Genomic DNA, 72,089 nt, shown 5'->3' with positions numbered 1-72,089 from the left:
CAAACTGAGAAGCAAGATATTTAAACAGTACAACAATGGGATATTTAACTGTAAATAACATTTTTGACATTGTCGATAGCCTGCCTATAACTTACTGCTTGAAAAACAGCGGCAGGAAATAAAAATGAACAAAAAAACTATATACTTACCTTAAACATAAGTCAACATATGTTTTAATAGTTCACTTTAAGCGTTTATTACAAAATAATTTCTAAAAGTAAATACAATCAAAAGAAAAAACATCTAAATTAAAGTTTGTTTCGAATCCAAAGCTGCCTGTTCCATGAAGGACCAACTTAGCTGTGAATGCACTGTCTTGTCCCAAAAACCCTGGTCGAACAATACGAATATAAATAATAATAATAATAATAATATACAGAAGATGAAATACGTATTTACCTCATAAATAGATCCAATCATAGCTGCTTCCAGTTCTGTGTCCGATACATGTCTTTTTCGACGAAGGTTGTGTTTAAAACAGATTCGTCTAACGCTCATTTCAGAGCATCGCTGGACACCCATTTGTTGCAGATGGGTGGAAATCTCTGCATGAGTCTTGCCACTTTCGAATAAGCTTTTAACCAAATTAATGTATTGGTCTAGAGCGGCCATAGTAATTAAGGTAGCCTGTATACGAGTGAAGAAAAACTTCCGGGTCATGCCAAGTTGGTTAACTAAATATCAAAATCAGATTCGTGTTGGAGGCGTTTTTCGTATTTCCCATTTTCAATTTGAGCATGTAATCGAAAATACAAAAAAACAGTCATTATTTGTTTTTTTAAATATTGTATATGAAACGAATAAGGAAAAAACAAGTCCTTTTTCGATTTTCCGATTTTGATTTCTTAATTGAATATGAAAAGAACGAATGATACACGGATTTGAAACACACACGCTTGTTATCCGTTTTTTTTTATTTTTGATATTAGCACAAATTTTAAAATCGGAAAACGAATCTTTATCCGTTTTTTCATTTTCGTTTTGGAAACAGATTTTTAAAAAACAAGTCGTTTTTTTATTTTTCCATTTTTGGTTTCAATTAGAAAAACGAAAGAACGAATGATACACGGATTTAATCTTTATCCGTTTTTTCATTTTGGTTTTGGAAACAGATAAAAAAAAACAAGTAATTTTTTTATTTTTCCATTTTTGTTTTCAATTAAAAAAACGAAAGAACGAATGATACACGGATTCTTTCCAAAGAAATGAGCTTGAAAAGTTGATTCAGTTTTTAGAAGGCGGACTGGTGAATAAATTAGATTTGTGCGGGGGCTAATAGAAAGTTTTACTTGCATAGTTTTATTTTTGGCCACCACAAACAATATCAATACAAAATCCAATGTGAATGTTCAATTAAAGATTCTGAGACAAAACCAGTTGAGAACTATACTATTTAAAAAGCCTATAAATTGCACAGAGAGCATTGTTGAAAATGCAAATGCCAGAGGGTAGCTTCTGCAGGAGTAGCCTACCTTGTAGTTAAATTTATGTATTTAAGCAGACGTTTTTATCCAAAGCGACTTACAGTGCATTCAGGCTATCAATTTTTACCTATCATGTGTTCCTGGGTAATCGATAGCGCAATGCTCTACCAATTGAGCTACAGGAACACATGAAAAACTAGGTCACTTATTCTATACCACAACCCATTTCCGTTCACCATAAAAGGCCAAGGTACTGAGGAAAAGCCTCACAGTATTTGATCTGAAAAACAAAGGGCTAATATCTAAAGAAGAAGGGTAGAGGTGATCAGGCATGGACCAGGCTTTTTCTCCACTATATGCTCAGGGTGGTAATGATGGACGTCCTTGTGCATACCAACCCGGGAGCATCCAGCTCCATCCCCAGGTCCAGAATCAACACAACCAGCCAGTGGTCATTGTTCAACCCTCTGCGAACATGAGGCACGATCCACCGGTCGAGCCTGTGCCAGATTACATGTCTTACTCCAGATTTACCACACTGTGCTGCTGTATCTGTCTGGGACTTTGTGCTCTTCAGTACTCTAAAGCAGTAAGTTTTCTTTTACTTAGCTTTGGTTTTATTTTTAGCAGTGAGGTTTTGCATATTTTCCAAATTAGTTCGAATTAGATAAAGAAACACCCATCTGTGCAGTAAAAATTTTAATTATTTTGAAATAAGTATCTTATGCTCACTAAGGCTGTGTTTATTTGATCAAAAATGCAATAAAAGCATAAATATTGTGAACTATTATATAATTATATAAATATTATATTGTGGATATTATTAAAATTTAAAATAACTGTTTTCTCTTTTTTAATATGTTTTATGATGCTATTTATTCTTATATAGAAAAGTGGAGTTTTCAGCATCATTACTCATGTCTTCAGTGTCACATTATCCTCCAGAAATAATTTTTATATGCTGATTTGCTACTCCAGAAATATTTGTATTCAGTATAATAACTCAACGACTAAAAACAATAGTATACACATATACTGTATATACACATTACAAAATAATCTTGGGGTTACAAAATTATATAATGCAGTGAAATATGTTTATCAATTGATGTGTCATCTGTCTTTTTTTCTCACTGTAGTGTATATACAACCCCCCCCCCAAAAAAAATAATAATAAATAATCACAAAAAAATAGGTAGTAACACAATTGAATAAAAAAAATATGAATATTTGGTGTATAAAGACTAAAATAACATTTTCTTGTAAAAAGTACTATAGTCTTTATAGTCTTTTTAAATATATTGTAGTGTGGCATGTGCTTTTGTAATCCATTAGGTAATCTCTTCCAAGTAGGTCAAATGATTACAAGCAGGTCATACACTTTCGACTCAACCTCAAACATGAAACTTGTGTTTTTCTGGTTTCTTGTAAATGCATAAGGTCAGGTGCATGCTTTGGAAATTCCTCCAGTGCAGAATGGAAAACCACAAACCTGAGGGTGCTGAGCTCAAACCAGCATTTGTAGAGAGCATTGCAAATATACATAAGGACTATATGCTGCAACATAGCAAAACAAAGCCAAACCCTGTGCATTTTAGGCAATTTAGAAATCATGCCTGGGAAAAAAAGAGAACATTCGGTCACTTTAATGTAAATTCATGTTTTTTACTGCACTCAACCAGTGGTTGACATTTATCTTTCCTTTCACAGACGCGCTCTGCTAATGCTGCTGGAGAGAGAAGAGAAGCAGTGAGAAACTCTCAAACTGCACTCATCCTGAACCATGTCTCTGTTGTCATGGGAATCATCATAATTGGAGCATATCTCTTCTACAATTTTTACCTATCAGATAAAACATTTCATCAATAATTATATTTCCAAAGTTACAACCCATCTACTGTTTACAATACCAAATTTGCCATTGTATACTCCTGTACAATGTTTTAATCATTTTTTGTTCGGTTTGAAGATCTGGATAGTTTCATCATTGCATTAAATATTGTTTTATGTTTATATGTGCAAAATGTTATCTTTCAATCTTTTTTAAACTATAATTGGCATTTTTAACAAACACGTTTCAATAGAAAAATTAAAAAATGTAAATGTATTGTTACATTTACTGTTGATGTTTACTGAAAAAAAATGCTAAATAAATACTTCAAATATACTTCAAAAGTTATATAGTCAAAATATTATGGTAACTGTGATTATCAGTGTGAAAGTACTGATGTTGTTTTTCTTTTCGATCTTTTAATTATGCATTCAATTAAAACTTTCAGTGATCAATACAGTAAGTGCCCTTTTTCTTGACCTGTAGTAAAACCAGTGCAAATAGACCATAAGTAGGTCATGCTGAGCGCTAGGTCAGATTTTACTAAAAGGATTAGTTCACTTCCAGAATGAAAAATTCCTGATAATTTACTCACCCCCAGATGCTGCATCTGAAGTGGCATTGAGAGGTATTTACTGTTTGACTGTTTAATGCAGCTCAGAAGTAATTAATTAATTTACACTCCAGAACAAAGTGTACCCTCATGAGTCATATATTATAGTGAGTAGGGCTGGGCGATATACAAAAAAAAATGATATCTCGATATTGTCAAATTTTTTACGATATTCAATATATATCTCGATATGTTTGCATTTAAATAATAAAAAATAAAACATGATTTTCTTTTGCCCATTAAAAAAAAAACAAAAAAAATATTTAGATTAAACAGCTAATTTAAGCAGTTAAAAAATCTAGACCAAGAGATCACTTACTGCTTTTTATAAATGAATACATGTAGGCCTATATGTAACTGAAGCAGTGCAAATTAAGTAACAGTTACAGAAAGTGCATTCTGTCAACTTTTTAGTGCATGCAATTCACAATATAAACTATGCAACTGGGATAAGTATTTTATTTTAATTTTTTAACAAGTTTTTAAGCTAAGAACACAAGTCTGTCAACTGTCTGTGGTTTTAAGAGAAGCTCTGTGGCATGAAACTATGTTCCTACTGACACTAAAAACCCTCTTAGATGGGGAGCTAGTTGCTGAAGCACATAGCTATTTCTTACATATAAATATATATAAATGAATACCAAAGACTTTTGCATTCTCTCTGTCTATATTATGGAAACTGGTAAACATATCAGTGAAATTCCCCAATAGTAATTCCAAATGGCCATAGCCTATGTTTCTCTATTCAAACATCAGCGGTCGAGTAAGTGCATTTATTTTGCGATCACAAATGCAAACAATACAGTTGAGATCTCACGACAGAACACAGACCGGCTGAACGACGCTTTCATTAAATCGCTCAATTCCAGTTTGTTAGTGTTTTCAGATTATCGTCAGCGGCTCTTCCGCAATGAGGAGTGAGCACGTGCGCATGGTTGCCAGATTGCTTAAAATAAGCAAACACCGGGCAGAAAATGTATCCTTGTAACAGTGGAGCTCTGATTGGGAGATTTAAACTCTTGTTATCTGGCAACCGCTATCATTACAGCTCTCGTAGTAGAGGGGCGTAGAGCAGTCAGCAGTTACAGGTTCCTTTTTTGGACATTCGGCGCGTTCTTTTGGGAAAGTATGCTTGAATTTGAAATATTCGATATTCCCGATATATTCAAATTGTACATCGTCGTCAAAATTATTCCGATAGTATCGCTAATATTCGATATATCGCCCAGCCCTAATAGTGAGTCACAACTGGCACGAAACTGATTTGTTGAAAAAATGCTAAATTAAGAATGAAACACTGCAGTGTGTTCCTAGGAGAAGAAAATGTTCTGCTTTGATTGGAAATTATTTTGTTAATGAAATAGAGCAAAATCATGTCAATAATAAAAAAAATTGTCAGTTCATATTAGCATATTGTTTATTAAAATGTATATCAACGTTATTTAGGTTATCTTTACTTCCAATGCAAGATTAATATACACAACCTTTTAAGTCTATTTCTTTCTGTAAATTGTGGTTTGACATAGGTCTGATGTTCCAGAGATGTCTTTGCATGAGGTGGGTAGACACTATGTAACCATTTTGAAAAACAAGTGTTAGACATTACTCATCAGGTTGGTTTCACTTAAATAACTTCATAACTATAAAAGACATATAGTTGACTACAAAACAGATGAGAAGCTAAAGCTTGAGCTTTATCTGTGGTCTCAAAATATGTAAGAATAATAAACACGACGTAACTTCCCCATAAATGTTGTGCTGTTCACTCTCAGAAATAAAGGTAGAAAAGTTGCCACAAAATAAAAAAAAATATTAAAACCAAAAATGTATGCATTGATATGTTACTTTTGTAAAATAAATTCATCAAATACTATCCTATACCTATATCAATATACACTGAAAAAAAGTTTCTCCATTCATTCAATTAAAAAAAAATTAAAACATATCCTTTACATATTATGGAGCACAAATAAAAACAGTGAATAGGAACTGTTCCCATTCCCAAAAGGATTAGTTCACTTCCAGAATGAAAAATTCCTGATAATTTACTCACCCCCAGATGCTGCATCTGAAGTGGCATTGAGAGGTATTTACTGTTTGACTGTTTAATGCAGCTCAGAAGTAATTAATTAATTTACACTCCAGAACAAAGTGTACCCTCATGAGTCATATATTATAGTGAGTAGGGCTGGGCGATATACAAAAAAAAATGATATCTCGATATTGTCAAATTTTTTACGATATTCGATATATATCTCGATATGTTTGCATTTAAATAATAAAAAATAAAACATGATTTTCTTTTGCCCATTAAAAAAAAAACAAAAAAATATTTAGATTAAACAGCTAATTTAAGCAGTTAAAAAATCTAGACCAAGAGATCACTTACTGCTTTTTATAAATGAATACATGTAGGCCTATATGTAACTGAAGCAGTGCAAATTAAGTAACAGTTACAGAAAGTGCATTCTGTCAACTTTTTAGTGCATGCAATTCACAATATAAACTATGCAACTGGGATAAGTATTTTATTTTAATTTTTTTACAAGTTTTTAAGCTAAGAACACAAGTCTGTCAACTGTCTGTGGTTTTAAGAGAAGCTCTGTGGCATGAAACTATGTTCCTACTGACACTAAAAACCCTCTTAGATGGGGAGCTAGTTGCTGAAGCACATAGCTATTTCTTACATATAAATATATATAAATGAATACCAAAGACTTTTGCATTCTCTCTGTCTATATTATGGAAACTGGTAAACATATCAGTGAAATTCCCCAATAGTAATTCCAAATGGCCATAGCCTATGTTTCTCTATTCAAACATCAGCGGTCGAGTAAGTGCATTTATTTTGCGATCACAAATGCAAACAATACAGTTGAGATCTCACGACAGAACACAGACCGGCTGAACGACGCTTTCATTAAATCGCTCAATTCCAGTTTGTTAGTGTTTTCAGATTATCGTCAGCGGCTCTTCCGCAATGAGGAGTGAGCACGTGCGCATGGTTGCCAGATTGCTTAAAATAAGCAAACACCGGGCAGAAAATGTATCCTTGTAACAGTGGAGCTCTGATTGGGAGATTTAAACTCTTGTTATCTGGCAACCGCTATCATTACAGCTCTCGTAGTAGAGGGGCGTAGAGCAGTCAGCAGTTACAGGTTCCTTTTTTGGACATTCGGCGCGTTCTTTTGGGAAAGTATGCTTGAATTTGAAATATTCGATATTCCCGATATATTCAAATTGTACATCGTCGTCAAAATTATTCCGATAGTATCGCTAATATTCGATATATCGCCCAGCCCTAATAGTGAGTCACAACTGTCACGAAACTGATTTGTTGAAAAAATGCTAAATTAAGAATGAAACACTGCAGTGTGTTCCTAGGAGAAGAAAATGTTCTGCTTTGATTGGAAATTATTTTGTTAATGAAATAGAGCAAAATCATGTCAATAATAAAAAAAATTGTCAGTTCATATTAGCATATTGTTTATTAAAATGTATATCAAAGTTATTTAGGTTATCTTTACTTCCAATGCAAGATTAATATACACAACCTTTTAAGTCTATTTCTTTCTGTAAATTGTGGTTTGACATAGGTCTGATGTTCCAGAGATGTCTTTGCATGAGGTGGGTAGACACTATGTAACCATTTTGAAAAACAAGTGTTAGACATTACTCATCAGGTTGGTTTCACTTAAATAACTTCATAACTATAAAAGACATATAGTTGACTACAAAACAGATGAGAAGCTAAAGCTTGAGCTTTATCTGTGGTCTCAAAATATGTAAGAATAATAAACACAACGTAACTTCCCCATAAATGTTGTGCTGTTCACTCTCAGAAATAAAGGTAGAAAAGTTGCCACAAAATAAAAAAAAATATTAAAACCAAAAATGTATGCATTGATATGTTACTTTTGTAAAATAAATTCATCAAATACTATCCTATACCTATATCAATATACACTGAAAAAAAGTTTCTCCATTCATTCAATTAAAAAAAAATTAAAACATATCCTTTACATATTATGGAGCACAAATAAAAACAGTGAATAGGAACTGTTCCCATCCACTGATCATTTATTTTTAACACTATAGGCCTATGATATTTCCTTACACACATATATCTGCTTATCTCTCAGCATGAGAAAAGCAGGAAGGTTGTGGCTTCAAAATTAAAGGTGAAAAACACAACATGATGGCATCAGAGGTCACTCATAGTTCATTATATAAATAATAAAAAGTTAATTTTGCTGAAATACATAACACATGGAACTGTTTTGACGCTATATTGATTCATTGCTTACAGTTTTATAAATGAGCAATATCAAACTCGTAGCTGAGTGCGGCTGTAGGTAATCACAGCATGCCAATATACAGCCATATCAAAAGCCTACAAGTGTGATATTGGATTTATACAACAGTTTGACGGCATGAGTGTGTAAATACATGAGAAACAACAATGGAGAATCTTCAAAAACCCTCTTTTGCAGATCTTCTTCCTTTCATTTTAGCAGTCCACATAGGGATTCATATAGTTATTATATATATATATATATATATATATATATATATATATATATATATATATATATATATATATATATAGATTTAATATTGGGGACTTAAATGTCTGTCAAATACAGTATGCATGTTAGATAGAAAGGGTTGAACACTTGTTTTTTCAGTGTAATTTGGCACATGCATTCTGAAATGAAGCATTCGGCTGGATGCTACAAATAATACCTGTAAGACTGTTAAGTTTGGTTTGTTAAATATAATTACATATGTACCTTATGTAAAAAATAGTTTGTTCCCTTTGCTGAAATGTAACATACATAAATGTAAAAAGAGGAATTTCTAACATACTGTATTTGGAGACATTAAGAGGGAAGAAAGGTTCCAAAGCAAAGTTTTTATTTTCTCTACTACCCAACTTTTTTCTTTTTCTTTGTATTTTCTTTTCCTGGTTTTATTTTCTTTTTGTTTTTATCTGTAATTTAATATGTGATATGTTGTATAGAGTGTGATATGAAAATTTATATCTAAATATTTCTGTTATGAATACCTCTCTGTAGTTGTCCAACAAGCATATGAATTTAAAAAAAGCAAGCCACAGCCTGCTCTATATATAAATAGGTGACAGTCACATTTTCAGTAAGCCCTCAACATGATTTCAAGGCAAGCTGAGAAAAAAGAAGAAGATAGAAACCAATGAAATTGTTGAATAGACTGAGATGTGGGCTGTCTCTAACCAGTGGCCCTCTTGCAGATTACGTGTCTTTTTCCAAGTAAAAACCAAATGATAACCAAAGGTTTACATATTCCACAGTGTGTTGTATCTCAAATGCATCATGCTGTCTTCAGGCCCATATACCTCAATACAAATTGTTATCCAAAATATACACAATGGCGATCCAAAGTAAGCTGTGGTTGGCATGTAGGTCAAATACAAGCAAGAAGATATTCAGCCTAAATTAATCTTAGCCACAAAACCCTTATTTTTTATGTTTCTTGCAATGCATCAGATCAGGTCCATGCTTGGGAAAGGCCTGCTGTGCAGCATTGAAAACCACAGTATGTATTAATGCCTCAAACCAGCATTTGCTTTCGGTCTTCTTCAGAATAGTTCTCAACATTGAGACTCTCTATAAAGTCATATATTTTTATAAATCATTCATGATAATATTTATCGTAGTTTGTTGGATCTGTTCCAAAACCCAGAGCTGCATATTTGTGAAGTTTTGTAATGCAAACATTTTAGCATAACATTCTGAAGAGTCATTTAGATTGCTATGTGTTCTTTTTCCTGGACGTATCCTAGATGGTATTCATAAATTGGCTTATCTTTGTAATGTTTTCATAATTGCTGAATGTAAGGTCTGAAAAGTAGTTTGACCACTAGCATGCAGGCACTGTACATAATCGACCGTGTGCAAGAAGGTGGGATCTAGAGATAACAGCCATACTGAGCTCTAGAGTCAGGGAAATTGAATTTTCTTTGTCATCAGCTCATCATTATGTCAGATATATGAGCTTCTGCATTGTTCACTTCAGAAGTTCAGAAGGGCATTTCCATGCTTATGTTGTTAAACGACATTTTTGCTTATGTTTTTCAACGATTTTTTGTGAGGAGAGTGTTGTAGTTGCTATCCATGAAACAACAACAAAAAAGCAGCTACCCTTGACCATTTCTCACTCATAAATGTTATAAAGCTTATGTAAATAATCTTGGGTGATGATAAAAAGAGTGTCTATATAAGCATTCTGGTTCACAGCACTTTTGGTTTGTGGTTCAAGGTCTGATTTTCCGAAAACATGCTTTTCTGCATGTATGCTCAGCTAGTGGTTGGATGGAATGGAAGTACCCACTTTTTAGTGTGTTCACAATGCAGGAACTAGGAATGTTTTTTTGGTTCTAGGAAATCCGTTTTGAGGAACTAATTCGCTCCTACTTCAGAGTAGGGTCTGAAACAGTTCTATAGAAACAGTGTTTAGAGTAACACATTACAAAAGTAATGCATTACAGTAACATATTATTTTGCTGTAACGCAGTAGTGTAAGGCATTACTAATCAATTTTCAGTAATATTTTACTTGGTACATGTTCAGTAATGCTTGCGTTACAACACACTTTTAGCCAAAAATTTTATTGTTCAAAGAAAAAAAAAAGAAAGAAAAAAAGCAAGACCGCAAGTCATTAACAAATCAAAAATGAAGCAAATAAGTTACATTTCCTGTTTGTGGTCAGTCAACAGCTGCGTGTGTTGTACATCTCTGATATATTTGTTTAGCGATTTTTTTTATTTTTTTATTCATCTCTCTCTTGCTGGTGGAACTTTGTATTGTGTGATGTAGTCCAGTGAAAGCGTGTTTAAGGCGGGCTTTCAGGAGTGCCACGAGGTAACTGGCATGACGTGGCATGATTTCACCCTCTGTGCTCGAGGTCCGAGGCTATGAGCTCTGCCCGGCTCACTGTTAGCCCCAGCTTGCACTGGCCAGTGGAAAACCAGCTAATGAGTGAAGATGGCAGAAAACTGTACATTCGCGAGATGGACATATGCGCATCTTGTCATTTTACAATTGCATATGGCATTATATATTACACAGACTTTTAAATGACAGTATCAAGTAATCTATAATTTATTTACAGTTTGGAAGTACTTGTAACTTGCACAACACTGTATACAATAGGAACTACCAGTGATGTAAAAGTATGCTGATTGGCCACAAATGTACGAAACACTGGCTACCCGGTATATTTAAAAAGCCATGTAAACATACTGCACGAACATGGAAAACAACGGAAACAACTTGTGTCTAAAGCATTTTTTTCCTTTCTTGGTGATATGTAACACTGCAAGTTGCCATAGGAGATTTAGCCAGATTTTCATGCTCTTTCAATCATGTAAATTGTGCTCTTACATTCCGTCTCCATTATCATGAAATCCAGGACACACACACAAAAAAAACTCTTTTTTATTTCAGTAATTAGTATTAAAAAAAATAAGGAAATTTTCAACTGAAAAAATTAATATATTAGGAAATGAAATGTTTAAATAAAGGCTAAATTAATAAAAATGTTCTCTGAAGGATTAAAAATCTAAAATACATATCACCGATGATCTGTTCTGCGCTTTAACTTCGCGCACAAGCATATCAGTTTCTTCGCTTGAGAAGTGTTCAGCTTTTCCACCAACAAATTATGCCATGTAAATAGTGATATGCCATGGCGTGAGCGCATCTCGCTCTTAAAGGGAATGGGAGATGACACTGTGGTTGGTGTATTGAACGTTACGTCCATCACTTATTAAGAGAATAAGGACAACCCATTCCAAAAATGCGCCCTGGTGCACAGACCATTTTTCCGTCGTTAAAATGGCAAAAGTGGGCCCTTTGTTTTTGACCATTAAGAGTGCTTGTAAAGCATTACAAAACTTCATATTCACAGGAAGAAGGAGGCGGGAACCGGCAGACAATCCAATAAAGACTTTAATGACAAAACAGCGCGACAGCCCCTCGCGGACGACTGTCAAGCAAAAATAAAAAGCAAACACGGACTAAAGCCCAGGCCTTTTGAAACCTGACTGGTTAGCATCCAGTTTGTTGTTCTGTAAAAGTAACAATGATACCTGGTTGAAAACAACTCAGTCATGGGTTTTTGCTATAAATGGAAGAGAGACAGGTCTGTTGCTGTCTATAAGAAAAGTGTTTAATGTAGGTTTTTTGAGCAGTGAGATTACCCGAGCCTGCTAGAATGCAGTGTGGAAGGTGCCTGTGAGGAGAGATGTGTTGATCATGTGTGTGAGTGCTGGTAAGAGTGTAGGAGAAACAATATGGAGAAGGTGTGAAGGGATTGGATCTAGAGGGCATGTTGTAGGATGGATGGAGAGGAGAAGTTTTGATACTTCTGTCTCAGTGAGGGGACAGAAGGAAAAGATATTGGTTTTAGCACTTGGTGTGGTTAATTTGAGGTCCTGTGTGTGGTGGGATGAGAATTGACTACTGATTGTTCTAGTTTTGTCAGTGAAAAATCATGTGGTGGCGGACAGAGGAGAGAATTGAATGACCCTGGACCACAAAACCAGTCATAAGTAGCACAAGTCCAGATTATAGATTTTTCTTTTATGCCAAAAATAATTAGAATGTTAAGTAAAGATCATTATCCATGAAGATATTTTTTAATTTTCCTATCATAAAAATATATAAAAACTCCATTTTTGTTTAGTAATATGCATTGCTAAGAACTTTATTTAGACAACTTTAAAGGCAATTTTCTCAATATAATTTTTTTTCTATTTTCTGTACCCTTAGATAACCGATTTTCAAATAGTTGTCGCTCAGCCAAATATTGTCATATCAATGGAGAGATTATTTATTCAGATGATCTATCAATCTCAATGTATCAGTCTCAATTTCTTAATCTAAACTGACCTTTATGACTGATTTTATGGTCCAGGGTCACACACACACACACACACACACATCCAAAAAGCCTTAAGTCCAAAAAGCCACTATGACTATTCAAGCTAATTTTCTACTTTTATTAAACCAGATAAATTCAACACTATGTAAGTATTATGTCTGTACTGTGTTACTGTGTGGACAAGGAAACTGAATCTGTCCAACTGCTGTCACTTCCTGAAACACCTTATCTCCACCTACAATCCTCCTCGTGACCATAAAATAACATCCAAAGTTCGTGACTGGAAAAACCTGATTCCCTTTAAGCCAGAGTCCACAAAAGTGTGCCAACTCTGTAAAGCACAAAGAAGATAGGACAGTCTAAGTTTACCAAACAGAACAATGCAGCCCCAAGAAGACTGGAGTACATCAGAAAAATCCAAGCTGTTGCAGCCTGGGCCACCACCATACCAGAATGATCTTAGACAGCCTTCTCCAGGGAACTTCCAGAGCACTTCTGGCTATCAAGCCCAGCAATATGGAGCTTCAGGGCCATACGGCCAAGGACCATATCCAGGACATGCTGCGGTCACTGTGCAATCTGCAGTTTATGTGACTCGAATGGTGTATCCAATGCCAGATTACCTGGGCTACTCCATCTTCACCATGCTGTGCTGCTGCTTACCTCTGGGCATTGCTGCACTGGTTTTCTCTATCAATGTAAGAAATAGTTAATTTCTTAACCTATTTCAAACTGTTTATTTGTGTCATACAAATGAAATACACAAATGTTGTCCGATCATAAATTGAAATCTCTCTAGTTTAACTTTTATTAATTAAATCCTAATTGTTTTTGTTTTGTTAATGTTTATAGATTTTTCCCCTAAAATTCTTTCATTTCAAGACAAAGTTCACCCCAAAATTATAATGTCATCATCATTTACTCATTCTCATGTCGTTCCAAACCCATATGTCTTTCTTTCTTCTGTAGACCATAAAAGAAGATTTTTTTATTTTGGAGAGAAATGTACCTTCAAAGGCTTATTTAACAATGCTTTGTTGATTCAGAGAGATCATAGATCACAATTTTAAAAAAATAACACATTTATAAAAACATTTGAAACAAAAGAGACTAAAGCATAAGAGTTAAGTTCTGATCACATGACTGTCAGCTGTAAAAACAAAAGTTCACTCGTGTTACTTCCTCATAATCTACATGCTTGGATAAACAAGGTTCAAGTTTCTAAATTTACCTAATTTATTAAGCAGATGCGTGCCTCCATTTTAGCAAACATCTTTGTTCCCGTAAGTGGTGTGACTTTTTGTTATTGAGAAAGAGTTGTGGGAGTACAGAACCTCCCAATTTAACCATTGCTTTGTGCACATCTGTGAGCTGTTACTAAGTGAAGTCACTGAAGCATGTTTTTGTTGTTCTGCAACACGCTACTGTATATAGTTCACTGTATTAAAAGCACCAAATGAGTTCAGAAAAAAAGAAATGCAATACACGATGGTTCAGATAAAGGAAATGAAGGTCACATCATAGTTTTACTTTGCTGAAAAATAGACGTTGCATAACTGACATTGGGTCACATTTATTTTCACAGACTCGGAATGCCAACATGTCTGGACAACAACATCTAGCAGAGAGAAACTCCAGAATGGCGTTCACTCTTAACAATACTGCTCTTGGTGTTGGCATTGTCATCATGGTGTTGTATATCACTCTCATCATTGTCAACACTAAACAACAGTTAAATCCATAACTGTTCAGGACATCAGAGTTGGACACCAGGAATTGGAAGACAGAGGGCTTTCTAAAAAAAAGATTATAATGAATTTTAAATGAGTTTACATTTCCATCTGAAAGATCAGTCTGGCTCATCTCTGGTGTAAAATTATAACTAAAACATGCTTTATGGTTGATTATCTTATGTTTCAAAACCATGTATACTCTGACTCTCATTGTATAAATAATAATGTTTGTTTTTCTTTCTGTCTTTTGATTATGAACTTAAATTAAAACTTTCAATGTTTCAATGTTTTTTAAAACCATTTATGTGGTGTAACCTGAGCAATGTCTATTCATATTCCTGAATAAATCACTCTTATAAGTCAGTTTTTTGGAGAATGTTTCCTACGTAAATGCCTGTGCATGACAATGAAAAACACCAAACAGATTCAACAAATTCAGAGCTCCATGTGGTCACTTTGACCACGGCGCAGTAATATCATCACTCCTGAAAACTCCTCACGTTGGTTGTATTGACGAAAGTTGGATGGAGAGGGAGGAATATGGAAAAATGGTGGCATTTTCCTTTAAATGAAAATTGGGAATTTGGCCTTTGTGTACATCATAATTATAATCCTGTTTAATAGGAAGTCGTGGATGGAATTTCATGCTGTCAACCTGGTGTGCAATTTTTTTTATTATTTTGAATGGGAATATAGGCCTAGTTCACTCACAAGAATTTCTAGGGGTGTCAATAATTGTGGCCAATATGCATTGGAGAAAAACATTTATTTCATAATGTGAGTGTCTTTGTCACTATCAGTTGGCTTATTTCTTTAATGAAAGGTTAGAATTTTGTAATGTGTTCTTTTTTTGATGAACGAATGAATGAATGAATGAAATATAAAAAATTCACTGATGATTTATTTTCACAGCTACCTATACTCATATTTTACAAAGTGTCAGTATTAGTGGAGGGCACTGTATACCATGAGTTGCCCATCCTAATCAGTTGATCAGACCTTTTTTTCAAACAGACAGCAGTTCCTCTATCTGTGATTCTGCATTCATGAACTAAATGTCATCAACCAAATTCATTCAAAAATGCTGAATCAATTAAGAATGAAACACTTGAGTGTGTTGCTAGGCGATAGAACATAACAAATATATAATATTGTGTGTGAAATTGTCAGTTAGATAAATTTAACTTTTTCCGTTTTGCAACGCAATTTTTATAAACAGAAAAAACCTGCAATTATTCTTTTACAGGTGGACATGTTGTTAGGAAGACTTTACTGCCGATGCCAAATGAATAGTAATTCTCAACCTTTGATATCACTTGCTGTCTGAAAATTGTGGTTTGAAGTTAAAGGTCTGATGTACCAGAAATGTTTTTGCATCAAGTGAATGGAAACTATAACCTCAGAATAAGTAGTTCTGAAAAACTAGTGGTAGACAGTATGTGTCACATTTACTTTCTGTTCCAACTTCATCAACAAGCAAAGACAGCATGCTCTTCTTCATCTAGGCTACTTCTTGGTTATGATCATCTACATTGGATGTCTTTTTTGGTGTTATGGTTTTAATTGTTCAGTGTGATAAATGAAAGTGATCACATATCATATAGTGCAATGAAAGCCTGCCTCTGCAGAATCAAATCAAGGCCTACTTCTACATCACCTTTTCTTTCTTTTAAAGAGTTTGAAAAAGTAATTCACGTTTTTATTTCATAGGCTGGACTACTGTAACTCACTTTATTTTGAGACTATTCCATCGAGTTCCGTACCCTGTCGGTGGAGTGTCATTGGAACGAGGAGGCGCAGTGGAACATGTTCCTGCATGGGCTGGCTGACCGCGTCCAGAAGGATATTTTTACGCCCTGCATCTTCCCACTTCACTCAACGGGCTCATCAAATTGGCGCTGAGGGTAGATGCACGTCTGACGCGAGTGGATCGACGGAACCTACCCAGCTCCACACCTAAGGCCCAGACGGACGTGCGAGTCAGCGGCGGGGACACGGCCAGCCCCTCCTACGATCACGAGCCCATGCAGGTAGGGCGAGCTCGGCTTTCCCGGGAGGAGAAGGAGAGGCGGAGGTCCCTGGGCCTGTGCCTCTACTGCGGGGGGACCGGTCATCACGCCTACATCTGTCCGGTAAAAGGCCAAGCCCGGTAGTAAGTATAAGGCTACTATTGGGTGGGATCTCCGCAGAGAAGACCTCATCATCATCTACGCTCCTCCCGTTAAGACTAAGATGGTCAGCATAGATTCACAACTGTCAAGCACTACTGGACTCAGGGGCTGAAGGTAATTTCATGGACAATACACTTGCACGCAGACTTCACATTCCCCTCAGACCCCTCACGCACCACATCACGGTTCACGCCCTCAATGGACAGAGACTACCGGTCATCTCTCACATCACTGAAGACATCACCCTCATCACATCAGGCAACCACTCAGAAACCATCTCCTTCTACATCCTTGACTCTCCTCTTGCACCCATAGTCCAGGGTCACCCCTGGCTCCTCCTACACAACCCCAAGAAAGACTGGCAATCTAATTCCTTTCTGGCCTGAAGTAATAAATGTCATGAGTCTTGTCTAGTGTCTGCTTGTCCGTCTGTTTCTATGTCTGTGTTTCAGGAGGAGGCAGTGGATTTGTCTAACGTGCCCACGGAGTACCTCCACCTGAAGGAAGTGTTCAGTAAGTCTCGTGCTGCTTCTCTCCCTCTGCATCGTCCCTATGACTGTGTCATAGATTTACTGTCAGGTAAGTCTCCCCCTAAAGGCAAATTATATTCACTTTCTGTTCCAGAAAGGGAGGCTATAGAGAAATATATTTCTGATTCTCTAGCTTCGAAGTTCATCCTCCCTTCCTCTTCTCCAGTGGGGGTGGGGTTCTTTTTTGTGGGGAAGAAAGACGGATCGCTGCGATCTTGCATTGATTACCGGGGACTGAACAACATCACGATAAAGAATACTTATCCTTTGCCGCTGATGCCTTCAGCCTTCGAGAGGTTGCAGGGAGCGTCGATTTTCACGAAATTGGACTTACGTAATACTTATCATTTGGTCTGCATCAGGGAGGGGGATGAATGGAAGACCGCTTTTGACACCCCCAGGGGGCACCTTGAATACTTGGTCATGGTCTCCAAATCCCCAGCGGTCTTCCAGGCATTCGTCAATGAGGTGCTTCGAGATATGATTGATCAATTCATATATGTCTACCTGGACGACATATTGATTTTTTCCTCTTCTCTCCAGGAACACGTTCAGCACGTTCGACAAGTGCTTCAGAGATTGCTAGAGAATGGGCTTTTTGTCAAGGCGGAGAAATGCGAGTTTCATGCACAATCTGTTCCGTTTCTTGGGTATATCATGCCGACTGAGGGAATACGCATGGATCCCGAGAAAGTTAAGGCTGTGGTAGAGTGGCCAAGTCCAGATTCCCGTAAGGCCCTACAGATTCGCAACTTCAGCCAACTAGCCGCACCTCTGACCGCCTTGACCTCCCCCAAAATTACGTTCAGGTGGTTAGACACAGCCGAGGCTGTGTTTGCCAAACTGAAGAGCTGCTTTGTTTCAGCCCCTATCCTGATCACCACTGACCCATCACGTCAGCTTGTGGTGGAGGTCGACGCGTCGGAGGTGGGGGTAGGGGCGGTGTTATCTCAACGTTCTCCCTCAGACGACAAGGTGCACCCATGCGCGTTTTTCTCTTATCGATTATCCCCTGCCGAACGCAATTATGATATTGGTAACCGAGAATTGTTGGCAGTCAAGATGGCATTGGAGAAATGGCGCCACTGGTTAGAAGGATCGGGGGTTCCTTTTATAGTATGGACCGACCACAAGAATTAAGAATATATTAGTACTGCCAAAAGACTGAACTCCAGGCAGGCTCGGTGGGCACTTTTTTTTCGGACGTTTTGACTTTACTCTCTCGTACCGCCTGGGTTCCAAAAATATTAAACCCAATTCTTTGTCACGTATTTTTGACCTTTCTGAATGCCCGTCCACTCCCGAGTTTATTTTTCCTGAGACATTAGTGGTCTCCACACTCACATGGGAGATCGAATCGAAGGTAAAGACAGCCTTAGAAGGGGTAACGCCTCCGCCCGGGTGCCCACCGAATCGATTATTTGTGCCGGAGGGATTACGGTCCAACGTCATCCAGTGGGGGCATTGCTCTAATGTGGCTTGTCATCCAGGAGTTAACCGTACTAAATTCTTAGTCAAGCAACGATTTTGGTGGCCACTTATGGCTCGCGACATTCACAGTTTTGTTTTGGCTTGCTCCGTTTGTGCCACTGGTAAGACTTCCAATCGACCCCCTGATGGGTTACTTCAACCGCTGCCGGTCCCTTCGAGACCCTGGTCCTACATCGCACTAGATTTTATTACCGCCCTCCCGCCCTCCCAGGGCAACACAGTAGTTTTGACCGTGGTGGACTGGTTCTCGAAGGCTGCCCACTTTATTCCCTTGCCCAAATTACCCTCAGCCAAGGAGACAGCGTTGACCGTTGTAGATTACGTCTTTTGTTTACATGGCCTCCCGATAGACGTGGTTTCTGACAGGGGACCCCAATTTGTGTCCAAATTTTGGCGGGAGTTCTGTAGATTACTGGGAGCGACTGTAAGTTTGTCCTCAGGGTTTCATCCCCAGAGCAATGGTCAAACCGAGAGAGCCAACCAAGATTTGGAAAGGGTGTTGCGATGTTTGGTTTCCAAGAATCCTTCCTCCTGGAGCCAACAATTGTCAATGGTGGAGTATGCCCACAATACCTTAGCAATATCAGCTACGGGCCTATCTTCATTTGAGTGTAGAGTAGGTTACCAGCCACCTATTTTTCCCAGTCGGGAATCCGAAGTCGTGGTCCCCTCCGTTCACGCCTTCGTCCAGAGGATAAAGGAATGATCTTGTCGCGAACGTGACCGGACAATGACTGGGTGCGTGTGTGTGGCTTTTGTGGTGCTGAGGTGGATGATAGGTGATGCGGATCAGGTGGTGATGATTAGTACTCAGGTGAGGGTGTGCACCGTGATTGTGTGGAGGAGGAACCTGGCGTGTCTGTGACAGTACCACCCTCCCCAGGACCCGCTCCTGAGGGCCGGGGACCCCGACGTCGTGGTGGGCGTCCTCTACCCCTGGGAGCTGGTCGGTTGGGGTGTCTTGAGTGGAAGGTATCCAGCAAGGAGGGGTCCAAGATGTCTTTGCGTGGGACCCAGGAGCGTTCCTCTGGACCGTATCCTTCCCAGTCCACTAGGTACTCCAGCTGCCCACCACGCCGCCGGGAGTCCAGGATGTCCTTGACCGAGTAGGCCGCGCCGTCATCTAGGAGGAGAGGAGGGGGGGCTTCCGTCTCGCCAGGTTCTGTGGAGGGAAGAACAGAAGGATGGTGAGGTTTCAGGAGTGAGACATGGAATGTGGGGTGAATCCGGCACTCGGGAGGAAGTTGAAGTTTATAGGTGACCGGATTGATCTGCTGAGTGATACTGAATGGGCCAATGAATCTGGGACTAAGCTTGCGGCAGGGTAGACGCAGGCGGATGTCCCGGTTAGACAGCCAGACCTTCTGACCGGGTTGGTACTGGGGAGCCTCGGAACGGCGAAGGTCGGCTGCCGTCCTGCGTTTCGGCAGACCAAGAGATAGGGGCAACAATTACTTTGTCTGGGAGGATGGGTTCGGGGTTCTCAGACCTCTCTTCGGGTGAGTAACATCTGGACAGAGCGTCGGCCTTAACATTCTTTGCCCCAGGGCGGTAAGTGATGGAGAACTGGAAGCGGGTGAAGAATAACGCCCAGCGGGCTTGTCTGGGGTTGAGTCTCTTGGCTGCCCTAAGGTATTCCAGGTTTTTATGGTCAGTGAGAACTTGAAAGGGGTGTTTGGCTCCCTCCAGCCAATGTCTCCACTCTTCCAGGGCAAGCTTGATGGCAAGTAGCTCCCTGTTGCCAATGTTGTAGTTTACCTCCGCCGGGTTGAGCTTCCTGGAGAAGAAGGCACATGGATGGAGGCGGCTGGGTGTCCCCTGCTGCTGAGACAGGACTGCACCCACTCCAGTGGTAGAGGCGTCCACCTCCACGACGAATGGTAAATCAGGGTTAGGATGCACGAGGAGTGGGGCGGTCGTAAAGGCCAGCTTCAGGGCCTGGAAGGCTTCGGTGGCGGCTGGAGTCTAAGACAGGGACTTGGGCTTCTGACGAAGGAGGTTGGTTAGAGGACCGGTGATGGTACTAAAGTTCTGAATGAATCGTCTGTAGAAGTTTGCAAAGCCAAGGAATCGCTGTAGTTCCTTGATGGTGGTAGGAACGGGCCAATCCCGGACGGCGCTCACCTTCCCCTCGTCCATCCGGATGGCTCGCTGGCTGGTTCTGGGGCGCTGACGTTCTCTGGCCGGCAGAGCGGAGAGGAGGAATGCGCCTGGCCCTGGTGCCCTTCTAAGCATGACTGCATACGAGTGGCGAAGCGGATGGACAGCTGGATGAATCGCTCGAGGCCGATGGTATCCTCGTATGCAGCGAGATGCAACCGCACTCTGGGCTCCAATCCTTGGCGATAGGTAGTGAGAAGGGCCTGTACGTTCCACCCACTAGAGGCCGCCAGAGTCCTGAACTGCAAGGCATAATCATTGACAGACCTATTCCCTTGTTTCAAGTTGCATAATCTCTCACCTATAGAGGAGTCCCAGGCAGGTTTGCCGAAAACTTCCCGGAAGTGGGGAATTCTGGGTCCAGAGAGAGTCTGCCCATTGTAAAGCCTTGCCTTGTAACTGGGAGATAATGAAAGCTACCTTAGCTCGATCCGTTGGGTACGAGAGCGGTTGCATCTCCAGGACCAGTGAACACTGAAGCAAGAATCCGCTGCATTCCTCCGCCGAACCAGAGTAGGGCACTGGCCGTGCCATGGGACTGGCGTGCACGGCAGGTGAAGGAGGGATGATAGGATCCGCGGAAGTGCTCGCTGGTGGTGGTGATGCAGGTGCTGACATAAGTGTACGGCGGAGTGCATCTACTAATTCCGGGAAGGGATCCGTGAGGCTCATGCTTGTGTCTCTCAGTGCTGGTCCGGTCATCTGTTACGGATCACTCGGAGACAGAGGAGTAACAGATGAAAGATGTAATTTATTAAATGGACACAAGCAGAGGAGCGGGAAGTGAGGAGTGGATGGGTGTTGGGATCCGTGCCGGGAAGGAGGGTACCACACACACGCACCGTTGGGTCTTTAGGAGGATCTTGGACGTAATCCTTGGAGAGAAGACGGAAGAAGAGACTTCGAAGGTTATCCTTGGAGAGAAGGTAAAGAGGAGTTAGTCCTAATAGTTAGCGCAGGAATGATCTTGTCGCGAACGTGACCGGACAATGACTGGGTGCGTGTGTGTGGCTTTTGTGGTGCTGAGGTGGATGATAGGTGATGCGGATCAGGTGGTGATGATTAGTACTCAGGTGAGGGTGTGCGCCGTGATTGTGTGGAGGAGGAACCTGGCGTGTTTGTGACAATAATAATAATAATAATAATAAAAATGCATTTCATGATCCCTTTAAGAATATGGGTTCAATTATTTCCATTGTTTAACTGAAGTGAAAGTATGGTAAAAGTGAAAGTAAGAATAAACATCTCTTCTGCTTGACATACAGCACTTGGTAAAGACTCTCCATCAGGTTTATTTCACTTTACCAACTTAGTCACTTATAAGAGACATACAGTTGACTACCAAACATTAGAGGCCAAAGCTTGAGCTGCATCTGGGGTCTCACAAATATGTACAATAATAATAATAATAAACTTATTCATGAAACTTCACGATAACTGCCATTCTCCACTGATAAATTTGAAAAATGTACATAATGCTGAGCTCTTAATAGTTCTTTCTGTTCTAAACCAACAGTATGAAGATTGAGTTTATAAACCATGCTGTGAGTTTAGACATGTGATGCTGATAGGAGGATTAAGGAAGCTGTTTTTTTTTTTAAAAAGAGCAAGATTCACTGTCACAAGGTCCTACAAATATGATTTAGTGTGGTGAAATACTCCTGTTGATATGTCATGTCTCTCACCATATTAAATATGAGACTATAAGGTGGTGCCTGCAGTCCCAGAGTATTTTGGACATTGGACAAAAATAGAAAGTGGTACTACTCCTCCCCTACAACCTACAACTCACTTCCTGACTTTGCTGACTACCTTAACTGACAAGGTATATGACACCAGAGTACAGCAATACATACACACATCTCTGCAGACCATAGGCAGTTACAACCAAAATCAAATAATCAGAAGAATGGATCCCAGCCAGTCTTTCAATCAGGCTCCAGTGGCCTACAATTCATCTGAAAATTCAGTGATGTTGCAGCCAGCTGCAGCACCACCAGCACACCAGCACAATCCTACTGGATATCCAGGCCCCCTACGCCCAGGGGCCATATTCAGGACAAGCTGCGGTCGCTGTACAGCCTGCTGTTTTTGTGACCACTGCGCCACTGACCAATCCAGCACCAGATTACATGTGTTACTCCATCTTCACCATGCTGTGCTGCTGCTTACCTCTGGGCATTGCTGCACTGGTTTACTCCTGCTCTGTAAGTATCAAATTATTTTTGAATACTGCTGTGATTTATTTTTTAACCTGACTTCAAACAAAAAAAAGGGAATACAGTCAAGAGATGAAAAGATAAAAAGGAGAGGCTAAATCCTCTTTTGTCACACACTATGCATGTAAATAAATAAGTGTATTCATGTAACTTTCACATGATCTCCATGCTCCACTGATAAATGCAATGGTTTAGTTTTTTGATATCCCATAAATGCCTGTCAGTTGTAGAGAAAGGTGTGATGCTGGAAAGTGCACTGGCAAGTAACACAAAGGGTTAAACTTGAGATTTGAAGTTGAGCTTGATGGTTCAAGTGTGTTACAACTGGATTAAAACTAATGGCAAAGGTTTTTATGCCTTTGTTAATAAAATAATGCAGGTTGATCTGATTGAACTGGTAGAAATAATTAATAAATTAATTTAAGTCAATGTTAAGAAATGTATATATAAACTTTTTTATATTTTGTGGTGCAGGTGACATGATCAAGCTTACAGTATATCAAAATGAGTAATGAGTAATTTTATTTTATAATAACAATATATCACAATATAGTTACATTTTGCTTCATTTGTACAAACTCACATGATTTTTGCTAAATTGTACATATTTTACGAGTTGCACTATTTGTTTGAATTTGTATGAATGACCTACACCTAACCCCGCTCCTAAACCTACCCCACACTTGGATGTACAGACAAATCATTCAAAATCGATCATTCGTCCGAATTAGCCACCTCATAAAATGTACTAATTGGTCGTGAGATAGCATCGGTAAATCACCTACCCCTATGTTTAAGTGACTTTGATTTAATAAATTAACATGAACATATAATGGTGTATGCATGCTGGCATCATGCAATTAAAAAAAAAAAACACTTTTTAACTGGAAGCCCTCCATCATCTAAAACTCAAACAAACTCTACAGAGTTGAGTTTGACCTCTTTTGAGAACTTCCCCATCTGCCATTGACTCAAAGAAACTCAGAATGAGAAGAGTAGTTGTTGTCATTATATGTTTCACAATTGTTTTCACAGACTCAAGATGCCAACTACTCAGGACGGCGAGAATTAGCAGAGAAGAACTCAAATACAGCACGCACCCTGAATCATGTCGCTGTTGCACTTGGCCTGATTATCATTGTAGGGTATATTATCTTTTACTTTGCATTGATGAACAACATGAATTAGTGTACTTAACTGTTAGAGCTGTCATGGTTGAAAGCAGATCATAAAAAATAATTTAATTATGTTCATTTTAAATGTTTATTGCTTAATGTATAGAATTTAACACAGTTGAAACATGCTGCAAAGGCTGATTATTGGATGTTTAAAACAATAAAAGGTGGTCAAACTAAAGAAAAGTGTATTTATTTGTTTTTTTTATTAGAATTGCAGTAATTACAAACATAGATATATTCCTTGTGCATGAGCCTCATTTTAGCAAACTGTACGACTAACCCATAGACCCAAGTTGTTACCACATAAAACAATGCATGTGTCTGAAAGTAAACAACTACCTGCTACCTAAATTATACACACACACACACACACCTGAACCCAATCGAGATGGTTTAGGGGTGAGCTGGACCGCAGACTGAAGGCAAAAGGGCCAACAAGTGCTAAGCATTTCTCGGGGAACTCCTTCAAGACTGTTGGAAGACCATTTCAGGTGACTACCTCTTGAAGCTCATCAAGAGAATGCCAAGAGTGTGCAAAGCAGTAATCAAAGCAAAAGGTGGCTACTTTGAAGAACCTAGAATATGAAATATTTTCAGTTGTTTCACACTTTTTTGTTATGTATATAGTTCCATATATAATTCCACATGTGTTAATTCATAGTTTTGATGCCTTCAGTGTGAATCTACAATTTTCATCGTCATGAAAATTAAAGAAAACTCTTTGAACGGAAGGTGTGTCCAAACTTTTGGTCTATACTGTATATATAACACACACATATATATATATATATAATTATATATATATAATTTAGGTAGCAGGTAGTTGTAAACTTTATATACACACATTACATTTACATTTAGCAGACACTTTTATCCAAAGCAACTTACAAATGAGGACAATGGAAGTAATGAAAAACTACAAAAGAGCAATGATATATAAGTGCTATAACAAACATCTCAAGGTTACGTATGTAACCCTGGTTCCTTGAAGGAACGAGATGCTGCGTCGAACGCTTTGGGGAACGTCCCTGACCAGACCGACTCTGAATATCGTGTGCAATCTGTCCATCGGAAGGGTGTGACGTCACGGGCGGGGTGACGTAGCGACCAGGAAGCTATAAACGTAGCGTAGCGACCAGCTGGCTTCAGCTTCGAGTAGGGAAGCAAGCGCCGGCAGGGGTGCCGGGAGTATGGCTCTGCGACGCAGCGTCTCGTTCCTTCAAGTAACCAGGGTTACATACGTAACCTTGATACGTTCCTTTTCAGGAACTCGAGCAATTCTAAGAAAACACATGCATATATAGGCATACAGAAGTAAAGTTAAATGAATTTTTTCCACCACATTGTAAACACAGGAATGTTGAGTTTATAACCCATGTTGAGAGTTGCTGATGGGAGGGATGTGGAAACTGGTTAAAAAGAGCCCTGTCACATGGTCCGAAACAACAATATGCTTCAGTGTGGTAAAAATACTCCTCTTGATATTCCATGTATCTGAACAGAGTAAAATATGAGATCACAAGTTGGGGCCTGCAGTAACACAAATACATATGATGGAAACAGTAGCCGTGTTTCCACCACAGGAACTTTACCCAGGAACTAGGGACTTTGGGCTGGTACTCGGTGAGTTTCGCAGGATCCAGGACTTCTCCACAAAAATAAGGTTCATGTGATAGAGAAGACAAAATATTTAGGTTTATATTTCAGTGTAAAGTCAATAATAATTTAAACTCATCTGTTTAAATTATATTAAACCTTAAAATTCTGCATAATAAAGGGCGTGGCCACTTGAGTGACAGATGGATTGACGCTGCTGTCACCACCATCTATATAGATGGTTTTGGTTTCATCAACCAGGTCCTGCCCTTTTTTCCCATTTTCGATTGTCTGGGAGTAATGCATAGTGATGTGATACTAAGATGGTGATGCCCACTTTGAGCTCAAAAATGGTTTTTGGAAACCTACGGGTAGTCACAGCCTCAGACGTCATGCCCACGGACCATTGGCTGATCATCTGATGCATATGGCACACAAAAGTGGAAACACTTCAGGAGTGTTGTAGTTGTCATCGGATTGGTTGAACTATACAGGATTTCCGGGAGATGTGTGAGTCGCTTTCTTTAACGTTCTGTCCGGAAACAAAGATGGCGTGACGTCAAACCCCCTTACGAAAGAAGAAAGCCGTAGTGTTTACAGCTGTGACAATGAGCGCTTATCAGGATCAACTAAAGAGTGGATTTTCAAAAGTATGTCAAATATTTAAAGTTCATGGCATAGAATCTTTAAAATGCATCCGAGAGTTTTACACACCGGTCTGTTATTGTGGCGACATTTCCACGCCCCAAAACTTGATGATGAAAGAAACAAACTCTGATTGGTTGTTTGACATTTCAGTCAGATGGCCTCATGGGCGGGCCTTGGCCAACGAAAAGCTGCCATATGAATGTGAGACTAACCTACGGTTGACGTCATTTCTTTGGGTTTAACTGATTCGGAGTTTAAAGAACTCTGTTGATCCTGTTAATGTTATTTGCAAACTTTCCCAAATAACCGTTGAAATTAAATAATTAATCGGCCTAATGTTTTTATTAAATTGTGACCACGTTAAAAAGCCTACAGTTTCAATCATATTAAAAACAGTTAATGACATGAAAACATTATCTGGTACTTGCCTAAAAAGATGGGTTTATGATGTGCTTCATTAACAGATTACATTAACATTAAGGTAGCTTACTTTAAAGCTTTGCTCCTAAAAAATTTTTTTCAAGATCAGCGCGTTTGGACCCGTCCTTCCAGAACACTGCCTGACCCACACGAACCCCGCAACACGTCAATATATGATGATGAATAATGCATTGGTCATATTTATTGTGTTTATTAATAAATCTATGAAAGTTGTATGACTTTAGAACCTTTTCACACTGAAAAAAAAAAAAAAAGAGAGAAGAAAAAAGCTGGGTCACTGGGCCGATTACTCATTCAAAAGGTACTAATTTGTACCTCTAAGGAAGTAATATGCACCCTTTAGGGGTAAATAAGGTAATGCTATAGTGACAGATTTTGTCCCTTTCTGAGAGTGGGTATTTTGTTAGGGAGTCTTCATGCAAACTGAGCATTTGATCTTTAAATATCTTGCTGTCTGCACATATGGTTTCAGGTTAGAGGTCTGATGTTCCAGAAATGTTTTACGTGAGAATAGGTTAACCTCAGAATGAGAAGTTTTGAAAATAAGAAGTGGCTTCGCATTTGTTTTCAGTGCTGGTATTTTCTCCAGAGATCAACAAGTAGGCTTAAAGTACTTATGTTCATCTACATTAGATATTTTAAAGTAAAATGTTAACTGGTGTGGACTGGTGTATGTTTTTTTGTTTTTGTTTTTTCTGTAAAATGGGTTATATTTTAGATATAAATGATATAAATGAAATTTTCTACCCTGATTTTATCCTCCTGATTCGGACTGTCCATGGACTTCAATGTAAAAACCCATTTTTACGATGGGCTAACATCTTTGCCTATGAAATGAGCATTATATGTGGATCTATCTTGAAAACGTCAATGCCAAAGATTCTCCATCAAGTTGATATAACAACTTCATAACTGAAACAAAAGCTTGAGCTGTATCTGTTGTCACACAACTATGTAAGCATTACAAATTCCTTTTTTCTAAGGACAGGAAGGTTTCAATATGCAGTAGATGAGGATAGCAATTAAAAAAGAAGGATCCACTATCATAAGGTAACAAAAAATGCTTGGGTAAGTTGGGTTTATTGAAATTCTCCTGATATTTCATGTATCTCATAATGGAAAATGTTCCATAGTGTAGCAGATGGTTATCACTTAATCTCTGAGGTTAAACATCAAGACACGCGAACAGCTCTGTTATTGAACATCCATTTATTCTTATTCTCCCCAATCCCCCCGTATATCCTTTTCTGCACAGGAGTGCCCTCTAGTGTTCTGTCGGTTACACTACATCCCCCCCTTTTAGTCTCAACATCTATTATTATTATTATTCTACATACTTATATCCCCATGGTTATATATTCTCTTTTTTTTTCCCAGGGAACAAACCTCTCAATAACATAACATTGAACTTTCTTTCTTAAGCTGGAAGCCAGGGTAGACTACCTGGGCATTCCTGACTCTGCTGAAGGGGTTATTCTGCCCTTTTCTTGACAGCAGGTCTACCTATGCTAATTCCTCTTATAAGTCCATTCTTTCTGGTGGACGGGAAATCCTACCCGACCTGGTCACTGTAACGTTGACAACTTGCTGAGTTGGTTCTGGAAGAACAGTAAGATGAGATCGATTCCTTCTCAGTGTTCCCATCTCTGTTTCTACCTGATACGATCTTGGTGTTGCTGCTTCGCCCTGGACCGTTCCAGTGGTCTTCGATGTCCTGATCCACACTTTCTGTCCAGGTATGATGACTGGTAGATTTTTCGCTCTGTGTCTAGATCTGAATGTTTCCTGTTGTTTCTCTTTTAACATTCTATCTTTTCTTCTGAACACTTTCAGGTCAGGCCATCTTGGGTTGAGATATTTAGGTGGAACTGGGACTGTTGACCTTATTCTTCTCCCCATCAAGAGTTCTGCAGGTGAGATCCCATGAGCTAATGGAGTCGATCTGTAGGCCAAAAGAGCTCTCTGAGGGTCTTGGTTCTTTCTCAGCATTTGTTTTACTGTCCGCACCGCTCGCTCTGCCTCTCCATTGCTCTGGGGGTAACGTGGACTGCTTGTGACATGTTCGAAATCATAGTCTTGGGAAAACTCTCAAACTGTGGACCGTTATCTGTCACCAGTGTTTCAGGGATTCCAAACCTGGCAAAGATGACCTTCAGCCTCTCCACTGTTGTCGCTGTTATGAGTTTTGGCAAGTTTGCAACCTCAATGTATCTGGAGAAATAGTCAACCACCACCAGATAATGTCCTCCTTCCCATTGGAAGATATCAGCTGCGACTCGTTGCCAGGGTCTCGCTGGTAGAGGTGTTGGCATCAATTGCTCTGTTTTCTGCTGGGAATGCTGACAGCAGATGTCACATCTCTCCACTAACTCTTACATCTCTTATAACACCTGGCCACCATACAGATTGCTGTGCCCTTGCAATGCACTACGTCATTCCTTGATGACCTTGATGAAGTCTTTCGAGCATCTCTCTCTGCATGGGTTTTGGAATTATAATTCGTTCTCCTTTCAGTAGGATACCGTTTGCCACGTGGATATCTGCCCTATGAGACCAGTATGGCACGAGTTGTTCCGACACCTTTTTGTGTATACTGTCTTAGTTGTTGGCAGGTTAGATCCTCAGTCTGTATTTCCTGAATCTGTTTCAGTTTTGTTTTTGTTGCAGGGATTTGTTGAACTATGAAATCCACAAAAGCTCTACACTCATCCTCCAATGTTTCGTTTTCTGTTGATTTTTCAGGTCCCGATGGCGCTCGTGACAACGCATCTGCCGTGACCAGTTGTTTTCCTGGAACGTACATGATGTTGTACTTGTATCTGAGCAGCCTCAGTTTGAACCGAAGAATTCTTGGAGGTAAATCATCAATTGGTCTTTTGCCCAACAGTGATATTAGGGGTTTGTGGTCGGTATGCACTGTAAATTACAATCCAAGCAAATATGCACTGAGTCGCTCACATGCCCATGTTGTCGCAAGAGCTTCTTTTTCAATTTGTGCATATCGTGTCTCTGTGGGGGTTAGACTCCTTGAGATATATACAACAGGCCTCCACTCACCATTTGGTTGTTTCTGCATGAGCACACCGCCTAGACCATAAGATGAAGCGTCGGCTGAAACTACAGTCTCGCTGTTTGGACTATACTGTGCCAGTATAGCTGGTGAGCTGAGTTCTTTCTTTACTTTTGCAAAAGCTTCTTTCTGCTGTGCATCCCATGTCCAGGTGTTGTCATTTCTTAACAGGTCTCTCAGTGGCTTTGTGAGAGTCGGCAGATGAGGTGAAAACTTCCCGACGTAGTTAACCATTCCCATGAAACGTCTCACACCTTCCACATTCTCTGGCTCAGGCATGTTAAGGATGGCTTTAATCTTGTCCTCGTCTGCTTCGATCCCTTGAGCGCTTATGATATGGCCTAGGAACTTCACTCTATCGACAGCAAGGACACACTTATCATTTAGTGTTAGTCCAGCTTTTTCAAACTTCTTCAGCACCTCACACAGTCTCTCATTGTGTTCTTCTCGTTCTTTTCCAAACACTAGGACATCGTCTGCATGACAAAGAGCTCCAGTCGTTCCTGCAATGATCTGAGAGATTCTGAGCTGGAAATGCTCCGGGGCCGAAGATATCCCAAAAGGAAGGCGCCGAAAGCAGTATCTCCCAAAGGGTGTAATGAATGTTGTTAGAGGCTCGGAGTCTTCATGCAAGGGTATTTGCCAGAAACCAGATGTGGCATCCAATTTGGAGAACACAGCTGCTCCCTCTAGCTGTGCTAAAGTCTCATCCACAGCTGGCAGTATGTGTCTTTCTCTGCACACATTCTCGTTCAACCGTGTGAGATCGACGCAAATCCTGATATTGCCATTCGGTTTTGGCACGACAACCATACCCGCGCACCAGGGAGTAGGCTCTTCGATTCGTCGAATGACTCCCATTTCTTCCATTCTGTGGAGTTCCAGTTTTACTTTCTCCACTAGCGGTAGCGGTACTCATCGTGGGGCTGATAGAGCATACAGGACGGCTCCTTCCGACAGTTTGATCTTGTAGCTGCCCTCTAATTTTCCGAGTCCCGAGAAAACTTTGGGGAACATTGCCTTGTACTGCTCTCCAGGTTTGTGTATGTTAGCTACCTGCTGCAGTAACTGTAAGCCTTGAATTGCAGGCAGTCCAAGCAGCGGCATCACTAGATCCGTTACAACATATATGTCCTGCCAAATTCTCTTTTTGTCCTTCTGCAGGCATGCACTAAACGTACCCATCACTTTCAATGGAGTACTGTTAGGTCCCAGGATCTTCTTTTTGGAATCTTTGAGTTTCCCTTGCTTTTCAGCTGAATACAAAGATGCTGGAATAGCTGTGACTGCTGCACCTGTATCTATTTTAAAGGTGATTGGTTCTTTATTCACCAGTATTTTCTCTTGCCACATATTCTCTTGTTTTTGGGTCTGGATTGTTCCCAAGAATGCAGACTCATCATATGAACTGTCAACGATCGCTTCGAGTCTTTGAACTGACCGCCATACTGTAGCAAAATGTCCTTTTTTCCTACATTTTCTGCATTCCGCTTCTCTAGCTGGACACAATTTCCATGGGTGTTGTGGACTTTTTCCGCATCTCTTGCAGGAATCCATTTGTTTTATTTTATGAGCCGCATTGTAAAAACTTTGCGTTCTCTGCACTGTCCCCTCTGCTTTTTGCGATGTCATTTTTGCTTTAGATGTTCTCTTTGTTACGACTGCATCAACGTTAACTTCTTTTACTTCAGACTTTTCTCGTCTTATTATTGGCTGCTGACGTTTTATTTCCTCATTTTGTCTGACCTGAGTTATTGTTTTATCCAATGTCAAATTTGGATCTAGTTGCAGTCTCTCTGAGAGCTTTGCATCTCTTATTCCCACTACAATGCGGTCTCTGATCATTTCCTCATGGAGATCGCCATATTTGCAGTGTTCCGCAAGCTTGTACACGTCCGTGATAAAACTCTCTGCTGATTCGCCAGCCTGTTGAAATCTGCTGTTGAATTTTGCTCTCTCATAAATAACATTGTGTCTGCCAATAAAGTGCTCACTTAAAGCCTTCTTGACTTCTTCATAACTCTTCTTCTCTTCTTCGTTTAGGGGTAATGTATTTAATATATCGTCACTTTTCTCCCCCATAATGTAAAGAAGAGAGTTTACCTGGTAGGCAGAGTTTTTTTCTGCAAGCCCCGACGCTACTCTGAATCGTTCAAAGCGGCGCATCCATTGTGGCCATGAACTGGGCTCGTCGAAGTTGAAACTTCCCGGAGGTGTCAGTGAAAATATCTGATCCATATTTTGACTGTTCACTACTCTTAATCTCGAGTGCACTGCTCCGATGTTCGTTTTCTTTTCTTTTCTTTGGCCCGTTCTCAATTGCACTTGAGCACTGTGTCAATTCTCTTTATTTCTAGCAGTTTGTGTGCAACATCGCTCTATTTTCTCACTTACTTCTTTGTTTCTTTCTTTTCAGGTTGTGAAAAAACACTTCTGACACCATGTAGCAGATGGTTATCACTTAATCTCTGAGGTTAAACATCAAGACACGCGAACAGCTCTGTTATTGAACATCCATTTATTCTTATTCTCCCCAATCCCCCCGTATATCCTTTTCTGCACAGGAGTGCCCTCTAGTGTTCTGTCGGTTACACTACACATAGTATGATGGAAACAGTGTTAAAGCTCTTGTCTCTCCTCCCCTGCAACCTACAAATTGCTTTTCATTTGCTAACTGCCTTCATCAGCACTGAAAAGCCTGAACCAGAGTACAGCAACAAATACATCGCTGCACAGCACAAGGCAAAGGGAATTACAACCAAAATCCAATAATCAGAAGAATGGATCCCAGCCAGTTCTTCAGTCAGCCTCCAGAAGCCTACAATTCATCTGAGAAATCAGTGATGTTATTGCAAAACCACCTGTATACAAGGACAATTTCGCTGGATACCTTCCTTCTTTTCCAGAAAAGTCTGTGGTCGCTGTGCAGCCTGCAGTTTTTGTGCCCACCACTCCACTGGCCAATCCAGTGCCAGAGTACACTTGCTATTCCATCTTTACCTATGCTCTGCTGCTGTTTACCTCTGGGCACTGCTGCACTGGTTTACTCCCTCACTTTAAGTATCGATGCATGTGCTTTCCTTTTATTTATGATACATTTATGAACACCACAGGGATAACTATTTAATTTTTTGTGCTTGGTACAGCACTTGGATGGTAAAAAATTATCCACTAGGCTTATCCAAGGGGCCCAAAAAACATGCTTGCACCTCTGCATATATGTAAGCATTATAAGTAGTACAAGTTAATTCATGTAACTTTCCCATAACTGTCATGCTCCACTGGTAAATATGTATTGTCTAGCTGGTACAGATTTGGTTTATCGATCCACTTTTTTGGTTTCCTCTTTTTATTCTTATTTTTCTATTTCAGTCTTTTTACTTAAAAACTGCATTAATTCAGTGTGTTACCAGCTGCTTCTCTGTAATTAATTGTCATTTACTAGCGCAATTTTCTGAGTGAGAAATGCAACACCACTTTTTTTGTTTGTTTGTTTGTTTGTTTGTTTGTGTATTCTTTTTCCTTGAGTGAAATTTCCTAAATTGAAGATGAAAACACTTCCAGGCAAAAGTTTAATAGTTACTAAGAAATGTAAAGTAATGTAAAGTAAATGTGGCATTTGAAGATGAGCTTGTCAAACAGCTGTTTTATTCCTGTGTACACTCTTTTAATAAGCCTACAATAATGCAGCCTGAACCAGTCAAACTGAATTGACTAATTACAAAATAAACAATTCAAGAATTATGATCCATGGATATTTGTTTATTGATTGATTGACCGATTGATTGTGAGCATTCAGATCAGTTAACTGAAAGGTTTGCTGCAACTTTCAGGATTTGATGGCCATATTAACAGCAGTTGGCAATAATAGCAAAAAAAATAAAATAATTTAAATGTTTAAAGATATTCAAACTTGATTATATCTTAGTGTGACATGGTTTTAATTAGGGATGTAACAATTAACCGTGAGCTGGTTGAAAATCGATTCAAATATGTGACTATTCAAATCGGTTGAGATGCTAAACAAATTGCAATTCATTTAGGGGTCTATGAATGTATGACTTAGGGGAACTAACTTTAGAAAAGTTTACAAGGTATTTTTCTTTTCATCTTGCCTCTGTATAATGCATATTAAAGTTCATAAGTGCAGTGCTGCTTTGCTTACAACGAAACCAAGGAAAGACTTTAAGCGCCACCTGCTCTCAGAGAGTGAATATGCATCTCATTCAGCTTGTCTGCTGTTTCATGCAGATATGCTTTAGGTATCGTTTTAGGTTATCATCTAATTTAAATTACAAACTCCTCATGTTGCATGTATGCAGCATCTTTGTTCGGATCATGATTTAAATGCAGTTGTTGCCTCCATTTTTAAATGGAAAGACACATAAAAAGCCTTTTTTTATTTATATAAAGAGATTTATTTTATTTGTGTTATTTATTTGATTTGGGGCTTGCTTAAAAATGTCAATTTATCTTTCTTGTTTACATTTACATTATATTTAAATTTTGTAATTTGGAAAATGATTTTATCCAAAGCGACTTACTGTACAATATAAGCAATCAAAATCATCAAAAGAGCAATAATGTGGAAGTGCAATATTAGGATATAATTATAGTATTATATTTCAGTTTCACAAAGAAATGTGCAGCATTTTGTCCAAGCAATAGTAAAAGGACACATTTAATTTATAATTTACCTTTTACGTAATATACTGTAACTGATTATTCAAATGTAAAACTACTATACAATGTTAAAACTACGCTGATCCATTTTCTTGATGAAGAAAGTGATTCACATTTCAAACTATTCTAGTGAATATGTGACTCTTAAGAGTACATTTTTCGAAATTTAGATTTATACATAATCTGAAAGGTGAATAAATAATCTTCCATTGATGTATTAGGACCTGAAAATATTTAGCGAGACACAACTATTGGAAAAACTGAAATCTGAGGGTGCAAAACAATCTAAATACTGATAAAAATCGCCTTTGAAGTTGTCCAAATGAATTCTTAGCAATGCATATTAGTAATCACACATTAAGTTGTGATATATTAACATTAAGAAATTTACAAAATACCTTCATGGAACATGATCTTTTCTTGATATCCTAATGATTTTTGACCTAAAAGAAAAATCGATAATTTTGATCCATTCAATGTTTTTTTGGCTATTGCTAAAAATATAACCCAGCGACTTAAGACTGGTTTTATGGTCCAGGGTCACATATGGTATAATATTTATTGTATCTCATCAGAGTAAATCTAAAACCACAAAGTGGCGCCTGCAGTTTTATAGAATGATGGAAACAGTGGGAAAAGTTATTGTCACTTCTCCCTTACAACTCCCTCCCCATTTGCTGACCTCCTTCATCAGATCAGAAAAGCCTGAACTCGAGTACAGTATACATACATCTCAGCAGAGCACAAAGCCAAGGAAATTTCAGAAGAATGGACCCCAGCCAGTCTTTCAACCTGCCTTCAGGAGCCTACAGTTCATCAGATAAATCAGTGATGTTGCAGCCTGAAGCACCACCACCAGCATACCAGCACAATCCTGCTGTATATCCTCCCTCCTTTCCGAGCCAAGCAGTCCCCCAAGGCCCTTACATCCAGGGGCAGTCTGTGGTCACTGTGCAGCCTGCATTTTTTGTGCTCACCACTCCACTGGCCAAACCAGTGCCAGAGTACACTTGCTATTCCATCTTCACCATGCTGTGTTGCTGTTTTCATCTGGGCACTGCTGCACTGGTTTACTCACTCTCTGTAAGTACACTTTATTGTTATTTATGATGTATTTTTGAATTCTGAAGTGATAACTATTGAATTCCTTTTGCTTGATGCAGCACTCGATCAGGTTTAGTTTAGTTTACTTATTTTATCTTTTAAAAGGAGATGCAGTTGACTACCAAGGCGAGAGGCCAAATCGTCTCGGGTTACTTGACTGTAACCCTGTTCCCTGAAAAAGCGGGAACGAGATGCTGCGCTCAATAGCGCTAATGAGAACATTCTTTGTTCGACCGGTTGCGAAGCACGTGTGTCAAACACGCCAAGAATTGGCTTATATAACCTCGGTGAAAACGTCATTGATTACGTGCACCTGCAGGTTATAAATAGACGTGAAACGGAAACATCCCCAGGTTACCCCTTTTTCTGAAGAGACGTCCGGACACGTCAACAGTGCGGCATTGAGGCGCAGCATCTCGTTCCCGCTTTTTCAGGGAACAGGGTTACAGTCAAGTAACCCGAGACGTTCCCTTTCAAAAGCTACTCTCGATGCTGTGCTCAATAGCGCTAATGGGAACGAGAATACCAACGCCGCCGCACTGTAAGTGTCTGGACCCCCAAGGTTGTGTAGTGTGTGCGCACAAACACCGAAGAGGTCTCAGACATGACTCTGGGATGTGGACTCAAGGACATGCGAGCCCGGAGTAGCATGGACATCCAAGCTATAGAATCTGACAAATGTGTGCGAAGAGGACCAACCTGCCGCATCACACACTTGCTTCAAGGGTGCACCTCTTGCTAAAGCCATTGAAGATGCCACCCCCCTGGTTGAATGGGCCCTAACTCCTAAAGGCGAAGTTTGACCACGCGCCTCGTAGGCTAGGGCAATAGCATCCCTCACCCAATGTGAAATTGTTTGCCTGGTTGCAGCCGCCCCCCGGTTACGGCCCCCATGGCATATGAAAAGTTGCTCTGACTTACGCCACTGGCTAGTGCGGTGGACGTAAATCTGAAGAGCATGTACTGGACACAGTAAGTGAAGTCCTTGCTGCTCCGGTGTCGTGAATGGCGGAGGACCGAAAGCTTCGAGAATGACCGGATGTATGGTCGAGAAAGGAACTTTTGGAAGATAGTTAGGGTGAGGATGCAGAATAACTTTGACTCGCCCAGGGGCAAAATCTAAGCAGGATGGCAGGACTGACAAAGCCTGTAAATCCCCAATTCTCTTTAGAGAGGTAATGGCCATGAGAAAAACCATCTTTAGAGCCAGAAGCCTGTCAGGCGCTGATTCTAATGGTTCGAATGGGGGGCCAGCCAACCCTTCGAGCACTATGGCTAAATCCCATGAAGGGACCGTAGCTCTAGTGGGTGGCCTCAACCGCTTAGCCCCACGAATGAAGCGGGCGACTAGAGGGTGCTTTCCAACAGAAACCCCGTCAATCAGGACGTGGCAAGCCGAAATAGCGGCCACGTAGGTTCTGAGAGTACTAAGGCCTGTGCCTGAGGACAATTTCTCTTGCAGAAACTCCAGTACTGAAACAATTTGGCAGTGAGCTGGGTCTACATGGTGTGTCATGCACCAGTCCTCAAAAACACGCCATTTGAGGGCATACATTCTTCTAGTGGAGGGAGCCCTAGCACTTAGAATAGTTTCTATTACGCTTGCTGAAAGGCCAGCCTCTCTTAGCTGGTCCCTCTCAGGGGCCAGACGTGAAGGTTCCAGAGCTCGGGCCGGGGATGAAATATTGTCCCCTGCGCCTGAGAGAGAAGATCCCTCCTGATCGGAATCGCCCATGGCGAGCCGTTGAGGAGGGATATTAGATCTGAGAACCAGACTCTGGTCGGCCAACGGGGCGCGATCAGTAAGAGGCGAGACCCCTGTTGACGGACCTTGGCCAGGACTCCCGGGAGCAGAGCAATCGGAGGAAAGGCGTAAAGATGCAGTCTGGGCCCAGCATGGGCCATCGCGTCCAGACCCAGGGGAGCTGGATGAGTCAGAGAGAAGTAGAGGGGACATTGTGCTGTCTCCTGTGTAGCAAAGAGGTCCACCTTTGCTTCGTAAAATCTTTCCCAGATTTGACCCACTACTTCGGGGTGGAGTTTCCATTCCCCGTGTGTCACAGCTTGTCTGGACAGCCAATCTGCTCCCACATTCATATGCCCCGGAATGTAAATCGCCTTGAGGGACAGGAACTTGTCCTGTGCCCAAAGCAGGACCTGCTGCGCTAACTTGTTCAAGCGGCGCGAACGCAGTCCGCCCTGGTGATTTATGTAAGAGACTACAGATGTATTGTCCACCCGCACTAGGACATGGTAGCCTCTCAACTGCTGGAGGAAGTATTTCAGGGCCAGAAATACAGCCTTCATTTCGAGGCAATTGATGTGCCATTCGAGAAGATGACCTCTCCAGATCCCTTGGGCTGGACGGCCATTTAAGTTCGCTCCCCAGCCCGTGAGGGAAGCGTCTGTCGTTAGCAACTTGCGACGACAACACAGACCTAGAGTGGGACCCAAAGTCAGAAACCGGGGTCTCACCGTGGATGCAGCTGCCATGAGACCTAAAACTTTCTGAAAGTGATGAACTGTGACTTTCTGGCCTAGCTTTATGTTCTTTAGGGTGTTTAAAATGGATTCAACACGTGCAGGAGACAGCTGTGCCTGCATTACGACCGAGTCCCATACCACCCCCAAATACGTTGTCCTCTGGGAGGGTGAGAGAACGCTTTTCTTGGCGATGAGTCTCAACCCCAGAGATTCGAGATGAGCTAGAACGACATCCCGATGTCGAAGCGCTAGCTCCTGAGACTGAGCCAGAATCAGCCAGTCGTCTATAGAATTCAAAATGCGGATGCCCTGGAGTCGCAGAGGAGCCAGAGCTGCATCCATACATTTCGTGTACGTGCGGGGTGACAAAGCTAGGCCGAATGGAAGAACCCGATACTGGTAAGCTTCGCCCCCGAAAGCGAACCTCAGGAACTTCCTGTGTTGTGGCAAGATTTCGATGTGAAAATAAGCGTCCTTGAGATCGATAGTCACGAACCAATCGCCTGACTGGATCTGAGACACAATCATCTTGATTGTCAGCATTTTGAACTTGTATGTTCTGAGGTAGCGGTTTAACCCGCGAAGATCTAAAATTGGACGCAACCCCCCATCTTTCTTGGGAACAAGAAAATACCGGCTGTAGTAGCCTGACTGTCTGTCTGGCAGGGGAACATGTTCTATGGCCCCTTTTTCCAGCAGCGTTTGCAATTCCTGTGTCAACCAATGTGCTCGTTCCGGTTTCACGGAAGTGGATACCACGCCGTTGAAACGCGGAGGACGATATGCAAACTGAATCCTGTAGCCCCTCGCTACAGTGTTTTGTACCCATGGGGAGATATTTGGCAGTAGCTTCCACGCTGCCAGTTTCTCCGAAAGGGGCAGTAATTTTGACACTTCGTTTTGTTGGGGGGATGTTAGATGTCCGGTGTCCTGAAACGTGGCAGGAAGCAACCGAGCATTTAACATTTCGCTGGAGGCCGCTGCTCCCCGAAACACCAATGGCTCTGAAAACGCTTCCTCACTAACACTCCCGCCCGTGCTCAGGTCCTTCAGCAGGTCAGCCTGGTATGCCTGCAGAACCGCCATGGTGTGCAGGGCAGCACCAGCCTGACCCGCTGCTTGAAATGCCTTCCCCACCAGAGATGATGTTACTCTACATGGCTTGGTGGGGAGAGTTGGCTTTTTAAGTGAGGATGAACTCCCAGGGGAGAGATAGCCCGCAAGCGTCTCTTCGACCTGAGGCATCGCCACATATCCCTGTGCCTTAGCGCCCACGATAGTTGAATAAATTGACGTCGTGGGAACCACAATACGTGAAGAATAAGGCTTATTCCATGAACGGGGTAACTCATCATGGAGATCTGGGAAAAAGGGGAGAGATCGATTTTGGGATCTCCCCCCTTGGCCACCTGACAAAAATCTGTCATCTAATCTAGAGTGCTTAAGGTTCTCTTCCTCTTGTGGCCATTCTAACTTAAGCCTGGCCACCGCGTTAGTCACGACCTCGAGAAGCTCCCCAAACGCTTTATAATCGCGGGAGGAGCGCTCAGAGGCGGCGCTCTCTGTCTCCATATCGACGGAGGCAAGAGAACCCGCGTCCTCGTCCCGCTCTGAAGAAGCGCCGGGGCGCGCTTCAGCAGCGGGGGCTTCGCGATCAGGGGAGAGCGCGAGAGAGAGAGGACACTCGCGCACTCCTCGTCTCTCGGCAATGTCGACGCGCGAGCCCCATGATCTTAATGAGGACGCCGAGGCTCGCCCCTCGCGAAAGAAAGCAAGCCTCGAGTGGAGCACCCCGATGGGGAACAATTCACAGTGCTCACACTCTGCGTCCTCGAGAGCAGCGATCGCATGCTCTTCCCCGAGGCACTCTAAACAATAATCATGTAAATCATCGTCTGGGATAACTTGAGCACAAGGTGGCAAGCATCTCCTGACTGCACTAGACAGGATCTCTATTTTCTTTTTCTTTCTATATATATATATATATATATATATATATATATATATATATATATATTCTCTTTTAAACTAGACAGTGACACACACACACACAAAGCGGTCTCGAAGACAAAGAAACCTGGGGATGTTTCCGTTTCACGTCTATTTATAACCTGCAGGTGCACGTAATCAATGACGTTTTCACCGAGGTTATATAAGCCAATTCTTGGCGTGTTTGACACACGTGCTTCGCAACCGGTCGAACAAAGAATGTTCTCATTAGCGCTATTGAGCGCAGCATCGAGAGTAGCTTTTGAAAGGGAACTTTACTTGAATCTGTGGTCACACAAATATGTAAAGATTATAAACAAGATAAGTTAATTAATGTAACTTTAACTACCATTGGTCCTGTTATCTGCATGGTTTCATGTAAATGATGATCAGTTGCAGATAACAGCCTCATAGTTTAAATACAATTTTAACCTGTAAGTCTTTCATCAAATGAAAATGAGATTCTGGAAAATACACAGATAATGTGTCCATGATTTGTACCTGGATCGTATAATTTTGGAAAATTCACACTGGCAGTCATTTTCTGGAATCTGTGCATGTGTTCACCCAGAAATGAGGATGTGACACGCAATGTGACGCATATTCAAGTAATCTGGTGAACGCTAATGTGCGTTATCACTACAACCCTTTACCTCATTGGTCCTGCCTTTTGGGACTGATCCCAGCAAAGTCCCCTGGGAAATTTTTGAGGTCACACAAAAGGAATTCTGGCAATTCTATGACTATTTTCCGGGAATAACACTCTGTGTGAAAGGGGTTGCATGAAACCCATGCACAGATTTTACCCCCCTCTTTCTGACAACAGAAGTTGTTAACATGATTGTTTCGCAATTGTTTTCACAGACTCGAAATGCCAACTACTCAGGACAGCGAGAATTAGCAGAGAGAAACTCCAAAACTGCACGTACCCTGAATCATGTCGCTGTTGCTCTGTGGATCATTTGCACTGTATTGTTTTTTGTCTACATGTTTGTGTTGAATAAAAATATATAGTGTATCCATAACTGTTAAATCTGGAAGCAGATTATGCTACAAACATATTTGATTCTCTTGACTTGTTGATTCTCTTGGTTGTTGGCGGCTGTACTGCGTTTGAGCTCCGTCACTATATTCTTTTCATTGACTATTTTTAACTCAAAAATCAATTTTATACATCATCGTTTCCGTTTATATAATGTGTGAATATATCCTCTATTGTATTCTACAACAAAAACAATCAGAGCGCCTTGCTATCACTAGTTTTATTTTGATCTCGGGTCCGCTATTAGCTTTTAGCCCGTTAGCATCAGCGGCGTGGTTGCAGCTAACTGCGCTAACATTGCTAATACTCTATTCACACACATTACCACTGCTGTACTCACTGTTACTTGCTTTAATGGCGGATGAATGTCTCCACTCTGTGCAGCTCGAGCTCGAGGCCGTGGGAAAGCAGATTCGCGACCTGGAGGTGAGGCAGGCCCAGCTGAGAGAGCGGAGAACCGCGCTGGAATCATCCCGGGCTGACGCTCACAAGTCCGGGGTAAGTATACAGCGATCTGCTAACAGTCCCACCACGTCTACTCCGTGTGTTTCTCTGCACAGGCCCGGTGCACCCAGGACGCGATCTTCCCAGATGTCCTTCACTGCGACGCCGGGACACCACGGACCCTGGGTGCATCCACAGCGGAGGACGCGAGCCGGGTCCCCCTCCTGCCTTCGACATCTCCATCTGGAACCGCTTCGCTCCCCTCCGCGAGACAGGACGCAACGCTGTGATCATCGGAGACTCCATCGTCCGACACGTAAGTGCTACGTTAGCCGAAGGTAAAGTGCACACTCATTGTTTGCCTGGTGCTCGTGTTCTCGATGTTTCTGCGCAGATACCCGCGATCCTGAAGGTCGACGAGAGCCCCAGAGCGGTCGTGCTTCACGCCTGGGTTAACGACACCACGCTGCGGCAGACGGAGACGCTGAAGAGGGACTTCAGCAGCCTGATCGAGACGGTTCGCAGCACGACGCCCGCGGCAACGATCGTCGTGTCAGGACCACTGCCCACGTATCGACGAGGACAAGAAAGGTTCAGTAGACTTTTTGCTTTAAATGAATGGCTGTTGTCATGGTGTAAAGAACAGAAACTGCTATTTGTTAATAACTGGAATCTTTTCTGGGAGCGTCCTAGGCTGTTTCGCGCTGATGGATTACACCCCAGCAGAATCGGAGCGGAGCTGCTCTCTGACAACATCTCCAGGACACTTCGCTCCATGTGACTAGTAAGACAATTCTCTAATAACTATTATGATGAGTTTTGTTCCACCCGCTTAAATGATAAAAGTACTTGTGCTGTAAAAACTATTAAGACTGTGTCTGTTCCCCGAATAGTGAGGTCAAAATATAATGTAGGATCTAGAAAAAATCTTATCGTAATTAAACCAGAAAAATGTAAAGTAAATGAACAAAAACAATTTTTAAATTTTGGGCTCATAAATATTAGATCACTCACACCCAAAGCAGTTATTGTAAATGAAATGATCACAGAAAATAGTTTTGATGTACTCTGCTTGACTGAAACCTGGCTAAAACCAAATGATTATTTTGGTCTAAATGAGTCTACTCCACTAAACTACTGTTATAAGCATGAGCCCCGTCAGACTGGTCGTGGAGGAGGTGTTGCAACAATATATAGTGATATTCTCAATGTTACCCAGAAAACAGGATACAGGTTTAACTCTTTTGAAATAGTTCTGCTAAATGTTACACTGTCAGACATGCAAAAGAAATCTAATGTATCTCTTGCTCTGGCTACTGTGTATAGACCACCAGGGCCGTATACAGAATTCCTAAAAGAATTTGCAGATTTCCTCTCAGACCTTCTAGTTACAGTTGATAAGGCGCTAATCATGGGAGATTTTAATATTCACGTTGATAATGCAAATGATACATTAGGACTTGCGTTTACTGACCTAATAAACTCCTTTGGAGTCAAGCAAAATGTCACCACTCATCGTTTTAATCATACACTAGATCTAATTATATCGCATGGAATCGATCTTACTGCTATAGATATTGTACCCCAATGTGATGATATTACAGACCATTTCCTTGTATCGTGCATGCTGCGTATAACTGATATTAACTATATGTCTCAGCGTTACCGTCTGGGCAGAACTATTGTTCCAGCCACCAAAGACAGATTCGCAAATAACCTGCCTGATCTATCTCAACTGCTATTTGTACCCAAAAATACACATGAATTAGACGAAATTACTGACAACATGGGCACTATTTTCTCTAATACATTAGAAGCTGTTGCCCCCATCAAATTGAAAAAGGTTAGAGAAAAACGTACTGTGCCATGGTATAACAGTAATACTCACTCTCTCAAGAAAGTAACTCGTAGTCTTGAACGCAAATGGAGAAAAACTAACTTGGAAGTTTTTAAAATTGCATGGAAAAACAGTATGTCCAGGTATAGACAGGCTCTAAAAACTGCTAGGGCAGAGCATATCCACAAACTCATTGAAAATAACCAAAACAATCCAAGGTTTTTATTTAGCACAGTGGCTAAATTAACAAATTACCAGACGCCACCTGATTCAAATATTCCACCAACGTTAAATAGTAATGACTTTATGAATTTTTTCACTGATAAAATATGATCATATTACCCCAATTTTACAGTCTCTGCACTGGCTACCTATTAAGTTCCGTATCAGTTACAAATTATCATTACTTACCTATAAGGCCCTAAATGGTTTAGCTCCTGCGTACCTAACTAGCCTTCTACCACGCTACAACCCATCACGCACCCTAAGGTCACAAAACGCTGGACTTTTGGTAGTTCCTAGGATAGCAAAGTCCACTAAAGGAGGTAGAGCTTTTTCACATTTGGCTCCCAAACTCTGGAATAGCCTTCCCTGATAATGTTCGGGGTTCAGACACACTCTCTCTGTTTAAATCTAGATTAAAAACGCATCTCTTTCGCCAAGCATTCGAATAATGTATCTCTTAAATTGTGAGTGTAGTTGCATCTGCATTTTTATTCTTTAGCTTGGGTTAAACTAATTTTACTTCAGTTTCAGCAGCTATGCTAATGATGTCTCTATTTTGTTTCTATGTTTTGCCACGGGATTAACATCCCGTGGTAACTAGGATTTACACCAGCTCCAGTCTGGATCCAGAACACCTGAGAAGAGATGATGCTGACCCTCAGAGGACCCCAGATGACGCTAACCTTGAATCAACAAACAGAACTAACAATTATTGCTACATGTGTGACTGCATCCTATAATTACTATTAATTAATAATATTGATAGTTCATCATCTAGCTGACTACGTCTTGTATTATTATTATTATTATTATTTTTATTTTTCTAAAATCCTGTCAAACGTGCACAAACTACTAGCTACTACTAAATATTGTAGAAACATAATTTTCTGTAAAGTTGCTTTGTAACGATTTGTATTGTAAAAAGCGCTATACAAATAAACTTGAATTGAATTGACTGTAAACATTATTAGATTAGTGTGTCAATATTCACTCAGTAAAACACGCTTTAACTAATGTGTGATTTAAACAATAAAAGTGTTAACTGAGGTATTTTAAACATGAAAACATGAAAAAAACAGTACTTATTCTTGTTTATTACAGAATTGCCAACATTTATCTGTCATCTTTTTTAGCCAAATGTAGGCCTGTCTGTTTTTGTATCTTTACATCTATAATGTTTTGACCTATTGCAAATATCCTGTATGCAGCTAATTATTTTACATAGGCCTACTTTTGTAGGCTATTATTTTCTTACACATTTGTATGGACATTAATATTCCAGTGATCCACATTGTTGAAAGGCACTATATAAATAAAAATACATAATAATACATAACATTGCATTTATTTCATTCTACATTTCATTTTACATCCATCTATCTATCTATCTATCTATCTATCTATCTATCTATCTATGATTGTACAACCCACATACACGTGATACAGTATGTTTTCAAGACCCCCATGCAAGAGTTTTCATTCTTGTTTTGTAAAGACATTTTACAAAAGAAAATGCTGCATAAATCCTGTTTTATAACAGTGTATGATTGTTGCTAGTGTCATAGTGAAGTGTTTTGTTTTTTAGTGCATTTTGAATGAGAAATTAACTGCTGTGCCAAGCTGAAAGTTGGTAAGGAGAACAAGGAAAGCAATGAAATTGAAGGGAGAAAGATCCACCCCAAAACATGCTCAGGAATTATAAAACCATCCTCTTCTATGTGCTAAGATCTTTTTTCCCCCTGAATTCATAATGATACATGTTGATTCCACCAGGTAGCGCCTTACTGTCATGCTATAGAAGTTACACTAAATTAAATCTCTTCTAAAAATGTGTCTATCCTCGCCTTAAAAAAACAAAAACAAAGCATCTGCTAAATTTATAAATGTAAAGGTGTCACCATATAAATGGTATTGATGTCTAAATGTTTAAAATATATATATTTTTTTTTTGTCTCTAAAAATCCTTGTTTCATTTCCCAGTATAGGCTACATAAAATAAACAAAATGTGACCTTAACAGAAAATGAATTCAAAACAGTATTTCTGCAAAAACATGTATTTAAATTTAAGCAGGTGTTTTTCAGAGATGAGGGGTTTTTCCCCCTGTAGCAGTTTAACATATTAAAGGGATAGTTTATTAAACTTAAATTTAATTTAAACAAAAAATTAAAATTTGATGCTTATCTACTTACCCCCAGGGCATCCAAGATGTACAATAGGTGACTTTGTTTCTTTAGTAAAACACAGATGAAAAGATTTTTAACACAAACCGTTGCAGCCTCTTAGTCTTATAATGAAGTGGATGGGAATCACAGCTAAGTACACAATAAAACAAAAGCAAAAAACACACACAAACAAAAACAAAAAAATTAAACCCTGCGGCTCGTGATCATACGCTGATGTGTAAAGACAAAAAACGATCATTTTGTGCAAAGAAAAAGAACAGTATTTATATCATTGTTTACCTCTGTTTCACACAATGTCCGAACTTTTAGAACTATTGTGAGCGCGCTTGTTCTCAGCAGCAGGCGTGTGAGGCGTCTTCTTTTTCTTGCTTTATGGACAGCAGACTTATAAGTGCATTATTGCCACATTAACTCTCAGATGGACCATTGACACTCCTAATTGAGATTGTAGATAGAAACATGTTTGGTTCAGTTCGGATATTGTGTGAATCCAGGGGCGTAGTTTATGGGGGGGATGGGGGGAGGTAATCCCCACAATATGCAAATCCATCAGTTACAACCCCCCCCCCCCCCCCCCCCCCCAATATTTCAACATGAAAATCACAGTAGATCAAATGAAAAATATAATATGAAAAAATATAATTCATTTATTTTGTAAAAATAATTTTGTTCCTAATCAAATATGAGTATGTCATAATAAATCAGACAAAAGATACTCCCCCTCCATTGAACCGATTGGTAACGCCCAACCAATGAGTCGCACTTTCACCAAAACAAGCGAGTGGTGTTTGAATGGGAGAGCACACGGTTAATGTTAACGCCAAAAATGAAGAGAAGCGCTGCAAAGCGGACTATATTTAACTGCTGGTCAGAGAGGGATGCAAAAAAAATAAATAAATACAGCATGTACTGACAATGAGGTATGAGAATATTGTGTAATAGTTAGTACACACCACATATATTTAGCTAGCTAATCCATTGCAATGTATTTAGCTATAACTATCAGTATAACAAGTTACCAAAGCAGCTGTCTGTTTTGCTAGTATATTTTTTAATAGTGTCGTAATTATCAACGACAAAAGTATTCACATCGGTGTTTGTTTTCTTACTAAATTAATCTGACTTTTGAACAAATTGGATGAATTAACGATTTAAGTGGCTAACTCATTAAAACAGTGAAACACTGCCGCCTACTGGCGGTTTCAATACTTAATTTCTTTCTTTTGATAATCTCTACTATGTTAGAATTTTATGAATGATGATTATACACAAATTTCATAACGTTATGAGGTGTATAATCTCTTAACATGTTTTTATAACAGATTCGAGGTAAATATAGCTGCAGGGTACACTGTAAAACCCGACAAGTTAACTTAACTCAAACCGTTTGAGTAAACAGATTGCCTTGATTTAAACCATGTAAGTTTTGAAACTTTGCATTCAAGTAATTAAGTGATTAATTAAGTGCTTATTGAGAATTAGTGATGAACAGCTGCTGTTAACAAACAGAATCACTGAAGAAAAGAGAAACACAAGAACTACTACAACTGACTTCAGACACAGCCTTAGATGAAATCAACTGAAATAAAATACATGAAATCTCTCAAGATCTGATTAAACAACCCCACAAACAGCATCACCAGCTGCACTTATTAATAACCACACTGACTTTATTTCTGTCAGACATCTACAGAAGATCTTATTGAGAATGAACTAAGGTTTAGATGTTGATTTATTGTTTCATTTGAAGTAACCATGTTAGAGATCAGTGTTTGCTTTAGTTGGGCTCTTAACCCTTTACTTCTGTCTTAGTGTTTTCTCTGGCTGTTATAACCGTGTGTTTCTAAAACACATTTGTTGTAATTCAAAAGCCCAGAAGAAATGCCATCAGGTGCCAACCTGTACCTAGGTGTAGGTTGTTATACTTTATATTGGTGATGATAATCATCAATTATTGAACTGTCCGGAGTCTAGTCTCTGATGAAATAGGTATTGTGTAATTTGATTGATTATAGTAAATGGATGCTAAGAGCCAGTGGTTCTGTGATAATCAGATAATACAAAGACTTTCCAAACAGTTTGGACTTCTATGGTGTCAACTAGTCACACACAGACATCAATAATCAGCATATGAACCTCAACAATGGTGACTATAAAAAAAAATGCTGCAGAGCATGCTGGGAGCCATGGATGAGTTTTGTAATACAATAGTACCCAGCATGCATTGCAGCATGTTTTTTTTCCGTCACCATTGTAGAGGTTCATATTCTGATTATTAATGTCTGTGTTTGACCAACTACTGGCATAGAAGAAAAATGTATGTGTACAAAATGTTTAGAAAGTCATTTTTATATTAACTGATTATCACAGAACCACTGGGTCTTAGTGTCATTTTTTACTAGAACCACTTCTACAAATTACACTACACCTACTTCATCAAAGAAAAGACTCCCGTATGGCTCAATAATTGTGAATAATAATGAATAATTATCATCCCAATATAAAGCATAACAACCTACACCTAGGTACAGGTTAACACCTGATGGCATTTTTTCTGGGCTTCTGAGTTACAACAAATGTGTTTTAGAAACACACGGTTATAACAGCCAGATAAAAGACTAAGACAGAAGTCAAGGGTCAAGAGCCCAACTAAAGCAAACACTGATCTCTAACATGGTTACTTCAAATGAAACAATAAATCAACATCTAAACCTTAGTTCATTCTCAATAAGATCTTCTGTAGACGTCTGACAGAAATAAAGTCAGTGTGGTTATTAATAAGTGCAGCTGGTGATGCTGTTTGTGGGGTTGTTTAATCAGATCTTGAGAGATTTCATGTATTTTATTTCAGTTGATTTCATCTAAGGCTGTGTCTGAAGTCAGTTGTAGTAGTTCTTGTGTTTCTCTTTTCTTCAGTGATTCTGTTTGTTAACAGCAGCTGTTCATCACTAATTAACAATCAGCACTTAGTTAATCTTTATTGCAATGTATATCTTCTTTCAGTGAACTCAACTGAATTAAGTTCAGAGTACTCATAACTGTTAGTTTTTTCAACTTAAATGGTTTAAGGCAATCGGTTTCCTCAAACGGTTTGAGTTAACATAACTTGTCAGGTTTGAGTGAGGCTGTGTCTGAAGTCAGCTGTATTTCCTTTCTCTCTTTTCTTCAGTAATTCTGTTTGTTAACAGCAGGTGTTCATCACTAAACTCAATTATCACTCAATTAATCACTTAATTGCAATGTATATCTTCTTTCAGTGAACTCAACTGAATTAAGTTCAGAGTACTCATAACTGTGAGTTTTTTCAACTTAAACGGTTTAAGGCAATCGGTTTCCTCAAATGGTTTGAGTTAACATAACTTAAGGATATCTGTTTACTCAAACCGTTTGAGTTAAGTTTACTTGTCGGGTATTACAGTCAAGGCAATCGGTTTACTCAAACGGTTTAAGTCAGCAGAGGGAGAGGAGGAGCAGGTAGTCAGGTAAAGAAGATGCCATTCAATCAATAAAATAAAATAGGAAACAGTATAGAAAAACAGCAGCTTTGTAAAGTTAGGCTATACATTAATGCCTTTAATGTTTTTAAAGATGTGTTTCCCTTTAAAAAAAAAAATGCATTAAGGTGGAATGTAAAATCTTAAAATAAATGTCTAAATGTTGTCTCTTTCATATTTGTACATGTTGAATTTGTAATCAGTTAAAGCATGTTGCCAGATAGATAGATAGATAGATAGATAGATAGATAGATAGATAGATAGATAGATAGGAAGAAATAAATTATCCAATAACAATACACAAAAAAATTTTTTTTTGAAAAAAATAACGGGCAGCATACAACATTCAACCCCCCCAAAGTTCAAACCAAATCTACGCCCTTGTGTGAATCAGAGATAAACAACAATATAAATACTGTTCCCTATCTGTTGGTAAGTATGAGTTATGTCGAATGACATATGGGGTCTCACTTGGGAAGCCAATCATCTCTGAGTTTAAGAGAATGATAATTGGCTAGTGGATTTAACATACCTGTGCCGCTCCCTGTGCCAATGGGTGTAAATAGGCGACAGAAGCATCCACTCATTCACATTTTTGCTTCGGAGCCGAATAGTTGATGAACTATAGTCGCTACAAAGCCTCTAATCTTTGTGTGTTCGAGCTGTCCCTGGTCGGTGTGACGGCGCAGTACAGCGGTGTCCCTGTGACAGCGATTCCACTGGTTGCTTCGACTAAAAGAGCAGTTTCTAAAAGAGCAAATCACAGATGATTCGAATCTTTTTCAAGATGCCGTTTCGTCCGTGTCGTCATTTGGCATGACATTTCAAAATGTCTCACTTTCAACATTTGATATGTTATCTATATTGTATTGTGAATAAAATATAAGTTTATGATAAGTTTTGTATTACTTTTTTACTCACAGTATGCACAGTGTCCAAACTTTTTTGGAATCGGCTTTGTATACTTCGGCCGTTGTTCTGATATATTCAGTGCCTGAGTTGTTTGGTCTCACTGGGCGGAGCAAACATGAATAATCACAAGTTTCCTGTTTTGTGTTAACATGATTGCAGAAACTTTTCAACAAGGGAATATGTTTCATCAAAAAGCGTTGCCAGAGTGTAACATGAAAGTGCACGACAGCTTACAACCAGATGGCAGCACATGTGGAGAGGCTGTTTGTTTGCAATGAATGTAGTTTCCTAGTTTGCAGCAGCACTAATGGGGGATACTTGAATTTTCGCATGCTATTTATGAGGTCACTGTCCTCCTGAGACCCAGGAATAGACTTCTGTTCTCTCTAGAGGACATAATATTTTAGTGAGTTATGCCACAGTTTTAACTCTGGATGTGTGCAAAGCATGTTCAGGGCTTTTTAGATATACCAAATGTTTGGAGGTTTGGTCATAAACACTTCATCTCCTGGGTCTTTAAATATGACTGATATTGACAGAATCATCTAATTTGGAATCTTTTTTGGAATCAGGATGATGAAAGGTATCTTGATTAAACTAAAAAAGGTTTAAACAACATATACTGAAGGGTTTCTCCAGATCAAAACCAAGAATATATATATATATATATATATATAGGTGTCATGGCACACCAGTACAAAAGGCACTGGAGGAGGTGCGTCAGGCAGTGATGTCCAGCAGGAAAACCAACACCGGTATCTTGATATGATTATTAAATTATTATTATGAATTAAAATGTTTTTCCACTGAGTTAAACCAAACACAACCTAATAATGTTTCAGGGATAATGGGTTTTGGCAAAAAGAACATGTTGGTGGATATTCTCCTACTATTAAAATCATGTGGGTCATCCATCAGTGTCCTATTCAGCAATGAGCATAAACGTTCTGGTCCCATTGACCTGGAAAAATTATTTAAAATATCTTCTCTCAGCATTTAGACTGATTTCATCGATTTTGTTCATGGTGTTTAAACCTCTGTTTGCCATCTGTTGTTCATATAGGAAGTGATTACAGGTTACAACGGTGTACCAGCTCTAATGCCATGGTAAATGTTTGAGCAAGACACGCTAACTGTTCTGCCTTTGACTGCACTGATGACAACAGAACATTATTTAGAGTCCCAGCCTCAGAGGAGACAAAAGAGCAGTGCATTTATTGATTTATTAACTGTATATTGCTGCTGCCACACAGATCTAAAATAAACATGCAGTTTATTTCCCAACTGTTTACCTTCACAGACATGATCTACTTTTTTTGTAACTCGTGTGTTTTTAACGTAAACTTGTGTGTAAATGAGAACTTAGTTTAGTACTCACAGAACCAAAACAGATGTTTTTTAGCAGGTTAAAAGTATCTTTATTGTGTTGTCACAGATTGCTGTTGCCTAAGTTCAAGTGGCATGTTCAACTTCAAGTTCAAGTTGAGCTGTATTGTCATTCCGCTACATGTGTCTTTAGCAGCCCAGAAACCTCTGCTGTCCTCTGATTTGACACATCATTAATACACTTTTTTATATAAGCACTCATAGTTTCAGTGTACTCCTGGGGACTTGTTGTAGGTGGCTGCCTCTTCAAACAGGTTTCAGTCTGTGCAATGAAAGCAGTCCTGTAGTGTTAAGGTAGCATCATATGCCAAATTGTGATGAGTTTTTTTTTAACCAATTTGGCGAGTTTCAGAAGTGGTCTGTATGCTGGAATTAGCATAACAGAGATGTGGGAAGATTTTTTTCTTTTAAATGTAATGAAGAAAAATAGTACTTTTATAAAGTGCAGATACTCAAAAATTGTACTGTAATCAAGTACAGTAATCAAGTAGCCTGAATTTACTTAGTTACTATCCAAGGGTGCGTTTCCCAAAACCATAGTTGCTAACCTGTTAGCAACTTAGTTGGTTGGCAATGGGAAATTATGGTTTTGGGAAACGCACACCAGCTCTGCATATTAGGCATACAAAATTGAAGTGAGGCTCAAAATTATTGTTTCTAAATTAGAACTAGAATTTCTATAGCCATTTTATTCCTTTGTAATTCAAAAACCAACTTTCTTTAGGCTATTTATTTAAAGTAGAGCTCTGTGATTTCTGTAATGCAGAAGAAAAAAAAACAGACGGAATCACGGAATCCACTTAGGAAAACAGGATTTACAGTTTAACACAAAATGTCACAGGATTTGCCAAAGTTTAGATGAATTCATCAAAAGTAGGTCATCACACTTTTAACAAATAGCAGTATGGGCTAGCATTTGTAAATATAAAGACACAAAAAGACTTTTTAAATATGAATGTTCTGCGTGTCTCTGTGTTAATGAATGGCACAGACGCACAGTTCTGTTTACTACACACATAGCTTACTGAAGCATGTGTGACGTATTCATGCCAACTTGTCAAAATAAAGTTTTTGTTTAACTTGAAGACATTACTATTGTTCAACAGAATGAACATAATACTACTACTAAGATTATTAAAACCTTATTTTTTTAACGAATTATCATACTATATTTCTTCAATGTTTTCATTATAAATCCCCTTTATTTGCTAAACATACAAAAAAATTGTTTAATTTTCATTAATGAAAAGATAAATTAATGTTTCATGCCTTAATTTGATAACCAGAAAAATGTAAATGCACAAAAAAAAAAATCATAAAGCTATTGTAAGAATAAATTTAACTTAATAATTATACACTCTAAAACACAGAATTTGGTAACAAAACATAAGGTAGGAATAAAATAAAACATTTAATAGGGCACTAAACAGGTAACTTTTTTTATTAAATCAATATTCAATTGTAAAAAAAAAAAAAAAAAAAAAAACATTTCATTAAAGAAGTCGTTTCTCATTTAATTAGGAGCTTTTTTCTTCTAAAATACGGGAAGGTTGAGTTTATAACCCACGTTGCAATGAAAAAATTTAATGCAGTGCTAACAGGAGAATGAGGAAAAAGATTAAAAAGAGGAAGATTCATTGTGAAAATGTCCGAGAACAATGTTCGGGTGTGGTGAAATAATCCTCTTACATTTCATGTATTTCATCAGAGTAAACGTATAACTAAAAAGATGGTGCCTGCAGTCACAGAATTTAAAGGAAATAGTGGAAAAGTGTTTGTTACTCCTCCCCAACTACCTACAACTCAGCTCCCATTCGCTGGCTACTTTCATCACCACATAAAAGACTGAACCAGAGTACAGTATTACATACTTTGCTGCAGATTACAAGGCAAAGGAAAAAACAATAACCAAAAGAATGGATCCCAGCCACTCTATCAATCAGCCTCCAGGGTCTTCAAATTCATCTGAGAAATCAGGGATGCCAGAAGCACCACCACCAGCATACCATCACAATCCTGCTGGATATCCTCCCGCCTTTCCAAACCAACCGGTCCCCCAGGGCACGTACACCCAGGGGCCATATCCAGGACAGCCTGCGGTCACTGTACAGCCTGCTGTTTTTGTGACCCCCGCTCCACTGGCCAATCCAGTGCCAGATTACCTGCCCTATTCCATCTTCACCATGCTGTGCTGCTGCTTACCTCTGGGCATTGCTGCACTCATTTACTCCATCTCTGTAAGTATATATTTTTCTTTAATCAGTTGTATGGCTCTTTAGCCTTTTTTCTGTTGATTAATAGTTTATTAGGTTACACTTTACTTGAAGGGATGTGAATAAGACTGACATGACACCTTCATAATCATGACATGACATCAATATGAAGGAGGTTTTATGCATGTTTATGACAGCTGTCATTCGCTCAAGATTATATTGTTTGAAATGTCTTTGTTATGGATTAGGGTTAGGGCTAGGTCAAACAATGCCATCTTTGCATGAAAAAAGACATAACTAAGTGAATGACAGCTGTTATAAACATGCATAAAAAATAAAAACATGTCACGTCAGTCTTATGCCCCCCCCACCCCCCACCCCCCCCAAGTAAAGTGTCACTGTTTATTATCAATAATAGGTATGCTACTCACTCATCAAAGTGTTTCTATGTGGTTGACATATTATCTGAAACTATCCTGCTTTTAAAAATAAATCCCCTACATTGATCCCACACATTATGAGTGATTCACTGCCCAAATAATTCTAGTGAACAAGTACTTTCATAACTACATAAAACTAGATAAAGCTGACTACCAAATAGGTCAAATGCTTGTTAAAGATTACGCTGTATATGTATATTTAGGCATTATAGAAACCACAAGATCTTTCATGTAGCTTCCCTGTAACTGATCCAGTTTGTGTAATGCGGACGTTGTTTATATATATATATATAATTTTATAAGTACTTTTTCTTGTTGTACCGAACTGTTGTATTTCACTAAAATTAAAACTAGGAAAATTATTTTTTGTTGCCTTAAAAAGTGCTTGTAAATTTAACAGCATGTTTTCAAGTAAAGGCTACACACAGGGGCAGTTATGGGTTTCATCCTCAGCGAAAATATGTAGCAAGAGACCATTGACTAAGCGGTGCCTCTTTGTGAATCAGCAACATTACTATAATAAGTCAAAAGCATAGCATACCACATAAATTTGTACAAATTCTATATAAAAATTCTATAAGTAATATCTGCAGTACAGTTAAAAAATCAGTACACATGTAGGCTACTGTTTCATTAACCAAAAACCAAGAGAAAGATCATTAGTAACAGGTAGTATCTTTGTAAAGCAAAATTAGCTTGCAGAAACAACTAATTTGCTCAATAACTGAATATTGTATTTAAGTAAATACAATTTCAGTCTTTGTACTTAAAAATGTCATGCTTAATTCTTTGTCTTACATATGGAAGCCTGTTTCTGCCAAAAAAAAGAAAAAACTTAAAATTCAGGCTTTTTTTACATTGAAAATAATCAGTTTGTTCTTGAATTAGACACTGCTTCTGTGTCTCGGAGCACCTGATATATTATAAGGAGTAACGTTAAGTTTTAGGAAATGTAGTAGAGTAAAAAGTACAATTTTATGCATTTTAATGTAGTAAAATTTTAATGTAGTGAGTTAAAAGTAAAAGTTACTCAAAATAAAACAACTCCAGTAAAGTACAGATTCATGAAAAATTTACAGTAAGTAAAACTACTCTGTTAATGTCCACCACTGGTTTCTATACACCAACTTTTCATTCAGTGTACTACTTTCATTTAATGTAAATGGAGCATTAAATGTAGAACTACGAAAATCCATTCGCAAAGAGTGAAGTTTACACCTTAATTTCAAAACTTCTCCAGCTGTCACTGGCTCAAAGAAATGAGAACAGAAATGATTGACATTATGTTTCATATTGTTTTCACAGACTCGAGATGCCAACTTCGCAGGACAGCGAGAATTAGCAGAGAAGAACTCCAAAACGGCGCTCATCCTGAATCACCTCGGCCTTGGTATTGGCCTCGTTGTCGTTGTATTGATCATCATCAGTCAGATTGTGATTTTGACTGCTAGATAAAGGCTGTTAGAGTTAACATGGTTGGATGCAGATACTGTAACAAACTGATGTTTTCTGTATTAATTTTTCTGTGTTTTAAATGTTACTTTCACAATTTATCATTGTTGTATGTTTTAAATAAACTTATATAAAATGTTTAAATGTGTTCTTCAGATCTTTTGCTTATGTTAAATATATTGTGTAGCTGTGCAAATTATATATGGATAGATAGGAGTTTCACAAATAGCAGTCTTTAATAATCCACTACCATGGTAACAAGGCATGCATGAACAAACACATAGCACTAGAATAGAAAACACTGGACAAGGAACCAAGGGACAGACAACACTTTAAATACAGAACTAAACATATGGAGGTAAAATAAACAAGGGTAATTAATGGGACACACCTAAATTAATTGACAAAATGAAACATGAGGGAAAACTAGGTCACAGAGCATATGGGCAAGGGAAACACCAAAACAGGTCCATAATTCTAACAATCACACTGTCATTTGATTAACAAAAATAAAGCCAAGATGGAAAAGCTGTGTGTGACAAAGTTAGGACACCCTATGATTCAGCTTCCTGTAGATCCACTTTTAGCACACTGTAAAACCCGACAAGTTAACTTAACTCAAACCGTTTGAGTAAACCGATTGCCTTGACTGTAATACCCGACAAGTAAACTTAACTCAAACGGTTTGAGTAAACAGATATCCTTAAGTTATGTTAACTCAAACCATTTGAGGAAACCGATTGCCTTAAACCGTTTAAGTTGAAAAAACTCACAGTTATGAGTACTCTGAACTTAATTCAGTTGAGTCCACTGAAAGAAGATATACATTGCAATTAAGTAATTAAGTGATTAATTGAGTGATAATTGAGTTTAGTGATGAACACCTGCTGCTAACAAACAGAATTACTGAAGAAAAGAGAGAAAGGAAATACAGCTGACTTCAGACACAGCCTCACTCAAACCTGACAAGTTATGTTAACTCAAACCGTTTGAGGAAACCGATTGCCTTAAACCATTTAAGTTGAAAAAACTAACAGTTATGAGTACTCTGAACTTAATTCAGTTGAGTTCACTGAAAGAAGATGTACACAGAGGTGTCAAGTAACGAAGTACAAATACTTCGTTACATTACTTAAGTAGAAATTTGGGGTATCTATACTTTACTTGAGTAATTATTTTTTAGCCTACTTTTTACTTCTACTCCTTACATTTTCACGCAAGTATCTGTACTTTCTACTCCTTACATTTTAAAAATAGCTTCGTTACTGCTATTTCATTTCGGCTTGTTTTCATTCTGGCTGGTCATCATTCAAAAAAAAAAAAAAAAAAAAACTATCCAGACAAATCGCGCCATCCGGATGGAGTGAATTTGATTGTGGTTGGATGAGAAGTATAAACAGATACCATTCCGACACCCTATTGGTTTGTACGCGATCCATCGCACCTGCACATGACACAAATCACGTCACACTCCAGCCAGGACATAGCCAGTTTTGGGTTCGTTTATCAAAAAATATATTTCTTAAAAGTAAGGTTGGATATGGAACCGGTATGCACCTTACTGAATAAGAGGAAGCAGATTTCGGTGCCTTTTAAATGCCTGAGCGATCGATTGAAATGTTTGTCCTGGTTCTCCGAAATGCACACAAGAAGCACGGGCATCGCTAGGCTTTTTTAGCGGGGCTGTAGCATTTAGCTCCATAAACTGTATACAAATTTGTGATCGCCTCAGAGTCAGTCCCCTTAAGTTTCATATGAAACCGGCGTCAGACCGGTCTCCTCTCCGTCTTTCAGCGCGCTCTTCAATCCGCAGACCGTGCGAGCGGAAACAAACACAGAGGACACAAGGTATGTGTTCATCGAAAGATTGTTAGAATATCCGTATCTGTGCAGTTCTTTGTCATAAATACAGTTTACAAAAGGTCACGAGGGAGCAGTCGGTTTCTCATCTTCTGTAAAGTTTTCGCTGCGTTCACCGCTCATCACTAAACAGCTGTTTCCTCCAGCAAAAATCTAGCCCTTAACACATATGAACGAACACTTACACTTATTTAAATATACTTAATTTAATCGTACGTACTTTATACATACACCAGCTACTGTGCAAAAGTCTTGGGCACGTTAGTATTTTCACTAAAGAATGGTGTTCGGCCAGTTATTTATATACTTTGCTGTTTCAGTATAAAATATCTGTTTAAATTTCCAAACATTCATTTCGCCGTTGTCAGACTGCTTGTGCATTCAAAATCGCACTAGATTATTAATAAAATTAATGGCAAACTGATATTTCCTACTGACACACTACAGCATATATATAAATAACTGGCTTAAAACCCTTTTTTGGGGTGAAAATACTAATGTGCCTTTAGACTTTTGCACAGTACTCTACAAACGACTGTTGCTACTTTATAAAGAATGAGCATACAGTCATTCACAGAATGGATTAAAGACAGTGACAGACAGCACTCTTCTTAACTAAATATCAGAGTGAGTGACAGAGATACAGTCGAAACATTATGTGTGGTTTTTGTATTAAGTAATGACCCAGATTATGGAATACATTTATTAGCCTTAGATTAAGCATAACTTGGGAAATAAGAGCATCCAAAGTGAAAGCTATGTATTTATTTTAAATATTTGTAATGTTCTTTAATGTTATCCATAGTTTTTTTGTCAGTCTTTTTTTTAAAGTATCGGTTCAGGCACCGTTTAGGCACCCGGTACCGTTTTAAAAGTATCGAAATGGCACTGGATTATTTCTCACTGGCTCATTTACCAAATGGGTGCTTTCTCTTCGTCCTCCACAAATTAAGCTACTGTAGGTAGTTCGGTAGCGAGACGTTTTAATAAATTATCGTTTGCGATTGACGACGCGATTGACAATGTTGTGATAAGTTAGGCTATACCAACTTTGTAACTCGTTACCCCCCCCCCCCCCCCCTCACACACAGACTGGACATAGCAAATACAGGAAGCTATCAATCAAGAAGGTATCAGGATTATGAGTTATTTTTTAATTTTTAGTTTTTGATTAATCACTTGGATTAATCATTCACTTTGACAGCACTATAATCTTTCTTGTATATAGACAACCATACAAGGCTAATTGTTTTTTAGCCTCCACCAATGTTCTTGTCCATTGCCCTCGCAGATTCCTGAAGCTAAACTTGGATGTACACTTACATTCCATTAAAGGTTATTGATGACATGCCTCTGAAGTTTGACTTTTTGCACCATAACAATACTTATAGGCAACTATAGGGTGACCATATGAGCCATTTTCCCAGGACACGTCCTTACCAGGATTTTTATATTGCCTAAAATATCCAGATTTTGGCTGTTTGTGCTTTGCAGATCGATCATTGTATGGCATTCATAAGTGTCATACAATGATTGGTGCGCAGCGACGCTTCAAGTTGAATGAACGAACAAACACCTAACATGTACATGTATTTGCATTACTCTAATCGTTCTCTGTAGATCTCACCTTATCACACGCCACGACTGGTTGATTATGTAACATAACTGCATGTTATTGGTCAAACTACTTTGGATGTTTTAGGCAATATAGAAATTCTGGCAAGGACGCGTCCTGGGAAAATGGCTCATATGGTCACCCTAAGCAACTAGTCATCATATCTCTAGTTCTTTAATGTATTTGCATTGTACTAAAGTACGTTTATTTTCAATGGGCATATATGCGGCTGAAACAGGTAGCCTAGTGCAGGGGTTTTCAAACTGTGGGTCGCGACCCACTCGTGGGTCACGGAATGGAACAAGGTGGGTCGCACAAAGTCACTTGGCTGCAGCTAATTTTGCGTTTCAATGACACACAGACACTAACACAGTTCAGTCTAGGGCTGCACGAATGTGACGAGTGGGGCGGGGCCTAGTGCCATGGGAACAGAGCTAGGCCGGTGGAGTGATTGGGAAATGAGCAACACTCACCGGTCTCAAGAACCACGGAGGAGATCGGAAAGATACAAAAGAGGAGCGATGACAGTGAAGGACGAGAGAGGACCAGGCCTGGGTTTTATTTTGTGTTTGTTTTTTATTTGTGCACGGCAGTCATCCGAGAGGGGCTGTCGCGCTGTTTTGTGTTTATTTGGTTATTAAAACTTTGTTTGATTGTCCGCCGGTTCCCACCTCTTTCCACGAAGGAGTCATCGAGGCGGTGGGCTGGAGTGAGTTCGCCCCCCCCCCCCCCCCCCCCGGCAACTCACTCCAGCCCACCACATCGAGCACCCTCGGCGGCAGACTCCTTCGCCCTGCTCGATGGCACTGCGGATTCACCCCAGCGGCGAAGGATCTTCGGCAGCGCGCCCCTCCTTCCTCCCTGGCTTCGGCACCAGTGTAAAACATTAAAATCTTCACAATCACAGGAAGAAGGAGGCGGGAACTGGGAACCCACTCATCACAACGATATAGCCCACCAACATTAATAATGAACTGCAATATCCTTAGTGTGATTTTCAAATTGCAATTAAGTCCGTGTGCGTTGCGTGTTTTGAAGGTCTCAGAGCAATGTCATTAAAAGGTTCAATCGGTCTTTTTTTACCTATTTCACAATTATTTTAATCTCCAAACTGTTTTAGATAGTTCTGCTTTGCTTCTTATGCTTTTCTAAAAAAGTGTTGGATTGTGCTCCGTTCTCGCCGACACACACGGAAGGATCATGAATGCAACAAAACACAGCAGCGCAGATCACACTTCACTGGAGTGAGCCTGCTTCACGTTTTTATGGACACTACATATTTTAACGCCAGTAAACAAAAATTAAAACTTGTAAATTTGTAGTGAAATTTTCAGTTGTACTCTAAAATAAAATGGTTATTTTTCTTAAATACTTAATTTCTGTCATAAAAATTTTAAGTAAGATTAGGTTTAAAGTAATTTCACTCGTTGTTTTTTTTTTTTTTTTAATATTTTGGTGGGTCGTGAAATATATTACACTTGTCTAGGTGGGTCGTGGAATGGAAAAGTTTGGGAACCACTGGCCTAGTGCATCCCAAATTTTTCAACATGAACATTTTAATATAACATTATAGTCATTATGGCCTATGGCTTTTAGAATAATGTTTTTTTGAGGAGTTGGGGTAGTGAACAATAGGCCCCTGTGGCGCGGCCTAAGCTTTTGTTCTTAATGGCATTTTTTTCCCTTACATTACTTTTACTTTTATACTTTAAGTAGTTTTTTAAACCAGTACTTTTACACTTTTACTTGAGTAAAAAGCTTGAGTTGATACTTCAACTTCTACAAAAGTCTTTTTAAACCTTAGTATCTATACTTCTACTTAAGTAATGAATGTCAATACTTTTGACACCACTGGATGTACATTGCAATTAAGATTAACTAAGTGCTGATTGTTAATTAGTGATGAACAGCTGCTGTTAACAAACAGAATCACTGAAGAAAAGAGAAACACAAGAACTACTACAACTTACTTCAGACACAGTCTTAGATGAAATCAACTGAAATAAAATACATGAAATCTCTCAAGATCTGATTAAACAACCCCACAAACAGCATCACCAGCTGCACTTATTAATAACCACACTGACTTTATTTCTGTCAGACGTCTACAGAAGATCTTATTGAGAATGAACTAAGTTTTAGATGTTGATTTATTGTTTCATTTGAAGTAACCATGTTAGAGATCAGTGTTTGCTTTAGTTGGGCTCTTAACCCTTTACTTCTGTCTTTGTGTTTTCTCTGGCTATTATAACCGTGTGTTTCTAAAACACATTTGTTGTAACTCAAAAGCGCAGAAAAAATGCCATCAGGTGTTAACCTGTACCTAGGTGTAGGTTGTTATACTTTATATTGGTGATGATAATTATTCATTATTATTCACAGTTATTGAGCCATACGGGAGTCTTATCTTTGAAGTAGGTGTAGTGTAATTTGTAGAAGTGGTTCTAGTAAAAAATGACACTTAGAGCCAGTGGTTCTGTGATAATCAGTTAATATAAAAATGACTTTCTAAACATTTTGTACACATACATTTTTCTTCTATGCCAGTAGTTGGTCAAACACAGACATTAATAATCAGAATATGAACCTCTACAATGGTGCCGAAAAAAAACATGCTGCAATGCATGCTGGGTACTATTGAAGTACAGAACTCATCCATGGCTCCCAGCATGCTCTGCAGCATTTTTTTTTAATGGTCACCATTGTTGAGGTTCATATGCTGATTATTGATGTCTGTGTGTGACTAATTGACACCATAGAAGTCCAAACTGTTTGGAAAGTCTTTGTATTATCTGATTATCACAGAACCACTGGCCCTTAGCATCCATTTACTATAATCAATAAAAAATTACACAACACCTATTTCATCAGAGATTAGACTCCAAGCAGTACAATAATTGATGATTATCATCACCAATATAAAGTATAACAACATACACCTAGGTACAGGTTGGCACCTGATGGCATTTCTTCTGGGCTTTTGAATTACAACAAATGTGTTTTAGAAACACACGGTTATAACAGCCAGAGAAAACACAAAGACAGAAGTAAAGGGTTAAGAGCCCAACTAAAGCAAACACTGATCTCTAACATGGTTACTTCAAATGAAACAATAAATCAACATCTAAACCTTAGTTCATTCTCAATAAGATCTTCTGTAGACGTCTGACAGAAATAAAGTCAGTCTGGTTATTAATAAGTGCAGCTGGTGATGCTGTTTGTGGGGTTGTTTAATCAGATCTTGAGAGATTCCATGTATTTTATTTCAGTTGATTTCATCTAAGACTGTGTTTGAAGTCAGTTGTAGTAGTTCTTGTGTTTCTCTTTTCTTCAGTGATTCTGTTTGTTAACAGCAGCTGTTCATCACTAATTAACAATCAGCACTTAGTTAATCTTAATTGCAATGTACATCTTCTTTCAGTGAACTCAACTGAATTAAGTTCAGAGTACTCATAACTGTTAGTTTTTTCAACTTAAATGGTTTAAGGCAATCGGTTTCCTCAAACGGTTTGAGTTAACATAACTTGTTAACAGCAGCTGTTCATCACTAATGCTCAATCAGCACTTAGTTAATCACTTAATTACTTGAATGCAAAGTTTCAAAACTTACATGGTTTAAATCAAGGCAATCTGTTTACTCAAACGGTTTGAGTTAAGTTAACTTGTCGGGTTTTACAGTGCAGCAATAACTTGAAGTAATCATTTTCTGTATGACTTTAGCAGTCTCTCACATATCGTTCTGGAAGAATTTTGGCCCACTCTTCTTTACAACATTGTTCCAGGTTTTTTTTTTTTTTTTGCTATCGCAGAACCTTTTCAGCCATTCTGTTGAAAATTTGCTGGGATGCTGGGGATCATTGTCCTGTTGCATCACCAAATCTTGGCCAAGCTTTAGCTCTAGAATACTTTGTTATACAGTTCATGGTCGACTCAATGACTGTGAGGTGCCAAGGTCCTGTGGTTACAAAACAAGCCCAAAATCATCTGCCCTCCACCAGAACGTGTGACTTTTTGATATGAGGTTTTTGTGCTGATATGCTTGTTAGGTTTCCACCAAACGTGCAGCTGTGCATTATGGCCACACATCTCCACTTTGGTCTCATCTGTTCAAAGAAGTCTTATGGTTTATTCAGATACAACTTTGCTGCCATGTTTGTTTAGATAGAAGAATTTTTCTTGCAAGAACACTTTTTTTTCTGGCAAGCATTCCAAACATGCCATACTTGTCCCATATTTTTCTAACTGTACTCTCATGAATTTGTGTTGTTGTTCAACTGAGGTTTTAATTTCCAAATTTTTTTATTATTAGTATTATGTCCTTATAAGGAAAACCATAGAATTCAATAGGATTTCCTAACTTTTTCACTTGACTGTATTTATATATATATATATATATATGTCTATAGTAGTAGGTTATTATTTCTGTTTAATGCAGAACCATTTGAGCATGCTTTTTCAAAAAAATATTTACTCTATATTGCATTATAAAAATCCCCCACATTGATCCCACGTATTATGAGTGATTCAATTCTTAAGTGAACACTGAATACAGCAGTAATAACTAATATTTTTTTAACTTTACATAGCACTTTAAACAATTTCGTAGCTAAAAATTAGATAGAGTTGACTGCCAAGAAGGCTATGTGAGCATGTTTAATAGCCTGTAAAAGCTTAAGCTGTGTTTGTGGTCACAATATGTAAACAGGATATAACTGTCATGCTCCACTGATAAAGTATGTATACAAGTGGTGGGATGTTCCTGTTTCTTGGTTTTTGGCTCCTGATTTTTGGTCTTCAGAAAATACAAGAGAAGAAAGGCTCCAGGCCCAGACGGTTACCGAGCAAACAGATCTGTGGACGATGCAGTCAACATGGGACTGCACTACATCATACAGCATCTGGACAGACCAGGGTATTATGTGAGGATCCTGTTTGTGGATTTCAGCTCGGCCTTCAACACTATCATTACACACCTCCTACTGTCCAAACTAACTCAGCTCTCCATGCCCACCTCTGTCTGTCAGTGGATCACCAGCTTTCTGACAGACAGACAGCAGCTACTGTAGTAAAGCTGGGAAAATTCTCATCTGGCACCCATACAATCAGTACTGGAGCTCCTCAGGGTTGCGTCTTCTCCCCAATACTCTTCTCCCTGTAAATCAGTGACTGCACATCTCAAGACCCCTGTGTCAAGCACCTGAATGAGATGACTGTGGACTTGAGGAGAAACCCCTCTGCACTCCCCCAACTTACCATCATGAACAGCACTGTAACAACAGTGGAGTCATTCAGATTCATGGGCAACACCATCTATTCAATTTAGTTCAGCTCAGTCAATTCAAGTTTATTTGTATAGTGCTTTTTACGATACAAATCGTTGCAAAGCAACTTTACAGAAATTAAGTTTCTACAATATTTAGCAGTAGCTTATCAGTGGTGACTGTCAGTTTATGTACATATGGCAGAAATGTACGGAAAAATCAATTAAAGACAAAATCAAACAGATAATGAACTCTATTAACCGCAATTATTATATGATGCTATCAAAACTTATAGCAAAATTTGGTAGTTGTGTTTGTTGTTTCAGGGTTGGCATCCTCTGAGGGTCAGCATCATCTCTTCTCAGGTGTTCTGGATCCAGACTGGAGCTTGTAAAATCCTAGTTACCATGGGATGTAAATCCTGTGGCAAAACAGAGAAACAAATAGAGACATAATTAGTGTAGCTGCTGTTTCAACCAAGTAAATTTAATTAGTTTAACCCAAGTGTGGCAGATTGGTTAAGTTCCCTCCCCTGCATTTAAAATGACAGCCAATCAGCACCAGGTATGTGTAATATAAGGGCTGGGAGTAGGCCACCTGGGATGCGTCACTGCTAGCTCCGCCCCTTGGGGCGTGTGGGCTTCCGCCTACCTACCTAAAAGGTATGTTTTTAGCTGTTTGGTAAATGTGACGTGAACTTGTGCATATCAAATGATGTTGTTTACTTATTGTAGTTGGAATTGGATCTTGTTCGCAACTTCGCGATGGTGTGTAGGCTGTCATTACCCTCCACCTGGTTTATTCACCTGAATATGATTGTCAAGTCATTGAGTTAGCTGTTAAGATTCATTCTGTGATCAACCATTTAACTTGTCCCAAATAAGTGATTTAATTTAAGTAAGTTTTTAATAGTTTATTTTAGCAGGACAAACAATGTCTGTTGGGAGTGCTCCATCTTATGGTGGTTGGGACGATCCTTTCCTATATGGAGCGACATTAAGACTGCGTTGCTGTTTTGTTGCTTTGTTTGCTTGCTATTATGTGACAATTGTTTGTTGCTTTTAAGCACTGTGCATGTTTTATATAACTGGTGTTCTGTGTGTTGGCCCAGTGTCAGGAGGCTGGCTGTACTAGAGCCTTGGTGGTGTTTGGAGCACTGAGATTGGACTGCCCCTTGTGATCACTTGCCTCACGTGTGTGTGTGTTAACAATAAATCACTTTACAGCTAGCCTACCTGGCCATGGGTAAGTTTTAGTCATTTTGTTTTGTGTGTATTGTATTGAGTCGTTGTTTAGCTCTATTGAGCTATATTTTTAGTCTTAAGTGTTCTGATAATTGTAAACCTAAAGCATGTGCATTAATACCTTCTAGTCGCTGCCGTACCTGGTAACGAACCTGTGTGTCTAAAAATCTGTTAATCTGTTAGTTACCCTCACTTTAAAGGGGTGGCATATATTGATAAAACCTTAGGGTTGTTTAGTATTCCTAGGGTCTTATATTAATCTCTTCCCACCCTGCTACACAAGCTAAAGAATAATAATGCTCATTTGATCAGATATATCTGCAGTCCAAAATTATGAGATCCATTATTTGAAAAAATAATAAGAGATGTTTTTAATATAGATTTAAACAGAGAGTGTGTGTTTGAACCCCGGACATTATCAGGAAGGCTATTCCAGAGTTTGGGAGCCAAATCCGAAAAAGCTCTACCTCCTTTAGTGGACTTTGCTGTCCTAGGTACTACCAAGAGTCTAGAGTTTTGTGACCTTAGGGAGTGTGATGGATTGTAACGTGGTAGAATACTAGTTAATTACGCAGGAGCTAAACCATTAAGGGCCTTATAGGCAGTGTTGGGCAGCAGTAACGCGTTACTGTAATTTGATTACTTTTTTAGTAACTGCGTAATAATTTCCGAAATGGTAATTAGAGTAGTTACAAGCCGAGGTCTATATACATTACTGCCACATTACATTGCTAACAGAATGCAGTGTTTTATAATCTAGAGATTGTAAAAAGGATACTGTAGGACTACATGCACTGTCGAGTCAAGTGCCAGTGGATTAGAGACCTGCTCCCATGAGCCCCTACGCAATATCAGCGTACAGATGCACGAGTGCTGGTGCGAGAGGGTAGACACTCATGTGTGCAGGATCCATGAGATCAAAATGATACACAGGACTACCAAAAATAGAAATATTTAAACACAAAATATCTAAAACAAATAAATGCTTATTCATCTATTGCACAAATGCAACATGAACTAATATAAAATATAAATGATTAACTGCTACAAGCATGTATGCAGAGTTTCATTTTAGGCTACAACACACGTTTACAGTGTTTAGCAATTTAGTGCTGAAATTTGCATGCTCACAAATCCTCTCATTATAATACACGAATTGTAGACATTATGAAAGATTCATTATGCATATGTTTATTGTTAGAAACCGAGATTTGTGAGAATGCGATGAACTGATGTCTTTTAGAGATTATAAAAGCAGCGCTATTTGCTGGCATTCTGCCATCTAAAAAAATAACTGTTCTGTGAATGTTGATGTTGTAATAAAATATATTTATTAGGAGCGTGTAGCCTATGCTAGGATTTCATGGAGAAAAAAGTAATGCAACAAGTAATGTTACTAATTACCAATTACTTTTTAAATAAAGTAATCATAACAGTAACATGATTACTTTTAAAAGGAGTAATCAATTAGTAATTTGATTACAATTTCAGAGTAACTTGCCCAACAGTGCTTATAGGTAAATAATAATATTTTGTAACTGATACGGAACTTAATAGGTAGTCAGTGCAGAGACCGTAGAATTGGGCTAATATGATCATATTTTCTTGACCTGGTAAGGACACTAGCCGCTGCATTTTGGACTACCTGTAGCTTGTTTATTGAAGATGCAGAAGTAATTACCTTAATTTATTTGTTAGAATATGTATATTTTAACTAATTGCAAAAGCTGAATAATCAATGAATGTCTAGCCATGAAATGTCGACCGAGTTTGGAGAGCCCTGGCTCAGCACAGTGAAAGTATTTGAAATTATACAGATGCTCCAGATATGTAATCCGTTCCACCCTTTTGGAATGGTAAACATGACAGTATTCATCACGCACTCAAATAAATAATGTAATATTGTGATAATTGACTTGGTTTTTGCTGGTAATCTTTTTTTTTTTTTTTTTTTTTTTTTTTTTTTGTAACAAATTGCACTTCTTGTGTTAACAGATTTGTGCAGAATTTGAGACATACAGAATTACCATAGGCCCATTAGAATCAACAATCTTTGCCAAAATGGATCCACACTGCAAAACTTATGAAGATGTTTGCATACTGAAGAGTGCTTGGACAAATAATTTAAACCATCTTGGTGCCCACTACACAGGTAAGAACAACTGCACTCAATAAAACCTTGCATTAAAACATTATTCTATCACTGGCCATTGAGTTTTAGGGTTATGGAAATTAACAAAAAAAGACAGATATAATAAGATTAGGTTTATTAATACAATAAATATAAAATATGTGGTATTACTATAAACTGACAGATTACGAATGAAAACAGTTTAGTTTGATGCAAGGCAGGGGTGTCTGCAGACCTGCTCTCGGAAAGCCAGTGTTCTGTGGAGTTTAGCTCTAACACACCTGCCTGGAACTTCTAGTAAGGACCTTGATTAGCTGTTTCAGCTGTGTTTAAATGGATAGATCACCCAAAAATGGTTCAACCGCACTTTTACAAAGCTACAAGAATACTTTTTTGTGCAAAGAAAACAAAAATACTTTATTCAACAATTCTTTTCCAAATCACATATTCCGCCATTATGGAGAGTAACAAGAGGCACAAACATTGCTGTCCTCTGCATGTAATCAAGGCTCAGCGCATTTGTGTTATAAGTCAGCAGCACAACATGCATTATTTGCATGCATTATTATACATGCATTATTTACGTGGTCTTGATAATGGTGGAAGATGCGATTTGGAGATTTGGAGTCATTTGAAACAAACCTCATGTTGATAGAGTAAAACAAATTTGGCTAGATTGTAATAAACCAAAACATGTTCAGTTGACTGTTCAAGGTAAAGGAAAGTGAATAAACTGATTTGGTTGGACATTAGTATTTCACATAGATTCTTCATCATTCAATTGTTTGCATAGATTACCTAAAGATTAGCTATATTTTTTTACGACCTAAAGATAGCGACGAGTTAATAATATTGAGAAGCGGTTCTTCTGCTACAGATTACAACTCTTTTAGTAATTTAGTGTGTACAGGATCTAATAAACGTTGTTGGTTTAGATGCAGTGATAAATTAATTTACCTCTTCCTGTCCTATAGTATTAAAGCAATGCAGTTGTAACGGATATGCAGTTCATCGATTCATTGGTTCTGAACTAATGAATCATGGTTCGTTGAATCTAAAACAATGCAAACCCAAAGCTTGTAGATTTTGAATTCAGGCATATAAACCCAACTCTCTCTAAACTGAGTGCTTGGCCTGATGCCAGCCCGGCTGGATTTAAATTATTTACGACACTCTGGACAAGAAATTCCACAGTCACGTGAGCAGCCTCAAAAGAGAAACGAAACACCCACATTCCTAAACACACACACAAACTTTTCTTTACGCTCTTTATGGAAGTCCTTAATACAATGTTTTTTTTTTCAGATAGGTTTGTGCGTTGCATAGAATGGTTAATCCTGTTATGCGAGGATTATAAATTGCTGACTTGTAAATTGAAAATGCTTCTCCTAATTTAATGTTCTCAAATAAGAGTCATGATTCTGTAACCCTACTCCTGACTAGCTCATAAAACTTTATGATCCCACTGGGAAAACAGGACAGTTAAGCTAACTCTTAGGAAAGAGAATAGTACCCTTTTATTTTCTCAATGTATTAATGTATTGAGTATTGCCTTTTTGTGCAGTAGATGTTTCCCCATATAAATTGGAGTATCTGCAGTTTTATCATGTGTTAATCAAACTTCAAATGTGTGTAATTCTGCATATGAATGTAACGTCATGTTTCTATCAGTTATATATGTCATTTATGGTATCTATTATAATCGAAAAAATCCGACTGTGTCGAATCTCGACGACAAATTACAAAAAGATGCATCGTTTCAGAAATACAATCTTTCTTAAGAAAAATGTTCAATTCTGTCAGCTAGAACTCACGCGAGGAGGTGGTTCCCCAGAGACAAAGGAACGTTTTTCCTGCTTCAGATCGCGGACGTTCATTGGTTGTTCATGCAAACAGAGGCGTGAACCAGTCAAGCCATAAGAACTGACCCAGGAAGTTCCTCCCTGTCTTGTTTCTTGTTCCACTTGCTCTTCTTCGCGCTCTTGGTCCGCTCTTCTATCGCCGTTGATCTCAGCACGGCGGCTGAGAGAACAGCCTGTTCTCATGGCTCCTTCGGGAGCTTGCATCTCCGTTGTTTTCATTTCTTTTACTTACTAAGTTCCTATTAGGATGAGGAAGACTAATTCCGAATCATTAAGTTTGTTGGACCTTTCAAATATCGTGTGATTCTGCAGCAGCCCCGGAAGATACGAAAGAACAAGCCTAGCTACAAAGACCAGCTCACACACACGCTGGTCTGGGGAGTCACAAAGAGACCACATGCAAGTACCATTCTCTATGGAGATTTAAATGCTGTTTAAAGTTTGTCTATTACCTTTTCAAGGTGATTTGATTCGTTGTTGTCTTTCAAGGGTTACTGTCTGTGAATTTGCATAACTGAGCGTAATTCTGTGACCGCGCCTATTCTCACCTCTCTCTCTCCCTCATTTGGATTCCGTTATGTCTTGTACAAAGTTACTGTCTGTATTGTCGTACGCGTATTTACTCTGTGTGATTTGTAGTTTGATGTATTATTAGTTCAATTATTAAAAACCAATATATATTCATGATTGCCTCTGTCTGAAACGCTCACATCACGAGTCAATGAAATGTCTGATCTTTAGCTACAAGCTCTTTACTTTTTAGTAACCGAAATTCCATAATGATAGGATAATGTTTTCATGGCCAGAGAATATTTTTCCTTGAATTATAAGAAGTGATAACTTTATTGAAAGTTGATAAGTTAATCTTACGGTCGTTTGCTGGACAAACCACTGTTTGATTTGCGGTAATTTATAGTAAGAGATATCACTATAATTGATATGGAGAATGGAATATTGACATATTAATGAGTAAATTACAGTGCCTTGTAATGAGTTATTGATGTATACAATTGACCTACTTTTCATCTTCAATAATTTTAATGTAACTGTCATAGGAGATATATATATTAATCATATTCGTGATTAATTATTAAAATTCCCTATATATCATTTGAGTTAATTATAATGTACAACCCAGTGCGGCTACACAGTTTATCTTTGGGTGCGATGGATGAAACTGCAGTATTAGACGCTGTAGAATCTACTTTTTTTTTTGTATTTCTGATATTTTATCAGTGAAGAAATTCATAAAGTCATTACTATTAAACTGTGAGGGAATATTTAGATTGGGTGGCACTTTATTTATTAAATGTTGGCAGATTGCCACTTTCCTGAAAATAGTACGTTCCTCAATCTCTCAGGACCTGAAGTGGGACATTCACATTGAGTCACATTGTTAAAAAGGCCCAACAGAGACTGTACTTCCTTTTGTCAACTGAGGAAGTTCAACTTGCCACAGGAACTGCTGAAACATTTATACTCTGCCATCACTAAATCCGTCCTCTGCACTTCAATAACTCTCTGGTTCAGCTCAGCTACCAAATCTGACCTCAGAAGACAACATCGGATAGTCCAGACTACTGAGCGAATTAGTGGTACAACCCTTCCCACTCTCCAAAAGCTGTACTTATCCAGAGTGAGCAAAAGTGCTGGCAAAATCATACAAGGTGTGGCACTGGAGACCCCCTCAACAGCAACAGATTTTTAAGAATTATTATTTTAACTGTTGAACTGCTTTGTAGATTACTCTCACCTTTAAATTGAACAAAATGTTTTCAAGTAAAGGCTACATATTCAATTAAATTGCCATCTTAAAGGAATAGTTCACCCAAAATGATCTTGGGAACACCAATTAAGATATTTTAATGAATTCCAAGACCCTACATAGAGAACAATGCACCTGAAATGTTCCCAGGCCCAGAAACTTAGTGTGGTAACACTTACTAAAGTAATACAGAGGAAATGCTGCTTTTGAATTTGCCTCAAATAGATGTATAGAAATGCATATACCTCTTTCTTTCTTTGTGTAATCTTTGTGAAGCATGCAAATATCAAGGAATAAATGTGTGTCTAATCTATAACACTAGTGGAACTACCTTTTAAGAAAGTTTAAGTTGCAGGAGATGTTACATTATAGCTCAACTTAAATGTGTTGTTTTAATTACACGCATAGTATTTTGCACTTAATCATTTAGT

At 38.9% G+C, this 72,089-nt stretch overlaps 3 protein-coding genes and 1 long non-coding RNA gene across 4 annotated transcripts; all 4 read left to right on the top strand.

Moving 5' to 3' along the window:
* Positions 1-13,056: 13,056 nt before the first annotated feature.
* Positions 13,057-14,577, top strand: si:dkey-33i11.9 (synapse differentiation-inducing gene protein 1-like). The gene is made up of 2 exons (XM_059567115.1): positions 13,057-13,491; positions 14,379-14,577. Exons 1-2 carry the CDS (start codon positions 13,174-13,176, stop codon positions 14,535-14,537), a joined length of 477 nt encoding a protein of 158 aa, XP_059423098.1. The 5' UTR covers positions 13,057-13,173; the 3' UTR covers positions 14,538-14,577.
* An 8,130-nt stretch (positions 14,578-22,707) lies between these two features.
* On the top strand, positions 22,708-24,285 carry LOC132157954 (synapse differentiation-inducing gene protein 1-like). The gene is made up of 3 exons (XM_059567194.1): positions 22,708-22,718; positions 22,860-23,085; positions 24,133-24,285. The coding sequence occupies exons 1-3, from the start codon at positions 22,708-22,710 to the stop codon at positions 24,283-24,285; spliced, it is 390 nt and encodes a 129-aa protein (XP_059423177.1).
* An 11,106-nt stretch (positions 24,286-35,391) lies between these two features.
* LOC132158843 (uncharacterized) lies at positions 35,392-45,169 on the top strand. The gene is made up of 3 exons (XR_009437719.1): positions 35,392-35,796; positions 41,155-41,381; positions 44,810-45,169. It is a non-coding gene; the product is annotated as an uncharacterized LOC132158843 (long non-coding RNA).
* Positions 45,170-53,597: 8,428 nt separating this feature from the next.
* Positions 53,598-56,064, top strand: LOC132157846 (proline-rich transmembrane protein 1-like). Its single transcript, XM_059567114.1, has 2 exons — positions 53,598-54,052; positions 55,774-56,064. Exons 1-2 carry the CDS (start codon positions 53,732-53,734, stop codon positions 55,921-55,923), a joined length of 471 nt encoding a protein of 156 aa, XP_059423097.1. The 5' UTR covers positions 53,598-53,731; the 3' UTR covers positions 55,924-56,064.
* The last annotated feature ends 16,025 nt before the right edge of the window (positions 56,065-72,089 follow it).

This window comes from Carassius carassius, chromosome 15 (genome assembly GCF_963082965.1).
Source record: "Carassius carassius chromosome 15, fCarCar2.1, whole genome shotgun sequence".
NCBI lineage: Eukaryota > Metazoa > Chordata > Actinopteri > Cypriniformes > Cyprinidae > Carassius > Carassius carassius.
Note: the sequence above shows the minus strand (reverse complement) of the source record. Positions and strands in the feature narration are given on the sequence as shown.

Excerpts from the sequence above, each read along its gene's own strand:
- si:dkey-33i11.9 (XM_059567115.1), top strand. The coding sequence starts at position 13,174 with ATGCAGCCCCAAGAAGACTGGAGTACATCAGAAAAATCCAAGCTGTTG. Across the intron at positions 13,492-14,378 it reads CACTGGTTTTCTCTATCAAT|ACTCGGAATGCCAACATGTC; the intron begins GTAAGAAATAGT and ends TTATTTTCACAG.
- LOC132157954 (XM_059567194.1), top strand. Across the intron at positions 23,086-24,132 it reads CACTGGTTTACTCCTGCTCT|ACTCAAGATGCCAACTACTC; the intron begins GTAAGTATCAAA and ends TTGTTTTCACAG.
- LOC132157846 (XM_059567114.1), top strand. The coding sequence starts at position 53,732 with ATGGATCCCAGCCACTCTATCAATCAGCCTCCAGGGTCTTCAAATTCA. Across the intron at positions 54,053-55,773 it reads CACTCATTTACTCCATCTCT|ACTCGAGATGCCAACTTCGC; the intron begins GTAAGTATATAT and ends TTGTTTTCACAG.